General features: G+C 42.1%; 1 protein-coding gene and 1 long non-coding RNA gene across 8 annotated transcripts; one reads left to right on the plus strand and one right to left on the minus strand.

Moving 5' to 3' along the window:
* Positions 1-23,159: 23,159 nt before the first annotated feature.
* ATG4C (autophagy related 4C, cysteine peptidase) lies at positions 23,160-49,706 on the minus strand. 7 transcript variants are annotated; one of them, XM_014939445.1, is made up of 12 exons: positions 47,854-48,009; positions 47,408-47,491; positions 45,360-45,490; positions 44,014-44,097; positions 43,200-43,433; positions 40,305-40,635; positions 38,362-38,432; positions 36,836-36,972; positions 33,337-33,415; positions 32,589-32,665; positions 27,994-28,113; positions 23,160-24,432 (listed from the first exon to the last, which is right to left on the minus strand). In XM_014939445.1, exons 3-12 carry the CDS (start codon positions 45,433-45,435, stop codon positions 24,262-24,264), a joined length of 1,380 nt encoding a protein of 459 aa, XP_014794931.1. In that variant the 5' UTR covers positions 45,436-45,490; positions 47,408-47,491; positions 47,854-48,009; the 3' UTR covers positions 23,160-24,261. The 7 variants fall into 7 exon arrangements, with proteins under 7 accessions (XP_014794931.1, XP_014794928.1, XP_014794929.1 ...); XM_014939442.1 differs by having other exon boundaries at positions 47,408-47,495; XM_014939443.1 differs by having other exon boundaries at positions 47,392-47,495.
* A 1,041-nt stretch (positions 49,707-50,747) lies between these two features.
* Positions 50,748-54,409, plus strand: LOC106886461. The gene is made up of 3 exons (XR_001411659.1): positions 50,748-50,905; positions 52,539-52,665; positions 54,200-54,409. It is a non-coding gene; the product is annotated as an uncharacterized LOC106886461 (long non-coding RNA).
* The last annotated feature ends 6,617 nt before the right edge of the window (positions 54,410-61,026 follow it).

Below are 61,026 nucleotides of genomic sequence, written 5' to 3' on the forward strand. Positions count from 1 at the left end.
TATAGGACTGCCCTCTGAAGTTTACATTTTACACATGAGGTCTAGGATGAATGATACTGTTCTCATGACATTTAAAAAAATCAAAATCAGTGAACTATCTGCTCTGAGTGTATAAGAAAGATACAGAGGCTAAGACATTACTCTACATCGTTTTAAAGCGAAACAGAAAAGTGTCAGTCCTAGTACTCCAGAGCCAAAAATAAAAATAAGCAGAAATAAAGGCAGAGCTGATCAGTCTCCATTGCCCACCTAAAATTAGTGAAATGCAAACAATAAATTAGATGCAGGGTTTAAAGGAAACTGTATTTTCAAAATTCTATTCAGTGCCAAAACCTGAGGGTTATTAGTAAGAAAACAAGCAAGATAATAAATTATTTCAGCTTAATGTAAAACCGCACTGTTAGCGTGTTGGATAAGCAAATGAAACCCCTTCATGGGCCTATTTCTTTTTGTACAAAAATCCATATGATGCACATATTCTTTGTGATCCCTTCAAATTGCAGTGCTGCTCTCTTGACTAGGAAAAAAAAGCAGTAACAAGTCCTACTCCTGATATTCTCTCTCTTTTTTTTTTTTTGAACACCTAAATGTTTTAGCAAATGTTACAACTGAGTGTTCTGGGACCAAAACTGCTGCGCACGGGAAAAAAAAAAAAAAAAGAAAAAAGACCCAGTTGAGTCCGTATTGCTTCCATGTTAATTTGCGTTTATGTGGTTGGTTTACATATTATTAAAGCCACCCATCTGATCTCTAATGGCAGCCCTGCTGACACCATCTGACCCAGTTTGACAATCTGGATAGAAATTGTAGGGCTGGCTGTTCAATGTCTGTGACTTTAACAGCATTGCTTTGGGCCTGGAATCAATTCTCTCTGTTTACAGACCATTTCACAGCCCTTTACCTGCAACATCACTTGTGTCAGTCCCATAAATACTTTGGTGTATATAATGCTTGAATTAGCATAATGGTTTAGGCACAGAGCTTTAAGCACAAAGAAGGACATGTCAACATGTTCTCTTCACTTAAGCAATTAAGAGCCATTATGCTGCTTCAGTGGAAATATCATCAAGGTTAAAGACAATCCCAAACACCCCTCTAACCTTTTTATTCTAAGTCTAATAAATGAGGCATAGAAATTGAAATGTTAGTAAACAGTGCTACTTGCAAGCTTTTTTTGTATCATGTTTAATCAGACCTCTCATTCACCACTTGTGAAGTGCAAGGAAACGGGGGCACTAACCATGGTCACAAGTAAAAAGGATTATTTGTCTTTTTTGGAAAAGCTCACCTCCCTGCAAAGGCTGGTTTTGTTCTAATGTCAAGTTCTAGGTGCTCTGACGTGGTGGTGTAAAAAAATAAATATATGCATAGGTAACACACAGACTGGGTCACACAGACTGATTCTTGCCAAAATCTTTGTGTGTGCTGGGGAGTATTGTCTGATTTTTTTTGGTATTTACTTCAGGCTTTGTCTTTTCCTCTCCATGTTACTTTGGAAAATGACCCAGTGGAAATGTCTTATTATAATAGCTTTATTTTTATTTTAAGCTGGCAAGATTCAGCCAAGCCTACAACTGAGCTACAGTTGCTTGTGTGTAATTCTGGTGAGATGCAGCACGAAGGAACCTGAATTTTCATGGCTTGCTTTTGGTGTTTGTGGTGGTTTGTTTGGGAGAAGGGGGATTAATTCATTGATAATACTCAGTCCCTTGATTCTGAAGGCTTTGAAAAGGAAAAAAGTGGAAGAGAAAGTGAGCAGCTGTAGGAGAAAGAGAGAGAAACCTCTGGTAGGGAAAGGCTGGAGCAGTGCAGCAACACTCCTAGAGCCAACCCAGCAGCTTGTTGCCTGCAGACAACACAAGCATGGCAGAGCAATCCTTCCACTCTGGTACTTCCATCATGCCAGAAGACAACAGAGTAACCACTTCAAAGCCTGGTGGAAGCAAGGTGACCTCTAAGATCATGATTAAAGGGAAAGAATTGCTCCCCTTGGGAAGGTTGACTGGCACCACAAACCCCAAAGTCCTTATCCCCCCCACCTGCAGCAGCACCTGCAGCCCACAGCGTGTCATCAAGTTGGCCAGGCAGCCCTGCACCACCTTTTGCACCTCACAAGCCTCATCTTTAACCCAAATGGACTACTTTGGTGGTCAAAAGAGCCACTCAGTCTCCTAACTCAGTACTCTTGAGCTGGTAACACCCGGGATGGAGTTACCTTAGTGCTTTCGTAGACTGTGTCTGTCCACCAAGCGCCCTCCTAAGCTAAACCCTTATTTTCTTACTGCAGTATTTGAAGTATTTCATGTTTGGGAGATAGTTGAGCTCTGTTGTAGGTTAACATAAATGTTGGAGATGAAACAACTTTCCTTTATTAATGCTTTGATTAATTTTTAATTTTTTTATTAATGCTTCTATTAAATTTTAACTAATGTTTTGAGTCACTTCCCCAAATCTTTAGGAAAAAGCGAGAGTGGGCAGTGCAGGCAACCTCAGTTGTCTTAAAGGCTGCAACGATTATATGGCAAGTACACGCAGTGGCTAAAAGCCAGGCTTCTTGGGCATTGTTGCTCTCTAATAATGACATTTTTCTATTTGCACCTCTGTGAGCTGTCTGTCTTTTAGCTTTCCTATCAGGAATCTCGCTGGGCATCTTGGCTACTAGAAGCAATGCTGCTGGATGCCTGAAGGACTAGTAGTCAGTGGCCATTCTCTTCCTGTTACCCTCAGGAAAGGGGCAATGGTCCTGAACCCTCTTCCTGGGGCTGTGCTTAGCAATCTCAGTGGCTTTGTGGGCACAACAGGGTTTGTGGAGTCTCACCTCAACTCTTAGAGCATTTTTTTTTCTTTTTTTTTAAAGCACGTGATCTTTACATGCTCCGAAGAGGACAGTTTGAATCACTCTCATTTCAGTTTTTGAGAACCTCACCGTTCTCTAGGAGAACGTGCTGAATTTTTGTATGGATCATCTCATCCTGCCTACACCTAAACTCCATCCCCCCTCCTTCCTGCCACTCCACGCTGAGATATGGCAGCGGCTGGAAATGGCTGTTTTACTCCAGAAGAGGTTTAAACAAATCTCACCTTCATTTCAATACCATCAGCTTAAGCTGCAAACCCAGAAGCCTGATGGAAGCGAATTACCTTCTTATTTTATGCTACCCCCTCAGGACCAGCCTGAGAAGATTGCCAAATTACAGCAGAGATTTCCTCAGAACGAGGCAGAGCTGAAATTAAGTTAGGCGCACTTGGAAAGAGATCCAGCTATGGTAACTTTATAATTGAGCCATTTTCTTCTGCTCTCAATCAGCTTCAAATCGAAGGACAAATTGCTCGGAGATAGCATAGGTTGCAGTTTGAAAACTGACAATAATAAGCAAACATTGCAGTCTGATTTGATCTGCTCTCACTCTGGTGTAATAACTTTCTTTGAAGGTTGGTTTGAGATACATGGTAATGCCTGGAGGCCAAGAACTTGATTTCGTTCTTCTTGCAAGTTCTGTGCACTGCAATCTCTCTACTATATATCAGAGGACGCTTGGCAGCTTCTCTTGACTAACCATGAGTGTCATCCACATTCTTCAGGTGAGAGAACCATAGAGCGTAGCCGAGCCGCTCTGAGGCATCAGCGTGTAGCCATCCATATTTCATAAATCATACAGTTTGATAAGAAGCTGCAAATTGCACATTCAGGGTGGTGTAGGAGCATCGGGGAAGCTCCTACAGCAGGATTTCTCTTTGGATTTCTGTTCGGATCTCACGAAGCAAGTTGTATTCCTTCCTGTAAAGAGATGTTCGTCTTCCATTGCAAGTCTGCTCCTACATTTCCTGAAGAAAATAAACTGGAGGAGAGGCATTTGGTAGTGTTTGGAGCTCAGATGGGAAAACTGTTTTACAGAGAGGAGAGATGTACAGAAGGGTCGTTGCAGAAGGGTCTCTGCTCTCAGGAATCGAGGCAGTGAGATACACTCACCCCATCCGCTTCACACAGCGCCTTCCAGACTGACAGCTAGTTAATAGTCCCTTTTCTCTTCTATGTTTAGAGCTACAAAGATTGTTTTTAGTATACAGTAACACTTTAGCACCTTTTGAGGATCTCAAAGCAGGTATTAATTAAGCTTCCTAGGACCTGTGGGAAGGGAGTAAATAGCCCAATTGCCGCTTTATCGAAAGGAAATGACTAGCCAAGGTCATCCACTGAGGCAGAGCCAGGAACAGCATGGAGGCCATAAAACAAGAATTACACAGCTGCCTTCTCTCCAAAGAAAGATGGCCCAAAATAAGAGCTCACCTGAACTTTTACTCAAATCTGGGGGAAAAAATGTGCAAAACAGTTCATAAGAATTTCCCATCTACGCTATGAAATCTCTGTTACATTTTCCAGCCCTAAATCTGAACACTCTCACTCACTCTGAGACAGGATCTGTGCTTGAGGAATGAAGACAGCAGAGATAGTGCTCCTGGTAGGAGTCTTGGATAAGTAATTTTGTTTTTCCCTTTTAGTTTGATTTCCTAAGCAAATGGATGCATGAAGATAATGTTAATTCTGGTTTTTGTAGCTAAGTATTAGTTTCGTTTACCTATTAAAACAGCCTGCAATAGACCCAAAATTATGAATCCACAATATTCCCAGGAATTTCCTAGTTAAAGGAAAAGAAGTCAATAGCAAAGGATTATGAACAACAACTTAAATGAAAAGAAGGACTTTCGAAATGTGTTACGTTGCAAGTCCTTTTGGGACCCAAACAATGTTGACCCATCACAGGAGACAGTGGGAACCATTTCTTCTGTTGTCTTGGGCTGGAAGTAGGTACTTTTCAGGCTTGTTCTCAGCAATGGAAATTGAGAACTAGAAACAAAATCCAGAAAACATTTTGAGCAACACAGCAGATCTTTGGCCCTTTGAAACTTACTGGTTAGAGCTCCAAAAGAGCAGTTGTGACTGAGATCACATCTTCACCTCCTGAAGCCTAAATACTTGCTGTTTGCATTCTGGTAGATCTGTTGACAGCGTGGGACCTACCACAAGAAGCTATTCCACCCAGAAAGAAAGGGTAGGCATAGCCACTAATGTTCTCATTATTTTATATCTCTCCTTTATCATTGAAACATCCCTGTTCACTCTCACCCTACAAAAGAAATCGTAATTGAAAGTATGTTCATGTGTTTTGAGGCTGGAGCGACCCTGTGATCATTTAGTTTCATCCAGGCTTTAACAAATGCCACCACAGATGCTTAGTGCACTTTTTTCTGCATGAAGAAATAAAGAGCTCTTGTATAAATGACATGTATGTCAATCTTTAGGTCACAATACTTCCTGCAGTTGTATCCCCAGTAGGAGATTGCAAGCTAAAGGCATTTAAGAATTAACAGTCTGTACCCAAGACAGGAAATGGAGTTTATAAAACAGGTGGATGAAGACCAGTATTCACTTGCATCACATTAAAGCGAATCCATTTATATTTTATTTCATAGATTCTGACTTGAATGTGCATTTTTACAATAATCAGATGCCACAGTTTCTGTAGGATATGCAATATTTGCAGGTGGGTTGCTATGGTAGACCTTCCGTGTAAGAAATGGTCCATCAGAGAAGAAAAGGAGGACACTGTCCAGACAATTCTGTAGCAATCCACCAAGTGCACTAACCAAGGGTTTGGCTTTCCAACCCTGAATCCGTACATAGATTGCAGGATTCTTCTGTAACGCCATAAGTTGTACTTAAATACAGGGAAAAGTTAGCACCCGGTGCTCCAGGCAGCGACAGTTCTCTAGATTTTTGTACAACTGCTCACTTATATTGGTATTGCTATCCTGGGTGCATATTAACCATGATTGAAACAACGCCCATTGGAAGTCTTAAAACCTTAACCACCAGTTTTACTTCTAAAATAAAGTAAACTGCCAAAAGTTCTGATAAAAGTGACAATTTATATTTTTAAGTAGTACGTCCGGAATTTTCCTATAGCTGTAGACAAAGGAATTCTTACCCAGATAAGTATAAGAGCACCAATAAATTTAAGGTAGCTTATGCAAGTTAGGCACTAATGAATGTCATCTTCTGTTTTGTCATGAAAAAAGATCTTTCTGCTGCTAAAGGAGACTGATTTAGATTATGAATAGCTGTAGTGATTTGCAAAAATGGCTCCAGAGAGATAGACTGAGATTCCATATACTCATGGCACTTGAGGTTTCTGCCCTTTTTGTTGAAAATTAATTTGTCCTGTGGGTTATTGGATTCTAGCTCAGCCAATGTATATTGCTCAGTCATCACAAATTTACTTAAAATTTAGTGTAGCTGAAGTTCATTCAACAAGACAAAAGTCTACAGTTGAAAGCTTCTAAAAATCTTTTTAAAAAACTGGCTAACGGTGTAATTGAAAGTGCTGGAATCAAAGTAGATTTACAAAATGTTTTGCAGGCATCACCGTATGGTTTATGATATTAAAGGGACTCTTCAGTTTCCTCTTTTGACGGTGAAAACAAATGGGTGGTTTACTGTCCCCTCGGTGCAAGGGGCTTCCAGTGTTTGGCCCCGTGCCTCGAACCCAAAACTTAAATTCCTAAAATGAGAAAAGGCGCCTTGTAACATATTCTACAGCCTCCTACACTACTTCTGTAATTTGACACATATTCTTTTTTATGGGATAGGGAGAGAAACTCCAGTTATAAAATGTCAAATGCCTCCCCTTACATGCTATCTCTCTTCTTTTTTTTTTTCCTTTCCTTTTTATTTTTTTTCCCCCTTCTATTCTTTGTTTACCTTTGATGCACGAGTAGAAATTTTGTTTGTATTCTTGGAATCCCTGTCTAGTTAGTGCATTTACTTCTTACTGATGCTTGTAAATTTGATGTCCCGGAGACAAATAGCTTAAGGTTACCAAAAAAAAAATTCGTCTAGTTAGTGCATTTACTTCTTAGGATTAAACATTGCTGATGCCTGTAAATTTGATGTCCCGGAGACAAATAGGTTAAGGTTACCAAAAAAAAAAATATCTAATTCTGTTCAAATCGGCAAGCTTCTTGTTTAAATTAAAAGGCTGTAACTAATTTGATTGATGGATCCAAGTCATCTGTTAGCCTCTGTGGTGGGGACCCTGACTCCTGAACCCCCACCAACAGGGATCTGGAGGTAAAGGTTATCTGAAACACAACCAGAAAAGGTGGCCGGGCTGCAAAAACTAACACGGGCAATGACGTAAGGAGGGGTGATTAAAGAATAAGCAGATCTTAAACGTTCACAGGAGAGTGGTTTTTCATTAACTATAAAGGATAAAAATCTTCTTGAGGAGAAATAATTCTCCTTATTTTAAGCTTTATCAGAAACAGTTTCATGTCTCATTTAAATGATGGGGATTTTTAAAAAGAAAAATATAAAGGCAAATAGAACTGATGGTATACGGGAAAAGCTCATTTTGTGCACAACTAGTGTGGATGGTTCCCAGGTAGTCAGTCTATAAGCAGTTTGTTTGTGTTCTTTCTACCAGGAATTATGCTTTAAAAAGACAAACAAGAATTTAAAATTCAGTTTAAAATTAATAATAAAATCACTTCATACACATCTCAGTAAAATAAGAGGAAACATCCTGAATAAAAATTCGTGCACAGTCCAAATGGCTGCTCAGCTGGCTATTTTTTATGTTTCAATTTTTTTTTATTTTTTTTTTTTTATTCCTAGCTCTATTCATATATCTGAATACAACTGATCAGGTTTAAGCTATGAGGCTCTCATCTCTTTGCTTGATACACAAGGCTTAGACAATTGCAAGAAATGAGATACAGCGCGATAACCAAATCATGACACAATGGACTGGAAATTTTAGATTAATAAACCTCTTTCGGAAGAGAACTAAATAACTTTTACAGTTTTATCTATGGCTATTTGTTTCTTTGAAGATTTATGGTCCTTGCAACAGATATGCATCTTATCTTTCAGTCTTCAGATTAAAGGAAGATGATTTTAAACAGGCTTCTGACTGGCATAATCTGGAATTGCAGATGATCTTCCTTTAAAAAAAAATGCTAAAAGTGAACTTGCAAGTCAAATGAGAATATCATTACATATGTCAGGGGGTCTGAGGAAAAAAGCCCTGCATACAGCTAAACAAAATCTGATCTTTATTATCGCGACCCGGTATCCTCAGGCAGCGCTTTATCAGCCAGGTGCGATCCGTAACGCTTAACAAGGAATTAAAACTTTTCATGCTGCTGCTGCTTTAATTGATTGATGCTAAAAGTTTAGACTAAACTCAGATCTAACCAGCTATTACAAAGCTCCTTTAACCAAGCCTTCTCCTTTGAAAGCGGGATCCTCAATTGAAACTGGCAGCCCACATTTTTAGGTTTCAAGCAGCTCTGTCATTCTAGGAGGAATGTGTCTGCCACTTCACACGATAGCCTGAGCTGAAAGACATGTACTTTGAATCAGAGAATCAATAGAACACTTAATGGACAATTAGGAGAACAGCTGTAGGACTGTCAAAGGCCCATCTGTACACGGCTCAAACAGCCTCCGCTTGGACAGGGCACGGAAAACACAGCTTTCTGCCCCGGGGCACCCGCTCCCATCACCAAATCCCCCTTTCATTTCACATTTAATGTTAATATAGTATTCTTTTTTTCATTACAAATTTTAACACGTGTAGAAAATTATGGAAATTGCTCGGGCCATTTGTCAACTTATATCATGTGAATTGATCAATAAATTTCACCACTTTGTTGTTAATGTAGATAAATTTTGGCATTTAATTAAGCTACAGCGAAAATGTGGCCACTTTTAATTTCAGCAGATGCTACCTTTTCATCTGTAATACAAGAATACATTGGCAAATACAATCCAGCCGCTAAATATTTATAGACAACATGACAATTCCTAAAAGAGTTATCATCAATGATTTTGGTTCTGAAACAATTAACATTGTTTAAAAGAGCTCATGTGGAAAGCTGAAATAAATTCCGAGCAGCAGATTAAGTTATGGCTACGCAGATACATTGCAGATATATATATATAAAGCACATAAATCTATACGTTACAAACACATCTGCCCACAGTGATTATTATAGGGATATTGTCTACAGCATATATGTGCACAAACATATGTAAATTCTGATAAACCAAGGAACAAATTCCCACATGCGTACATGACACATACGTCTTTACAGATTTCTCTATGAATTAGACCTATATAGTGGTATTTATCATTAACAGAGCTGCTGCACTAAAACGTAATGAGAGAGATAGATCTCAGGAAGTAACATCACAGAAGGAAACGTTTCATATATAAACAGTTTGTGTAGAATAACTAAGAGTTGACAAAGGCATTGCTGCTTATAATAATAAATGTATTTAACTTTTAAAAACACCGAGTAAATTTCTAAACCGCAATAATCAGGGATTAGCCTTTAAACTTGGGGATATTTTTTAAGCACACACAGATTTGGCCAGACAATAAGAAACACAAATGAACATTTTAGGCTTTCTATATGGCCTTAGGGACCCTGAGATGAAATCCTGCCTCTGACAGCCAGAGGCCCCAGACGCAGCACTCGGCAGCAAGGCTTGACATGATAAACTGCCGTATCTCATTTGAGCGGGTAGGGGGAGGTGGGGATATTGCCGGTGCCTCTGGGGTAGGAAAAGCCTCAAAATCCCATTGCTGGGTTTGCTATAATCCCCCCCGACCAAGCAGCCTCCCACCCTGACCTGTAATTTTTGCTGAAGAACTTGTTTATCATTTAGAGGACAACCACGGTGGCAGCGTGAACTTGTGTACGGGGAGAAACCACGGAAGAGGGATGTCGGTGGTGGCCACACAGACCCCATCCTTATGAAGGACTCCCAGTAACTTGAGCAGACAGGTTCAGTGTCTTCCCACACTCGGGCAACAAAACAGTCCTGTGTTCAAGCACCAGGCAGATGGGCAGACATCCAGCATCCCATCGGTAACATTCCCTTTGTTTGACTCCGTTGTGAATTTCTCAGTTTTCACTGCTGGGGAAAAATCACCTAACTTGAGAGAGGGGAAAAAAAAAGGAAGAAAAAAAAAAAAAAAGAGAGAGAAAAAGAGACCCACTCAGACACACCAATCATTTTTAAAGTGGAGTTTCTGGTTGTGTGGATTTGTCACCGCTGCAGCGTGTTTTATTTTCAGGTTTTCAGAGAAACTGGTCAGCAGATTTCTTGAAGTTGTTGGGGAGTGCAGGGACGAGGGCTGGAATGCTGGGCACACTGACACCCACTGGCTCTCAGCCGAGGATTTGCAATTCACACAGAGAGAATGGGGAATCCAAATGCAGTAACTGTGGTTTATGTATGGTATTTGAACCATGGGGAAATATCTGGACAGTACAGAACATACTCAACAAATATAGAACATTTTAACCAAATCTTGAGTCATTGAGATTATCTCATTGGCCTTTCCTCTTAAACAGAAAGCTTTGTCTCAGCTGACCAAGGCTTGTTTTGCATTTCACAGCAAAGGCATTTGCTTCTCCTGGACTGGATCAGCACATGAGTTCATCACTCCACGCCCGCGATTCCTGTTCCTGCTGGCAGGATTCTGATGATGCAGGATCTCCTCCTGCCGAGAAGGAGCCCTACTACAGAGGAGGTCTCACAGCCAGGCTCTCACCACGGCTTCTGCAACGTGCCACTCAGCCCTCCTGCGCGCAGACAAGCTCTCCTGATGTGGCTGCACCCCCGACACCCTCCAAAGAGCCTCTGTGTGTGTGTATGTACAAACACTGTACACAGCCACACGTGTAAGAGGGAAAGCAGTTCCTGGGGAGGATGAGCCAAAGAGAGATGGTGATGGGTCTCTCCAGCTTCAGCCCAGAAATTGTAACTTCTGCATGAAATGACACTCTGGTGTCATGGAGTGGAGAGAGGCCTGTCGAGATGGTATGTGTGAGTTACTTTTTTACCTTTATTGCGGCCTGGCACAATGGGCCATGCATTTCATGACAATTGTTTTTCTGGTGAAATTAGAAGAACTTTGAAAAAAAAGCAGCTAGCTTAAAGGTCTAAAAAAAATCTCAGTGCCATAGAATCATAGAGTGGTTTGTGTTAGAAGGGACCTTTAAGATCATCTAGTTCCGCCCCTCCCTGCCCCGGGCAGGGACACCTCCCACCACACCAGGTTGCTCCAAGCCCCCTCCAACCTGCCCTTGAACCCCTCCAGGGATGGGGCAGCCACAGCTTCTCTGGCCAACCTGGGCCAGGCTCTCACCACCCTCCCACCAAACAAGTTCTTCCCCACAGCTCAGCTCCATCTCCCCTCTGTCAGTGTCCAACCCTTCCCCCTCCTCCTAGGGCTCCCCTCCCTCATCCAGAGTCCCTCCCCAGCTTTCCTGGAGCCCCTTGAGGGACTGGAAGGTCTCCCTGGAGCCTTCTCTTCTCCAGGCTGAACCCCCCCAACTCTCTCAGCCTGTCCTCCCAGCAGAGGGGCTCCAGCCCTCCCAGCATCTCCGTGGTCTCCTCTGGCACTGCTCCAACAGGTTTTAGCACTCAGCCTTTCTCCCCGTTTCTGCAGCAGGAGCAGGGGCAGGGAGCAGGGTGTGACAGGACCCACTCTGGCCATTGGCACAGCACCAAACCCTGAACCCCAACCCAGCAGCTACAGCTCCTACATCGTGCCAGTTGGCCACACCATAGAGTCTTCTTCTGTGAAGTTAGAAATGCTTGAGAGTTTGAGTCACCAGCGTTTGTTTCTCAGCCTGATGGCACTCTAAGGAGTATTTACTAAGTTTTTAATGGCGAAGACCTAAACTCTAGGTAGGAGAGGATTACGCAAGAATGAGCAACAAAACATCTACTAAACAACTGCTCCAACAGGTTTTAGCACTCAGCCTTTCTCCCCGTTTCTGCAGCAGGAGCAGGGGCAGGGAGCAGGGTGTGACAGGACCCACTCTGGCCATTGGCACAGCACCAAACCCTGAACCCCAACCCAGCAGCTACAGCTCCTACATCGTGCCAGTTGGCCACACCATAGAGTCTTCTTCTGTGAAGTTAGAAATGCTTGAGAGTTTGAGTCACCAGCGTTTGTTTCTCAGCTTGATGGCACTCTAAGGAGTATTTACTAAGTTTTTAATGGTGAAGACCTAAACTCTACGTAGGACAGGATTACTCAAGAATGAGCAACAAAACATCTACTAAACAATCTTTGTTTTTAAAAGATCTCAATAACAACAAATCCACTTGGCTGTTTCACCAGTAGAGCATTTTTGTGGGAGATCCCTATTTATCTGATTTATTAGAAATGCTCCATTGAGACACAGAGCATTTTTCTAATAAACCTAGAGGTTAGCACTATTGTTTTCAGTACAGCTGACCCTTGGATTTGCTGTAAAACCAGAATCATTAGAAATGCTCCATTGGTTATATTGGAGCATTTCTAATGAATCAGAGGGTCAGCTCTATTGAAATAATGTAAAATATCTAGATTCATGAGGAAAAACTCCATTGAAATGCATGGAGCGTTTCTAATAAATCCAGATTTTAGTGGAGCTCAACCCTGAATCCATTAAAACGTTATGAAAAAATAGTTACTGAGCATGCACCTTAAGTACTTTTTTCTGTGTTAATCTCTCATTTATTTTAAAATGCGTTGTAAAAATAGCAAAAGGCATCGGCAAAAATTTGTTATTTAAAGTCTGCCATTTCCTCTACTTACTTATGAGCAGAGAGCCACTGTTGCCACCAGAAAGACAGCCCCTGGTACCTCCTAAGATGTGCTTGGCTCAGGCAGCTTCCAGGAAGGGGGATGTTCAGGGCTGAGAACACATCCCACCTCAGCAGGAACCAAGCTTTCAGATATCTCAGTCTTTTCTCACTGTGGGACTTCACCGCAGGAAGGATCGTGGTTTTCTCCACAGCCACAAACCAAAGACTGGAGCAATGCTGGTGTCAATCCCCAGGAGAAGGCTCCCTAGGGCTGGTCTCAGCAGGATCCCCTGGTTGAGGTCCAGTTCTTTAGCTGGATATTTAAATGCCAATGGTCTATGGCAGCTGAAGGCAGTCTGATCATAAGCAGCAGGTTCATGGGCATTCTCCTCCCAGAAATCCATGGTTCCTGACTCCATAAAGGCCAGCTCACTAAGGATAAGAGAAGTGCACCTATGATGGAGGGCAGGTGAGAAGTGTTTGGCTTGTGTATCCCATGAAAGAAGCTGTCTCAAGTGTCTTATCCTTTACTGAATAATAGCTGGGTTTGGCTTGTGTATCCCTTGAAAGAAGCTGTGTCAGAAGTGTCTTATCCTTTACTGAATAATAGCTGTAGAAGAGGATCTCTCCAGGGCTTCAGGAAGGGCCATCTTAAGTAAAAGCCTTGGTACCAGATACAGGTGTGATGCATCTGGGGCACATGTCCCAGGGATGAGTTCCCAGGTACTCTGAGGCTTCCACAGTTTGTCCATGTAATTACTGATGGTGAGATTCTGTTGTCTGTAGTTAAGAAAAATCACAGCCTGCTCTCCCCTGCAAGTTACATGTTTATTCTTAATTTACAATCACAAGGCCAGCAACAGAATTAGATTTTTTTTTCTTACTGCCAAGCTAAATTGGCCTGTTCTACCATTTTTACCGTACGCTATTCAAAGCCTGGCGGATTTTCAAGTTTACTTTAAGGCTGATTCAACAGCTGTAAACTTCTAAAAGTGTGTGTCCTAAAGATGAGATGGCTTCGGCTTAATGCAATTTCAGACTTTGTTCTTGCCAAACAGCTAAATTACATATCCACGGCAGGTGACATCTTTAACCTCATCGTCTATTCAACATTGTCAGCTGGATCATTCCGTGAAACCTGAGGCCTGTGGTAATAAAAATTAGTTATTAATAGTAGCATGTTATGGGCCAGAACATGAAAAAACAAACAAGATGTCTTTCTAATTTATTGTTTCACAACATAACAGGAAGAAGTAAACATTGGCAAATTTATTTTGAGGGCACGCAGGAGTCAGTCCCTCAGCGCCTCTCTTGACGGTCAAACCCCTCCTCAGAGCAGAGTTGAAGCTAAGTTTGTCAATTTTGCAGATGAACTTCATGTGAAAGTTGCTGTGACAAGTTTTCATGATGATGATGATGATAATGCCCACTTTTTTCTTTTTTACCTCTTATTTTCCAGAACACCACGGCTGAAATGCACCTGCTGTAGACATGGTGCTGCAGGTATCAGCCAGGTACAGCAAGGGGGAAGAGTTTTGAGAAGGTTTTGGATGAGCGACCCTTTGGCAACCCCCTGCTCTCAGGTAACACACCTCAAAAGCTCTGAAAACACAGGCCAAAGGGATGCTGGTATTTATGGGCTCAGCTGATAACTCCTCAGTGAGAAGGCAGGGTAAGAAACCACCTGGAGGTTTGGACATGGCTGCTGGGTGATCCATGAAGCTCTCTAACCCAGCTCTCAGTTTCAAAGCAACTGGAAGACATTGTCAAAAGCTGCTTTTCATTTCAAGGGCAAAATCTCTGAAAACCAGCAAACCAGTTTTGGACAAAGGAGAACCTCCAGTACTGGATATTTGTTGTTGAGGGGTCACAGTGGTAGCCACACCATGACAGAAGCCACACCATGACAGTAGCCATACCACAGCGGTGAGCAGCAGGGCCGTCAAGTCCTCCAGCAGCTTCTCCCTTCTGCAGCTTTACAGCCTACCTTAAATATATTTCAGAATAGTTTGCTTAGAATTAAGCCCAGAAAGACAATGCATTCATCACATCCCCTTTCCAAGGCTGTTCAAGGAACTAGGCTTGTGTGTGTCGTAGCGTTTTATAACAACAGCCTTTCTGGAGGTCCCTGTGCTTTCAGCAAAGACCAGAGAAGCTGGCTCTTCTCTGCTGCAGACGAGGTTCTGTTTATTTTATGAATGCATCCAGTCAGTGCATCTGCAGTTTGTCAGCTTATGGTGCTCCTCGTTTGGCTGCTTTGTACCTATACACACAGACATATATATAAAATGTATATGAGAAGTATATTAATATAATTCTACCTCAACAGATTTAATTCTTAAATGCTACATATACTTGTTTAATCTCTCATTTTAGAAGTAGGAAAGGTTAGATTATAACATCAGGTTAGCTCTCTTTGAAGCAGGTAATAATTAAGTTGATTCACTGTTGCAATTACTGTCAAATCCCCCTTAATTACCACGGATTTTATAGCAGCTTCATTATACGTCTGCTGTAATGCATTGTGGCCCAAAGGAGAAGTGTTGCAGGAAATTCTGCATAGCATGTATAATTCTAACCTGCAGTTAAAGCTTCCAGTGAAAGCCTCTGCACTAAATTTGTCTTTTTTTGACATTTTTCCCCCTATTATTTAAAGCAGTTGAACTGGAGTAACACCACTAAAATATACACCTGACTTCATAAGTGAAAATTGATCTCTTCGCAGGTATTAGGAATAAAAATGGAGAAATTATAGAATTAGCAGTGAATTATTCTTGGGAAACCGCTCAGCAAAAACGAAGAACACTTCTGGCCTGGCATCATGGTGGGGAGGAAAGTTCTGCCCCGTCCTGCAGAGCCCTGAACAACCTTTCTTCACTTGAGCAGCTTTTAAGGTGGTAAGAATCTGATCAGTCTGATACACATTGATATTGTCATCCATTGTTCATTTTACATTTTATAAACTGGATTCTACAACCACAAGGCACATGCACACCCAATAGCTTTGACGGTTTTTATTTCACCTGCATATTGAATATGTTGTTATAATATATTATCAAAATATTTGCTGAAAATAGCAATTTGGACAATAGTAACACCTACTTTATTATCAATCATGCAAGGATTTTTAAAGGATCTCTTCTTTAGAACTGACCTTCCAACTAACTTTTGTAACAACACAGCCTCATGGAACTGCTGTTTTATGGCTCATGTGTCACTGCTTGTTTCCATTGGAAAAATCTTTACAAATCAGGGTCTGTAAATTGAGCCTGCAACAGTTCAAAACAGATAACTGAATAATGTGTCCCATGGATTCTCTTGTAACGAAGGAATTTACTCCACAGAATATATTAGATGCAGAAAGGGCTTCAGTGTCAGTGACACTATTGGCAGCTGTGTTAACAGTTAAGGAGCTGGCTTTGTACAGCAGTACAGTTATTAAATTTCTCCAGAGACCATGACTCATTAATCAAATATTCATACATCTCTGTAAATACACGCTGAACAGAGAATACCCTCAGAGCTGAGCATCCCAGCACAAGTGCTCTTTCATGTAACACTGACAAAATCCTGAGAACATGCGGTCATGTTTTGCATTTCTAATGCTGTATGTACTCTTTAGTACCCCGATTCCTAAAAACAGAACACAAATGATCTTACTGATCGCAAGTGTTACACAGTCACAATTAAAATTGCTTCACTATTGCTTCATACCATCTTTTTAAAAGTGAAGACAGTGAATCAATTCTTCTGTTCTTTGTTTACCATCAGACAAGTAACTTTTTCCCATACGGATGGAGAAACCCAAGGCCATGCTCCTATTAATACAAGAATTTGTATTAGCATGAAAACAACAAACCACTGGTTGAACGGCGAAGGCCAAAGAACTTCATATATTTGCAAAGACATGAGCTTGTTGTATTTAATAAGTACTGGATTTTGTGTTTCCGAGCTGCCATAGAACGGCACATCTTCTTACCTGCTCCAGGGCAGGCACAGACACGTCTGGACCGATGTGTTGACCTTGGTCAGGTTGAGATGGTGGTTCAGAGCTGAAGCATCTCTCTGTGATCAGCTGAAGCTCTTCTCTATAAGTCTTTGGAAAAAATTATCAGTTTTCTGTTGGAACTCCCCATCCTAACGCATTCATATCTAGGACTTTGGTTTTGACTGGTGCAAGTTCTGATTTACACTTCTGATTCATGGTCTCTGTGGGTTGCCTTTATATAGTGGGATTTATAAATGGGGATTATCATATTGATGAATGTAGATTTTTAAAATTCTCTCCTATTGTGCTCTGCAGAACCCAAGGGAACAAGGGAATGGAAAGGAACGACCTGAGTCTTCAAGTACAACCCCCTGAAAATGTGGCCAACACAAAATCCCAAATGACCTTGATAAGAGAGGGGGGATTTACAGACAAATCCTGGAAAGAGGTGAGTCTCAGATTATATTTCTTTATAGTTTTTAGAGGCTGGGATATAGAATTCACCCCTGGAGCCAGTCCCTAACAGCAGGTTTTGAAGGGAAATTTGTAAACTTGCATAACATCCTTAAATTCTGTAAGTAACTTGCAAATGGCCCAGTTTAAGGATTGAACTCTGATGAGAAAATGCTTCCTTTTCTAGTTCCCTTTCTAATAAATATAGATATTCTACCTTAAGAACCTCCACAGTTCCTACCACAGCAATTTCAGTGCATTTTAATTTTCTTTAACAAGGCTTGACATTTACATTTTGAAAAGAAAATCCTCTCCTGTATTTAATTAGGGCACTGATTGAGACAGGATGGCAATAACCTCCTGCACTTCTTCAGTGTAAGACAAACCCCACCCCACCTCACTCCACGAGTCGGCACGTGCCAATAAAGCAGTTGTGGGAATCATCTGCTGAAAACAGTCGTGGGTACCATGTGGAAAACAGCACGAGGCTGCCATTACAATTCCTCTTTCCTCTTATCCTGATCCTGGGCATCCTATGGGTGATCCTACTACCTTACCTACTGCCCCAACAAGCTGCTGGATGTGGATAAATACCTGAAACATTGACTTTAATAACGTTCCCTCGGGGCACAGGGATTCACTGGCGGGATCAGAGTGTAGGAGAGGAGGAGGTGGAAAATAACAATAACGTGTGAATGCTGAGGGGAGAGCACACAAAGCCTTGGTTTTAACACATGCCTAAACACCCACCAGAGCTAGGCGAAAACAGCAAACATTTATTTGCGCATCTTCTTGCATAAATAAAACCCTGCTGATTTGCTTTGATGGCATTTACGACCGCATTTATTCATAAACATTAGAGTGAGCAAGTTTTTATTTGCAGGAGCGTTCATAGAAAACAAAAGCGTCGTGAATTCTGGTGTGAATAAATACCAGAGAGCTCTCACACGAGAAGGGCTTCTGCAGTCATTAACTAAAGCTCTTTTTACTATTCACACCGTGGATTCAAACAATTACAGCTGCCCGTGAACTGCTTACAAACAGGGAAGGGAACTGTTTATAAAGCTCAGTTCATCCAATTAGGCAACAGAAACCATCTCATGAAGGCATCCAGTCATGGGGTCAAACGATGATTACTCGGGGCTCAATCCTGACTCCCTCCAACGCCACTTTACATCTTTTTGTCAATGCAAATAGTTGACCATCATTTTAAGACCCCTTGACATGATGTTGGTGTGGCCTAACCAAGATGGTGGGAGGCTGTAACACCTTTGGGCTGCCAGAAAGTGGCTACGGGCTACCAGAGGCTCCAGCTGCAGGGATTGCACATGGTATGTGGTGGTAAGGAACCATTCTGCCCTCTTGGAGGCTCCTGGAAGCACAAGAAGAGCTGGTTCCCCAGCCTCCCCGAAAAGCCATATCACCTTGGATGAAACAGAACGCAGGGCGGGCTGGATTTCAAATATGCTGTTTGTATTCATTTGTGGCATTATTGACCTTTCATAACTCACCCATGGTTGCTTTTCATTCCATCATTCCCGTTAAGAGGTTGTCAATAACTCTGGAAATAAATCAGGTCTCCAGAGTGAGTCCGTTTTCTTCCTGTAATTAATGGCAAAAGGGAGATCCCTTCCCTGTCTCCCCAAACACTCTGGTGTGTCCTTCTGGCTGCATTGGGCATAACCAAACTGCTCACCTGCTTCTTGTTACCAACGCTTCTGGTTTGGAGGGGTAAGCTAAAGAAAAAAAAAACAAAAGATAAGACTTTCCTTACAGTAAAAAATGTGTAAGCCAAGGGCAAGGGCAAAGCCCAAGATTGGGTCTTGTGGTGGCTTCTCTGGCACAGCTGGGCGGTGGCAGACTCTGCCCATGGCCACTGCACAGCTCTGGAGAGGGACAGACTCCTTCTGTCACGTCCACGCTCCCCGTTTTCCAACTGCATTTTCATGCTGATTGCAGATAAATAAATGATCCTGGTGTTTAAGTGCCAGTTAATGTACGTAGAGCAAGCACTTGTTCACTGTTACTGCTTTAACGAAGGGCATGTCACCACACTAAATGTCAGTCAGGTGTATTTACCACAGCGTTTTCAAAGTGCAAGGTCATGTCAACTCCTCTGGGAGCCAGTGAACTCTCCACCAACACATCCAGATCTGACAGCCTTGCCTTGTGCAGGACCCAGAGAGGAGGGGTTTGTTCAGAACCTGAAGCCAGCGTTGGCTTTGAAAATCAGGTGAGGGGATGTGTGGGGTCACCTCAACACCAGTTGCCACCACACCTTTATGTAGTTCTCCGTTACCTACTCATGTTCTTGTCGTTTAGGGCCGTCTTGTTAATACTGTGGGGAAAAACACTGCCAAGGAGCGTGTTTGGGGGAGTCCCATGTAGCTGTTCTTGCAGGAGTGGAGCTGCTTGAAGACCTTCAGGAACAAATCAGGTTGGTGTCAGTTTTACAGCTCTGCTGAAGTACGGGGAACTGGCAAGAGAGAATACAAGTCTTTAAAAGAAAGGGGTCACAAAGAAGCAGTTCTGCTGGGTAGCCAGAGAGGGGCATTAATTTAGTAATGGTCTTGAGCATCTTTCCATTTCTAGGCCTTCTGGAAGTTGGTCTACAATTCTCCAGGTTCTGTTTCTCTCTGAGGTCAGTTGTCTCTACCAACATTAGTAAATAACACCCTCTCCTAAACGGCTGCTTTAGAAATTTCCATTTCATGAGTCATTATGGGGCAAAACCAGCCTCATCCTTCCTGAGAGTCTCTGCTGGCTTGTTCCCTGTGGAGTAAAACCAGCACTGGGCTTCTCCACCAGTCTCCAGCCCAGTCTAAGACTTCGGGTTGGAAAGTTGTCAGAAATCAGGTTGTGAGCTTGGCTTGAGGTGACAATGGGCAAGGGATGTGGTGGCTGGTGGGTTTCCCCATGGAAGAGCTGCACAGCCAGGTCACACAAAGTCTTCTACCTTATACCATGCGGGATCCCCAAGATCCCAGTCCCAGTTACAGCACTGCTTGGGGAGGGACCAACACCTCCACCATTGGTTCTGGGTGCAATGGGGTTTTGGGCACTGGTCAGGTAAAAGCAAGATGACCCTGAGGTCTCAACTGAGGGCAGATTTAGATGAGGCCTCAGGAAGAACTTCTTTGCTGTGAGGGTGGTGAGAGCCTGGCCCAGGTTGGCCAGAGAAGCTGTGGCTGCCCCATCCCTGGAGGGGTTCAAGGCCAGGTTGGAGAGGGCTTGGAGCAACCTGGTCTGGTGGGAGGTGTCCCTGCCCAGGGCAGGGGAGTGAAAATAAATGATCTTTAAGGTCCCTTCTAATATGACCCATTCTATGATTCCATGATCAGTTTGACAAATGAGGTCCATGTCTTTGCTAGAGGGGGAAGGCAGAGTCCCAGCCAGTCATTTAGAGTCCAGAGGTTGCATCAAGTTAATAATAGGTATTATAGACACACAAAGAAATATTCCTTCTGAGGAAAAATGGAAATGGCAGAAGATTAAAAGGGAAAAGGTTATTAGGCGATTAAAATCTCCCACTTTGAGAAGGACTATGATTTGCCACCTTCTGAGGTCCGTGCAGTCTGGTTCCATCAGGCCAGGAACTGACCAGGCAGTGATTTGTGAAAGTCCTTTAAGAAATGGGCCACTGCTGGGTGTGTGAATAACTAATGCTCATTTGGTTTGTGTTTGAAGGCAGCAGCGGCAACAGTGATGACACAAATTAATTGCACACTTTTCAGGAGATAATGCAGACGAGGTAAAGAGAATTACTATGCGATTAACATGGTTTCCAATTAAAGTCCCCTGTAGTTACCGAAAAGCATTCATTTCTGGTAACCTGGTAATTTAACTTGTGTCACCACTGTACACCATGCACCAGGGCAAGATATGGGCTTCTCTGTGCTTAAACCTTGGGCAAAAAAGCATGAAAAACAATTATTTTAAAATAGCCATTAGTTTTTAACAACTCTTTGTAGCAGCCTTCAAATCAAACACCACTTTGGAAGACAGAAGGCTTTGCTAACAGGGTCCAGGACCAGCCCCAGGTGCTGTTGTGGCACTGAAGTCTTTCTTGCTCTTAGTCACAAAGGGGAAAAAAAATCCACTATTCAAATAAACTCAGCAAAGGTGTTCCAGCCCTTACATTCCTTTATCAAAAAGTTGCAAAAAGAGCGAGACAAATGAAACTGTTTCACCTTTCTGGGGAAGCTTGCTGTTGGGATGGCAGAGTTACATTTTTCTTTTAACAGGTATATACTATAGCGCTTACATTTCTGTTGACCCTTTCTATTATGAGAATATCAAACCAAAGGTCTTCTGAATAGCAAAGATACGGCTGGCTTAGATGGGTACGTGCACATGGGGTTTTCTGAGGAGCTTCAGCCAGTGGAGTTGGGGAAGATTCATCATCTCAGATAAGGCTCAGTGTCCCCACAGCTGGACAGGGCTGTGCTGCAGCTGGACGGAGCGGCCTGTGATGGACCTGATGTTTCCAGAACATCCATGTTTTCCCTGTCTGTTCTGATCCGTTAAGTGCCCGTGGGGAGCGGTATGGGAAGAGTCGCTTCTCTGCCATCTTCCCCATTGCCAGGCTTCTCCCCAGTAACATTATGGAGGCTGAAGTCTGCCACGGGGTAGGATGGATGGGCTGGATGGGGGTGTGAGCAACCTAGTCTGGTGGGAGGTGTCCCTGCCCATGGCAGGGGCGTTGGAACTCGATGATCTTTAAGGTCCCTTCCAACCCAAACCATCCTATGATTCTATGATTCTAAGTCTTTTAAGGAGATGTCTTTGTCTATATGACTTGAGCCATAAGATGTCTCTTCTCCCATTCCCTCCAACTCCTCTCCCCCTTCCCAGCACACAGACTGCAGCCCTCCCCTCCCTCCCCACTCAGCTGTAGAGGAACAAACCCAAACAGCTTAGATCCATCTTAGATCCATCCCCGCAGCCTCCTGATTCTTTTAAGGAGATGTCTTTGTCTATATGACTTGAGCCATAAGATGTCTCTTCTCCCATTCCCTCCAACTTCTCTCCCCCTTCCCAGCACACAGACTGCAGCCCTCCCCTCCCTCCCCACTCAGCTGTAGAGGAACAAACCCAAACAGCTTAGATCCATCTTAGATCCATCCCCGCAGCCTCCTGATCATTTTCCCTCTTCTTCTCTGCACTTTAATTAGTTGATGCCTTTCTCCTGGAAAGGTAAGCACAAAGGAGAGCATCGGTGAAACCAGATTATGCCAATTACATCCCCCTGCTCTGTGACAGCAGCTTTTAACGATGCACCACAGGATTCCAGTATTTTTTTTAAAATGTGAAAGCAAAGTACAACTTTGTGTCTAATTTCCTGCCCACTGTCACCCACAGGAATCGCTCAACCGTTTGCCATTATCTTTTGCTAAAGCTACATTTAACTTGTGCTTCACTAAACAGGAATCTTCTCTTTTCCAGCTCTCACTGACATTCACAATTCTCCTCATTTTGACATCTAAATTCCATAAATACGTTGTTTACTCCCTCTTCTGGGCTATTAATGAAAAATATTAAGGAAGATCAAGCCAAAACATCCTCACATACAGGCGGCATCTAAAAGTACTATTATGCCAATTATTAGTAGGATTCAACAGCGCAGAGGTTACTAATTTAGACAAATGATGTGTGGGTTTGGTTTTTTTTCCCCCTGAAAACAAGTGAACACAATCTCGTTTGGGCTTTTTGGAATATTAACTCAATTAACGCGCCCAAACACGCACTCCAGCCCTGACACACACACGTACTTGATCTGGTTCTGCCTGAAATCTATCTATTCGTCACTTCTTTCTCATGAAAGGGGGAGAAAAAAGGTGCTTTAAGGAATACACGTGATGCTTATTATTTGAATCAGCAACATTTGTGCCTTCTGTGCCTGAACGGCCCTGAGAATAGGTTAACATTTGGTTTACAACACAACAATAAAATTTGCCTTTATTGCAAATAAACAGAGTATTCACACCTTGCAGTATTGTTTTAGATGCAGGATTATATTCACTCGCAGAGAATCTAACATTAATATAAAAGGCACATGCATTTCATGTTTTCACACCTTTTTTATTTTCCAAGCAGTGTTAATACGTATTTTAAATATCGCATTTACTTGGTTAAAACATGAAACTATTTTATGTACATTTGTTTGCAATCTGAGAACACACACCATCAAGTAATCATTTGTACAGCAATAATGTGTATCAAAGAAAAATAATTAAAATAAAATAAAATAATATAATCACAGCCCAGAATTTTTACCATCCGCTCCCCCGTTTGCTTGGATTGAAAAGCTGCAGTAAGAGGAGAAGCCTCACCATTAGAGTAGTTGAAACAGGAAACAAACACTGCTCTCTTCTAATAATTGTCTTTAGCTGCTTTGATTGGTTGCAGTTAATATTAATAGTATAACCTTTAAAAATTGTGGGGAAAGGTAATACTTTATCTTCCCTCCTCATATTAAGGCTGCAAAGCAAGCTTAATGAGAGACCATTATAAAATCATACTGCTAAATAGTATCTTAACTCACAATTCAGCCTATATAATTATATCAGTTTTGCAACTGGCAATTACCACCGATGGATCAAACGGCCCTTCCTCGCCCCGTGCTGCTCAGGAGGTGTCATGGCCACAGCCTTCACCACTGGTTGGGCATGGACAGAGGTGAGTCCCACCAGTCCCACGGGGACACACACCTCACATTTTGCTTACAAACAGGAAGAACGTGGTCTCAAAACCTATGGATACACACCCAGGACATAACCCCCACACACATCTGGCAGCCTCTGCTCAGGATTTGTCCTGGACTGACACATGGGGGTGACAAACTCAGCTCTGGGGACCGGCCAAGCTTTTTTAGGAGGGCAAGAGCAGGATGTAGGCACATTCCAGCGTACCTGGCTCTGCACAACGCCTGCTGGCTTCACCAGCACCACAAACTCACCCAGCAAATGACAATAATTAGTACATACATTTACAAACAACATTTTAAAGACTATTAACATATAAAACATTATCATCTTTATGAAAATAGACCAATTTCAGCACAAGCTTGCCTACTGGGGGAGGAGGATAACATACATTTTTTTGTTTTTTGAAAGGCAAGTGTTCTCCTGGACAGCTGCCAATAATCGCGTGTCAAACGTCCTTAAAGCAAGACAAACTCCTCTGTACTTATTCTTTTTAATCTTTTCTTTTCATCCTCAGAAAAAAGGTTGTTTTCTTCATGGAGCGGACTGGAAGCAAAGTCATAGTCTCTGGAATGACCCTTCACAAAAGTAAACAAGGGATATTTCTCCTTAGACGAAGATTTCAGCATCTACAATGGAAAACACACACCAGAGAAGATGTTAATTGGAAATGAAGAGATACAGTGAGTAGGGATATTTGTCTGATGATGACTGCAAAGTAAAAAATGCATTCTTTATTTTTATTATCATATTCAAACAAAAGCATTGCACAATCTAAACAAACATTTACTTCCATTTCTTCTTCAGGTCTCTGCTAATTCCCTGCCTAACCCCACATCCTGTCCCACACTGCTCACCTCCACCTGCTGCTCCTCCCAGCGCAGCTGGAAGAAGATGAAAATCCCCCAAACTCTACAAACTCATTAATGCCGTAAGGTTCTCCTCAAGCTCAGGTATGAATTCTGTGGCGACTAAGCATCTCAGAAATTTTTATTGTAGAATCAGCATCTACAATAATCAATGGTTTTGTTAAAAGTTTAAACACATACCCCTATGTAAATAAGCCAATGGAGAGCACGTGGGTGGAACCAGATTGATGACAGGGACAGGCTGTGGGAACTGGGCTGCCAAAAATCTACATTTATAAATAAGAAAATCGAGCATGTATAAAGTGGGTGGTGGGGAATGATAAACACTGAAAGAGATCAGAGAACCAGATTGATGACAGGGACGGGCTGTGGGAACTGGGCTGCCAAAAATCCACATTTATAAATAAGAAATTCGAGCCTGTATAAAGCGGGTGGTGGGGAATGATAAATACTGAAAGAGATCAGCAATACAGAAAGCCTTACAGGCTGTTTTGGATATTTAATTGTTCACTGATTTTTATGGTTTTTTAATTTATTTTTTTTTCAGATTTCTTACCTGCTTTGAAAAAATCAGTGGGGTGATGCAGTGACACGCACAACTGTGTCAGTTTAGAGGTAGGCACTGTGCAGAACTAAAAATCACTAAATGTAATTTCATGAGAACAATTAATCTAAAACAGTAAAAAACCTAAATAATCTTTAAACAATAAGGAAAAAAAAAGTCAGGGGGGTGTTCAAAAAAAGGGAAATCACAGTAATATCCTTGATTTTTACTGTGCTCTGAAATTTTCCACTTTAGTCTATTTTACTTGCACTTGGCTATTGTACTGTGAAACCTGGGTAAAAAGCACGGAGCTGGAGGAGAGCCACACACAGTAATAAGCAAAGGCAAAAGAAGAGGAAGAAATGAGCATTAGAAGGAAACAAAGTTTGTAGGACGTACAAATGCTTTGTTTCTGGATGATGGGACACAAACCCTTTCACCTCTTGGGGCTGAATCCAGGCTGGCTTATTATCAAGCTACATCTCACTCAGGGATCACAGAGCATTTGAAACTCTAAAGAACTTGCAGGCCCTTTGGATACCACCGTGAGGACTTCTACAGAGAAGTTTATTGATAAACATCAGTATTTTCTAGAATTTCAGTATTAGCCTCAGACTGCTGCTGCTGCCACCACAACAATTAATTCTTTGTGCTGAATCTCATTCCAAGTTCAACACTCAGTGAGTCCTGTTCTTCACAGAACTTCTCATTTCTGCCAAGAACCTGGGCTACAAACAGGTGAATGCAGTTATAGCCCGAATGGATTATTTATTTGCTGTCATGGGTCTCGATAGGGAAACAATTCACTGCATTAGCAGAAAGACAAGCCTGGTACCAGTTAAATAACAAGGTAAAGCAGCAGCAGAGCGGCCAAGAAAAGGCAGAGCCACCCCAGGTGCTGAGCAAGGCCAGGGCTTCTCCCTGACTCCTCAATCTGCCACGTGGTGGTGAGAAGCCAGAGAGAAGCTGCTGTTCCTGCTTGGAATTGGCGCTGGAAGAGCGAGACACAAGTAAGACTGCAGCCAGTTGGTAAGTCCATCCTTCCCAAGTCTGGATGTGTTTCCAGGTCTCCTTAATCTATCAGCTATTCCAGATATTATTAAACTACTTAACAATAGCTGCCTAACGAGCAAGTGCAGAAACAAAAGGTGAACTGAATGTGATTGGGATGGAGTTTCACCAGTCGCTCCATTTGGACCCAAGATTTCCATGCCCTAATTTCTCTCTCAGTCAATATATGGCTCACAAGGTTTATCCTCACGTAATAAAAGCTCAATCTTTTCTCCCACCTCTTATTGCCCACACAAACAGGTAGAACCTGAATTTTTAAGTCAAGCCTACGTGGGGTACACTGGGAGTTATGCTGCGTTTGTAGCTCATCATCGTACTCAAATTGTGAACAAAGGGGAAAATAAGGGAAGAGCAGGAAAAAAACAAAGGATATGAAGGAAGGATTAAGAGAGCATGGAATGTTTCTCACACTGTACTTGTAGCCAAACTTTCCTCTGCTTTCAAACTGACTGTGCCTGAAATATATTTATATAAAATAATGTCATTAATATTGAAGAATTTCTATCTAAAATACCAGGATAATAGCTCGAAGACTTAAATCAGCCATGAGTCTTTTTACAACATTATGTTCAGAAAAAGAAATGTACTTAATCCTAAACTTGTAAGAAAAGAAGGAAAAAAGAGGAAGAGAACTTCCAGTGCAACTGATGTTGTAATTAGATTTGTTTTTTACCATGTTCCTACATTCTTCCTTCTACATGATAGAAGAGGAAAACATGGAAGAATAGAAACTTCACTATTTAAACTTCCCATATATTCATTGCTTAGGAAATTCTACTTCTTTAAATCTGTTTTCTACCTCTCTGTGTAAAAATCAAAGAAACAACTTCAGCATCCATCAATATCTCCTAAAGACTACATACAGTAGTAAGTTTAAAATTAATTTTTTGCCATGATACTAATACCATTTCACAGGCCATTCCAAATTCTGTGCAAACATTAATTCTTTGTGCTGTTGTGGTAACTACTGTGGTTACACTATTAATAATGTGAGCATCTTCTGCTGCCGCTGCATCCTTTCGTAGCCTGGATTTTTACATCAGAAACCAGTTATTTGCTACCACAGCTAAGACAATACATCAGTGAAGCTGTACTTCATACACTCACCTGCTGTAATAAGCAAGGAAAAAAAATGTCAGTTACATGTGGACCTAAATGAACCTATACCAGTGTTTTTCAGGTGGAAAGAGGTGGTCAAACAGATTTGCTCCCTAGACTTCAAAACATTGTCCCCGAATCATAACCACGCAGCTTTACACTTAAATGCCACCAGGAAGAGCACTGTTGCTAACAAGAAATAATACATTATTTTGGCTTGATCAAATACTTCCATTCAAAGCCTCCCTCCTGAGGCCCTGCCTGCCTTTCCAGTGTCCCCCCCCGCCAGCCCCGGGCAGGGGACAGTCCCCGCCGCGCCAGCGCTGCCTGCAGAAATATTCCCATTTCACGAGTGCCACCTCGTGGGCCCGTCTGTGCCAGCTCGGCCGCCGCCTGCCTGCCTTCTCCCCAGCTTCTACCTAGAGGTAAAATCGGATTAAATGAAAAAAACCATCTCGATTTCTCACGATTATAAAAGCAGCAATAAATCTCAAGAAGAGAACGATGTCTATTTAGAAGAGCGAAGCCCATTCTCTCCCCGTATCCACCCACAGTCCCCACACACGCCGTTCTGGCTGAGGAATCCATCTGGGGACTTGGACACCCACCTTTGTGATTTCTTCCGAAGCCTTCTCAAAGTCCTGCACAGTTCGACAATAAAATCCTATCGTGCAGCTCGGATCCATTTTTTTGAATGACATCTTTTTGGGAGAAGGACAGTGGAATGACTGCAAGTTTCAAGATTAAAAAACATGAGATACACACAGTTAAGGTTGAGAATGGCACAGACCAGTGCATTTACTGGTTTTCCCACCAACAGCTTTAACATACAATCCATGTAGCACTTGAATTAAAACCCAGCACACACTTCTGAAGTTATTTCTTCCAACCCCCCCCGCAAATCTTCAAGTAATTCCACTCTTGCCCCCGTGTATAAAACCTGCTGTTCAGGCTGTATTTACCAAACTTGCACACAACACCCTGCTAGTGTGAGATCTGTCAGAGCTCTGCCGCTCCCAGCAGTACTTTATGAATATTCCCAAGGCAGAGGAGGTGAATGCTCTCCTGCAAATTGAATTTGTAACAGCTTTTGCACTATCTCACAATTACTGCTTTACTACCACCGCCCATTGCCCCTTTCCCTCCCCCAGCCTCTATAAAAGACACATAATGGAATAAACCAACCTCATGCATTTGCCTTTAGTAAATGAAATGGGTTAAAAAACCCACAAAAGCAAAACCGTAGTGCAATAATCCACAAGTAGGAAAAATCCAAACAAAATGCCCTGGCTTTATAAATGTTTTTTTTCCTAACGTGAAATCTCTTTTCCTGACAGATGATGCTCTGGCAGCGCTGTGCGCTGACGCTATCAGCAGCCACGCTCTAAGGAAAAACAAACAACTACAAAAACCCCTTCCCCACACTCCTCATTCAGTCCATAGGAGAAAATGTAAGAATATGCCACCTCCCCTGACTATGTGTTTATTTATTACAGGAATTGTAGTTTTGGTGAAGCTTGTTGCCTAATAACTGAAATTATTTTGTCACCACTGACTGTCTCTCGAAGGAATCCTCTTTATTCTGCCTCTAACACACAGAACTACCCCGTCATCCTCCTCCTGTTAAATCACCACAGCCCTGCTACAGCTCTCAGGAAGGGATGCCACCCCGGTGCGGCTGTACCGCTGCACCGCAGACACCGCTGCGCTGCGAGGCACATTGTGCTTTTCACAAACTTCCCCCGGTGATCACAATCCCCCAGTGAATATTCTGCAGCATTTCCATTCCTGTTGAGGTCTGAGCTGTGCAGGGCTCACGGCGCTGGTGAGCAAGGGGCCAGGACAGGCACCAACACCAGGACGAAGCAACGCAGCAGATTTTGTACCACCACCACTGTGTTTCCTCTGCGCAGGAGAACTCGCAACTGCTACAATCTAATTTAACTACAGCAGCCCCCGACAGCTAACATCAAGCAGTCTCTATACTAGAAACCCCTTTTATCTTTTTTTTTTTCATCTTTTTTTTTTTTTCCAGTCAGAAGTCAGAAGACGACAGCGCTCGTTACCTGATCAGAGAGGACCTGTCACTCTAATAGCTTTACATATTGAAGTGTATCCTTCTTTACTTCTGATTACAAACCTAAGAGAAGTGTTTCTATTAAAGCTCTGCTAAAAAATATAAGCAAAAGGTGAAAAGTTGTATTTCTACATGACTGATTTTAGTCCCTGTTTTTCCTCCTAATTCTGTTCACATTTTATATGCAGAAATTGTATTTTGACTATTCATTCCTGAGTCATTAAATACCTAAATGGCACCCTGCCTTCGGCACCGCGTTTCAGCCACGCCGCTGGAACAGGGCTGTGCTGTGCTGGGCAGGGAGAAGTCTTAATGCTGCACAAATCACTGCACAGCAAAGAGAAGTGGGGAGGCATTTTTTTTCCCCACTCCTCCAAACAAATGGATTCTGGAAGCCAATACAGAGTGGATTGATTTCCAACTTATTCTGGACAATTTGTCAATTTTGAAAATACTCCCTACAGATAAATCTAACAAGCAACTATCCACACTAAGAAAGCAATTTCTGTTTACTTTTGACATTTCTGGACAAAGATATAATACTATTAAATGCACTAAGCATTAAATTGCAATATATTTTCCGTCTGCAGAAAAGCATTAGGATGCGATCAAGCCAAGCTGGCAGCTTGCGTACCTTCAAAATACATTTTAAAACCTTATTATTATTTGGAAATTCATATTAAAGCCAGCCTGCAGCACAATCTGGAGGATCAGTCATGGCAACAGAAACCAAAAAGATGTGTATTTTTTTGTAGCTTGGCCACTGAGCTACAGAGTGACCTTAAGGAAGTCACTTCAGCTTTGCTTCTTTGTGCTCTTCCGCTCTTTTGTCCGGCTTACCCAATTAAACTGTAACATCTTCAGAGGAGGCACCGTGTTTTACTACAGTTATTAGCATAAAGGGGCAAGGATCGTGGTTATAATCTCTGGCTGCTGCCACAAGACAAATAGGTAGAGCTGGGACTCACCAACTCTTCTTCCAAATATCCCAACAGGGCCAATCTAAAGGCATCTCTAAAAATAATGAAAGTTTCCATCTAGGATAATTTTTGATACATTTTGCTGCTATGCCTTTTTTTTTTTTTTTATTCAGAAGCCTCTAATTTTCTAGAGAATCTTATTCTTCTATATTATGTCATGCTAATTAAAGCACCTTGTTAGGCATAAATACTGAAAAATGTCACGCTTACTTTAAATTGGCCCTAGAATTTAACATTAGCACTGTATAAGCCCTTTGAGATATGTGTGTGTGTATATATATGCACTTTTACTAAATACTATTTGATGGTATTTTGATTAAGGTATTGTGATCAACTTCAATATATGGGAATGGATCTTTCTTTTCATGGTTTACTCCACTGTTCTTTGTTTAACAGAAGTCATGAAGATACATAACTTCATTCGTGATCAACTTCAACGTATGGGAATGGATCTTTCTTTTCATGGTTCACTCCACTGCTCTTAGTTTAAGTTAATTCGTGGCTGCTTTACAGAACAGAAGTCATGAAGATACATAACTTCATTACACACCATTTGACTTACATTTTAAGTGTAAACAGCCAATTTAAGATGAGCTTCTCAATACGTTTTGTGAGTTGCGTATGACTCATTTCCACTGTTCACAGGACTTTACTGCAGAACTTTTAAGAATTCTACGTTAAGTAACTAGTATTTCAGGGGTGGTGGAGATAAATACATATTCTTCTTCCTTATTTAAATGCAGTATGTATTTTCTGAAGCTGCGTCTCCATGTCTAGAAGTACTTAACTTCACAGAACTCAGTGGCATGAGTTCTAATAACCAACTAATAACCACTACTGTTGTAGAGCTCTACTAATAACCAACTGTTTTCTAGAGCAGCTGATGCTCAGCAGCTGATGTTCTCCTAAGCAGAGGATGCACCCACAGAGTTGCTCCGAGGAGGCTGGACCATCGTGGGGAAGCTGGACACAAGATGAAGAAGGAGAGTTTGTACAATGGCACCAAGTACTTCTCCTGTGAGTACTGTGGCAATTCAACACCTAGTTCTGCAACTGATAATGTTTTCCCATGATACTTGTAAATGGAATTCTTTAATAACCCCCTTTAGCTCTATCTATTTTCAAATAGTTCTGCAACTGATTAATGTTTTCCCATGATACTTGTAAATTGAATTCTTAAATAACCCCCTTTAGCTCTATCTATTTTCAATGCAAGTTATTTGGTAAGAGGTTAAAGAAAAGGGAAAACACTACTGTAAACAAAACAAGCGTGATTTTTAAGACCTAGATGTAGCCTGACAAGATGCATTCACTACGTCTAGATGCACCCAGAAAGTTGTGGCCTGGAAAGGGGCTGGGGGAAAGCAAGAACAAATGCAGCACCTACAGTTTCAGACCTCTCAGTTTCTTAGAAACTACTATTCCATAAAAACAGATTGATTGAAAAAAAAAAAACCCACCTCATTAAAAGAAACAGTTCAGAACACTTAAGTAAAATTCATCTAGTCAACCACAAACTTCACTGATTTGCCTCAAAAATTTCCACTAGTATGAAGATTAAAAAAAAAAAAAAGACCTGCAAAGCTGTTAGGAGCAAAAGTTACATTTAAAATGATAATCACATATTCCAGTATAGAAATATTATGAATTCTTGGATAAAGAAGCAGCAGGTAAACCAATAGGATCTCTGGTTCCAACCTGCCAACAGGCTCCTACTATTGAATACAGTAATTCTCTCCATGATGTTGATTGGAACTTGAATTTAAAATAAAAGAAAATAAAAGGGAAATGACCAAAAAGACAAGCTCACTAAGACAAATCCAAATAACTCAGCTTTAAGTTCTCCAAATATTGTCTATTTGCTTTGATGGAAAAGTACTTAAATGAAGTGATGATCTATTTTCGAGGTTTTCTGATCATTAAAAAGAAATAGGCGAAGATTAATGAAGTAAAAATTAAAAGCCCATATTGAGTTTTTAACCTCTGGTCATTTTTGTTGATTATAGGCCTATAAAGAAGGGCAGAACTTTGATAAATAACATGTTAACTGTAAAGCCATAAAGATGCAGCTAGCTAGAACATCTCTAAATAATTAGTGTTTGATTCATATGGGAAGCAAACAGTGCCAGGTCTATATCCATACTACCTCAAGAGGGAAATCCTTTATGCTGACATCTACAAAAGATTGGCAGTAATGAGGATCCATGTAAATCAAACTGTCATCTACAAGGACAAAACAGAAGACAAGTAATTCAAAAAACACCTTATTATTACACTGCTTACAATCCAATTTCTATGCAGAACAGCTAAAAAAAAAAAAAAAAAAGCCAGCAAGTAACTGCTTGCCAGGCTGATATTCATTGACTGAAGCATAGGTTTTTGCAGGACAGATTAACTTTTGCATAATCAAATATGCTTGTATAAGCAGAATTTTTATAAAGTGATGAGACTGTCATTTAATTTTTGGTGATAAAATTACTTTTACAAACACACAATTATATTCCGGAGTTTGCATATGAAAAATGTATCGTGCTGCTTCATCCTGACAGGAAGAATATATTGCTTGTCATTTAAGCATCAACTAACACCACTTAAACTGGTAAAAAGTAAATACGTAAATAAGAACTGCCAGACAGTAACAGCAAACGCTCCTCGAGTTTGGGGAAACAGATAAATTATGCCTTGTTTATGCAACAATGGAAATTAAATGTACATTTTACAGAATCCAATTATTCTATGGGGTAAATGACAAATGACTGGACTTTGGTAGATATGATGAATTAATAAGGTACTCATTTTGCTATTTTAATCATGCTATTTCCCACTGGTTCGATATTAACTTCCTAACTCTTAAAGAAAAATATTGAAGAGACATAACATATTAAAACACTAACCTTGAAATCCAGCAAAGTAATACGACTGCTTGGGTTTGCCACCAATAATACCAACACAATACTCGAGGCTTAAGATTCCCTACAAGCAGAAAATTAAATAATTAGGACAGTGTTAAACGAAGTATTAAACTGAATTAAAATCTTTGCTCTTTTTCTACTGTTTTTAGGCAAATAACTTTGTTTCTTTTTTTATAAAGACTGACTTCATGATTTTCTGGGGCTTGACTCAATTTTTAGAAGCTTAGAACTGCCCAAAGCGAGAACATACCACCAGAGAGAAAAGTCCTCCCTTTTTGTGAGCTTCCCATACACTGAGAGAATTGACAGTATCATTTTTGGGGAGGAGACAAAATGTAATGTCATACAAGTTGAGCGCAGGTTGCTTAGTCAAAAGACAAAGTATAAAAATTTACAGAGTTCATATACATTTACATTCTGTGGCCCTGGGGCTCTCTTCTTTTTGCATTCAAATGTAGAAGTCTGTCTAGAATAGGGACTTTTATGCCATAGGGAGAAACGCCAGTTGAAGCCAGAGTGATTACAAGATACAGCTCTAAAAACAGCAGCCCAAAATACGTGAGGAGACACACACACACACACATTGAAGAGAGTTGGGTTCTGTTACCCCTGTGTCTCTGACAGCACAAACCCAGCAGACTTCTCACCAGATCATAAAGTGTTGGTTTTATGGATATGCATTCTAGTGCTGGGAAGCAGGATTTACCTGAGTTGGGTTCTGTTACCCATGTGTCTGTGACAGCACACAAACCCAGCAGACTTCTCACTAGATCACAAAGTGTTGATTTTATGGATATACATTCTAGTGCTGGGAAGCAGGATTTACCTGTTTACACACAATTTTGCCAAGGTAAGAGCATTGTGGCAGTTTAACAGACCGGGATTCAGAATTGCTCTATCACCCACAAGCTCTGGATGCAGTCACAGACTATGGACACCACAGAAATCACCCTTGATCGTTTCTCTATTGAAAGAAGTACCTAGGGAGGGAATGGAAGAAGGCAGGGAGGACTTTCCTCCCTCCCCCTTCAACATGTATCTGCTTGTCTCACTTTCATGAGGTTCTATTTCTGAGCAGTGCTCATTAGGATTTCTGTGAGCATTCAGTCATGGCTCAACACAGTTCTCCATTAGTTATCCCACCAACTCCAGTGGGAGCTGAATTTTGCCAACATTGAGCACTTTGGAAAGCTGAGCCCAACTGTTCTAATGCAATCGAAGCCCAAGACCATTAAATACTCTGAAAACTGAACAGCCTCTCAATGTCCATAAATCACAGTGCTTTTCTTGCGGCACTGGGCAAGTGTTGGGTCCAAAAACTTGGACGCTGGCCCAAATTGGGACAGCAGTCCAGAAGACTATCAGTTGAGGTAAAGTGAAATCTCCATCAGCTGGCAGTCATCTCTCTATCCTCTCCTCTAAGAGATCAGCCATTAAAAGCAGAACCATTATCATTGTAGAAGTAGGGAGCAATTTCTCTTAACAAAATGATTGATATTTCATGTACTAATCAGACCAAAGCTTCTTGAGATAAAATTTTCCCTGCTTAGACAATGATAAAGTAATGTAACAACAAAAATTGTTGTACTCCTCACCCGAGATGCTAACAAAGGCAAATTCAGTATGGTTTCTACAGGTTAAGAGAAAGGGCTGCTTCACCCGAGATGCTAACAAAGGCAAATGGTTTCTACAGGTTAAGAGAAAGGGCTGCTTGTTTAAAATATGAATGAAAAGGCTTTTTTAGGTAGATCAAAGGCAAAGGCTGAAACAGCAAAGCAGGACACATCCTCTGCCAGTGAAACAGAAAGGGAATAAAGCTACTTAGAGTAATGAATAACTGTTTAATCTATGGGAATTTTCTTGTAAAAGTGAATTATAAAAAATTTATCAATTTTCCTCCATAAATATAAAATCCTTTGTAAAAATTACCTCTTGTACTACATTCTAAAAATCTGCATTTTTAACTTAAATCCAAACCCCGAGAAATTTAAGTCACTTCTTGTGAACAGTCAGGCTAGAGGATTGGAGTGACAAATACATGCAATTGAAAGCCCTCTTATCACAGTCTCCCTTCCCAGGGACTGCAAGAGGCAGCACCAGGCTTGGTAAATGAGCAGCAGAAATCACCCCGTTGTAGGAGGCGAGCTCAGACAACGTGACCGTGCTGCAAAAGCCAGTGCCACGGAAACATATTTTACTCTGGCTAAAGAGTCTTTTTGAGAGCTAAATGGAGAAAGCCTCTGCAGGGTAAAAGCAGCCGGAGATACCTGTCAATAATAAGAGCCAGTATTAAAGAACTGGAGTCACTTTTCTTTCGCTGAGAAAGCCTTATGAAAGTTGCAGAAGCCACTGTTTGTATAAACCCAGGCACTGGGTGCTTTCCTGGACATGGCAGGTTCAAAGGCTTTTTTGCAGTTAATGTTGAATGCAAAGTAAAGTCACCGTAGATCATGTCTGAGACCTACTTAACTGTATGAACTGAACTTTTCCAAAACCAACTGACTGAAAATACAAGGAAAAGAATCAGGAAAGAAAATCAATTTAATAGTTCAGCACTTAAATAAAAGGCTTCATCACTCTGTCTCCCCGTGCCATTAAAAAACAAATGTTTTCCTAAAATTTTACAGTCACCAAAAAAAGCCCCAGAACCCCAGACTCTCAGATTTTGTTCATGCTACATTGTGGTACTTTAAAAATGAAAAACAAGAATGTAAAAACAGATAAACAACAGCATGGAAAATGATAAAGCAGCAGGGCTCAGAGAGCAATCTCTTCCCTAAGAGCCGTAGTATTCTGCTCATGAAGCAGGATTACGGTACGTCTTCAGGTGTCAGCGCTATAAGCAGAACCTCTGCTGAAAAAGGGGACAGCAGAGACTTTCCTCCCCTTGGCTTTCAAGTTTTACTTTTATCCAGTTCATTTACTTGCTACTCCTGCATCACCGTCCTTCAAAACACTCATCCTAATGGCCGGGTAGTGAAAAAACACTTGAAATAGTGACTAAAGATACCAAAAAATTCCAAGCCCTCTCTTAAGGGGACTAAAAAGACAAAAGAAAATGGGAAGAACAGACAAGTAACAAATTTATACCATCTGACATTTAATTAAATAAGAAACTGAATAAGGAATTTGGTATATTTATGTGTTAAAATGGTAACTGATACTTAATATAGCCCAACTCTAATAACATATGTAACTAAATTACCATTTGTAATCTGAGCCACTGCATTAATGTCTTTTCAGCTAGAAGCTACTTTAGGAGCAGGACAGTTATCGCTGCTTTACCAAGGGACATCATGTGCTCTGCAATTACATCTGATCTTGTAATAGGGAAATTTAAAATCTGTAAAGTCAAACTTTACAACCTTCAACTGTAAAACCACCACCACACATTTAATAGGTAGAAGATTACCATCGTGAAGTCGCTTTTCATATCACCTAGTCCTACTATTTAAAAAATGATTGAACTCTCATTCCATACCTTTACAAACTCTAAGTAGTCCATGTTTGTTCTCTCTCCACCGAGTCTCACGGGAACTAATATAATTACAGCTTTTGTGTCTGCTTTTCCAGAATCCATAAAAGAACATTGTCTGTCAATAACATCTGAACTGTAGACTGAAAGGAGACATGCAGAAATGTTCATATTTAAAATACAATGCCTTGCTTTTACAAATACACACCTAAAACACGTCAATAGTTAGTTTGACAAACTAAAACTACAGTCCTTCAAAATATTACTGTCCTCCTGAAATACAACTCTTGAGTGACTGATGAAAATCAGTGTTATGCCTCCTTATTTTCAGCAATATTTTGGAGAATGGTAACGTGCTGTTGCTAAGATACACTGTCAGGAAAATGCAGAAGGGGTAGGTTAGGAGAAAGCCAATAAATATTTATTCACTTGATATAAACTTCTAAAAGGAGTAATTTAAAACTTGAAAGCCTTCAACTACCAAACATCTACATGTTAAAGAAAAAAAAAAAAGACATAATTGATTTTAATAAATTCTCAAAGTTCACTGTCTAAAGTTAGCACAGTCATTGAAAATGAGTGAAAAAACCTCATGTAATATTATTGCTTATTTCCTCCAAACTGAGAGAGACGCAAAAAATCATCACCAGAACAAAGAAGCTAAAAATAAATAGAATTTTAAAAGTTTGATTGATTACCCAGGGCTGTCAGTCTTGTCTGTCCTATCCCAAGATCAGTTATGACCCAACTAAAACTTCTGGCAGCTAAACCCGGCTACTGAAGTCATACCCTGTGCTTCGAGGTGAAAGACTGTAGTCATTAGTGTAAAGTTTCACCACACGTTTTCATTTTCTGCTCCCAAACATCCAGAGCTTTGAGCTCCTCTGCCTGATACCGATTATTTAAGATGCCAGGTTGGAGCAGAGGAAAGGCAACCACTGACTCGGATCCGTTATCCTGCTCACCTCTTTGAACTCCAAGCAAAAATGACTTCTTACTATTCTAAAACACTGATGCAGTGGGGTTTTCCCCCCTCGAGAAAAATGGGTAAAAGAGAATCCAAAAGACAAAGAAAAGGTAACTAACAAATCTACTCGAACTGAAATATTTTTAGCTGTTTGGTTGGTTGTTATTTTGGGGGAGGTGTGTGTTGTATTTTTAATAAGACACAGAAGTTCTTACTAGCTTATTGCTAAAATGACATTGAAGTGAGTACAAAACAGATTAGAAAGTGATTTAAATTCAAAATAAATAGCCACAACAGGCAGACTGTAAGAAAAAGTTATCTTGCTGGCTTTGGAATTCCACTATCTCCCACTATAAGATCCCAAACAAACAACATTGCGATGTCTGATTCTCGAAGAGAACAAACATCTGCATGTATCAACAACCCCTTTGTCTACATAATCTCAATGTTGAGGATCCATTTTTGAGTTTATTTTTTCCTTTAGAGCTCTATTGTTAAGTGCGTACTGAAAGGCAGAAAAAGCATCTAAAATATTTGCAAAAATCTACATAATCAAAACATTTACCTGTACAATCCTGAGCAACATAGACTGTTACTCCTTGTAGCTCAGGGTCTCTGGCTTCTTCAACAGCTTTTCTAAGTACAAACACAAAACTATTTAACTCATTTCTGATTTTAAAGAAATTAACAGTAAAGAAACATATATTATTTGATTTTTAGGAACAGGTTGGTTTTAATTGTTGTTGGGTTTGGCTTTTTATTGTTGGTGCTTTTGTTGTTTTGTTGTTTTTTTAATTTTTTATTCAAGACACCTTCCATTCTTAACAAATACAGATGGCAATATGTTTTTTCCCAAGCAAAGATGACATTGTCTGGCTATTTGTAAGAAACAATAAAAACCACAAAAAAACCCCAACCCAATGAAACACATTAAACTTACAATGAAATTCATATTCATTACCTAATTTCTTTCTGTTTATAACAATTTTCTGTCATGTATATTGGGCTAAATTTGCTGACAAAACTATTATTTTCAATAGATCTCTCTAGCTGACCTCAGTTCCTATAACTAGCCACACGTTAGCACTTCATGTCTGTGGAAATAAAGGCTTGCACATAAAAACCTCTGAGCTTTCACCAAAACTTCCCAAAAGATAATTGCAATACTAGGCTATCCTCAAAAGAGGAAGAGTAATGGACCTAAAAACTAAAAAGAAAATGTATGTCAATAATCTGAAGCACGATCATCAATCAAGGCCAACATATGTAAAGAAATTAAACTGTTCAAAATAGAAGATTAGCCTTTGACTTCGATACATGCTTGCATTAAATGGTCACTATCCCTTTATTTCACAATATATTTTGAGGAATCGTTTAATACAGTCGTTTTCAAGTTATGAGAGAGCTATACGTTGTTAGTGCTGCTGGGAGAGAGCAGAGATCTAGGGAAGGAAACCTTTGCAGTGTTGGGAATCACCGGTGGGTTTGTGTGGAATGGAATTCTGGACCAAATCCCCCCCCTCTGCCATTAGGTAAAGAGGCTGCTGCAATTTAAAGCAAGCAAAAAGAATTCTGACACTATGATCACAAAAAAAAAAAGAAGAAAACACATAAATACTGCTGACCTCTCCCATCACTGTCTGCATTTGCATGTATGCACACATAGACTGATTATTTCAGTACATGTTTACTTAAGATCAATATACTTTTATACTAAGTATCAAATTCTTTTGTTCACATATACATATAGATGAATGTATGAACTTTGGCTTCTGCTGCTTAAATGAATTATCAGTGATTCAGTTTACAGGTAAACTGGAATTCACTAAGAATGGAACCATGTAAGGCTATAAAAAACCCAACCCAAACCAAAAAAAATTGGTAGCATTCAAAGAAACAGCAGGTAAAGGCACAAAGTATGGAGAAATTTGACTTTCGACTTTTTTTTTTAACCACACTGAATGTCACAGACCCTTTACTTTTACTGTGATATAATTATAATATTAATAGTCCCATACATTTACAGTTTCACAAGAATTTGATGTGTGCAAAGAAATGCTGAAAACATCAATTTTAGCTCTGACATTTCATTACACTATCAGTACATTACAGCCCCCAGGTTACAGTATTAAAAAAAAAATCTATAATGTTATGCATGTTCCAAGGTTGAAAGAGTGGTTAGTTTTTAGAACATTTCATTAAATGTAGCTCTACTTAAAACCCCAGGTTTGGGAAAGGTACTTGGGACTCCTGCCCAAGGAACAGGAAAACAGGAATGGTGTTTTTTTCCTGAAATAAGGTGGAGCAAAGGCTCTAAGTTCCATTCCTGCATCTACTGCTGTTTCCCTTCCTGCCTCTGAAAAATCTCTAGAATTGCTACTAATATGGACATTTTACATAATGAACAGTTAGATGCTCAATTAAGCCAAAGTAATCTCAAGACACTTTGAAATGCTTCTCCTGTAACGTGTAAGACACCGTAACAACAAAGAATAAAGGTTTTTTTACCTTAAAATGTGTGCAACAACTGCAGGCCCGTACCAATCTCCAGCCATTTTTCCCGACTTCTTTCCATACTCTATGAGCTGATGTAAGCCAAAAGCTGCCAGCGGAGAGTCGCCAAACCAAGAAATTATTTTTCTATGATAAAATTCATTTCTCTTTTCGTTGTCATCACAGTTTCTCTTTACTGTTCCCCGATGATGATTTGACAGGATCTTGGGTTCTCTTTCTGCTGTGAGCGATGCTTCGAACGATGCCGTCAGCTTTTTCACTGTATGGGCTGTCCACGATTCAGAGTCTGAATTGTCAATGTCCAGTGCATCTGGCCAGACCCAGGCTGCAGCAAGAAATTTTAAGATGCATTTTAGGCATATTATTAATTTTTTGATTAACATTTTACTTAATATTTGGTTATTAGCAAAGTATATCACTTCCTCTCCCTTGTTCCCCAAACCAGTACTATGTACTTTACATACTGAGATGCAAATGTCAGTGTTAAAATGTAAACAAATAATTCAAGTGGAATATTATTTGCTTTTATTTCTGCTGAATGACAGGTGAAACACAGCACTACTGTGTACAGCACAACTGGTAGCAATTCAAGCTATCTGAGATAGTAGGTCAGTCTCCATGATCCCAGTCAGTTAAGATACACAAGATATACAAGGCATAGAAGTATCTTACATATTAAAAATACAAAAATTAGCTATTAAGTACCATGTAAAAAGTTTTATCCAAGTCAAACAAGAAGTTTCAGAAGGTGGTTTTAATTCTTCTGGTTTGTCACATTATTAAAAGAAATAGACAAACCTGAGGAATTAGTCATGTAAAAACAAACAGTTCTTCTGCCAAAATAGCAAAGCAGAACAGCAGAAAAATAGACAAGATTTCTTTATTCACTCGATTTGTGAATTCTTTATCTAGATGACAAGACAAACTTATTTAAACATCACTCAGCACAGTATCTAGTGTCTGTGTTTCCAGCAAAAGGATTCTCTAACGATGCCTCCTACATGCAGGTTCCTCTCACAGCACCCTGGTGGTTCAGCAGATCAAAGTAAAACTTACCAATACCTTAATATTTAAAATAAAACCTCCTTTCCAACATTATTCAGCAATATCTGGAACATTCCACAGAGCAGTGGAAGCATAAGCATTCCAGCTAGTAACTGCAGGCAAGTTTTGCTTTGTAACAGAAACAATCCCATTAAACTATAATGAAAACATCTCTGGGAAAAGAGTAAACAGCGATGAAAAACTTCACGTAAACACTTAAATATGTTTCAAAAGCTACCCAGACCTCATAAAAAGCTTTTCAAAAGATAATTCACCAGCTGTCAGAAGACTAGGCGATGAGAAAAGTACTCCAGAAAGACCATACATACTCCATTTTTCTGCACATTTGGATTGCCACAGAAACACTAGCACTCTGGAATCACCAAATCTCTTTCCAAATTAGGATGCACGGAGGACGGCGCAAGGAATTCTCTGTATCCGTGGATTTTAAAGATAGAAACCTGGGGCTTCTTTGTTTGGGGTTACTTGAGAATGAGCCATTACGCATTCCTACCCACAGGCAGCCTTCTGATCTGATTTTACTTCTTTAAATGTATCTATAACAAAAGATGTATTTAAGGGATTTGTGTTCTCAGCAGAAATATTTTCATACGTTTTGATATTTGGGGAAAGAGATAATGTCCAGTTTAGGACTTAAATATCTACAGCAAAAGGAACACTAAGTTTGATGGTTCAGTCATAACACTGCTAAGAAAGAGGACTTTGTGATGCAGCTGGTTTGGGGCTGCGCTCACAGGGAAAGGGATAATGTCTGGTTTAGGACTTAAATATCTACAGCAAAAGGAACACTAAGTTTGATGGTTCGGTCATGACACTGCCGAGAAAGAGGACTTTGTGATGCAGCTGGTTTGGGGCTGCGCTCACAGCTTACATCATATCTGCACTAATTACAAAGCATCATCAAAACAGGCTTTCAGAACTATCTTCTGCCAAAGTGTTCCTGGGATCCAACAAATGGCTGAGCAAACAATACACTGCATTCTCTCAAGGCCCATGTCTTGATTATTTTGACAACAGGCAGTGGTGACAGGACAGGACCGACTGTTTGAAAGGGGGAAGGTGGTCGATTATGAAAAGGATTGAGGAGAGGATGGAAAGAAAAGGTGGTTCATGAAGAGAACCAAAAATACCCCTACGCAGGACATGGCTCGGTTTGGAAGAACGGGGAGGACCTTCATGTTTCACCTTTGAAAGTGGAAAGTGTTCCAGGTCTCCTAAAGCCACTTCTTTGAACCAGCTGGGACTGAGGGAGTATTTGGAAATAGACAACGACAGGGAAAAAAGGGAAGTTCCTCTATGAGTACCGAGGGGGAAGGGAAGAAATGAAATAGTGCAAATTTCAACACAAAGAATGATGTATTGAAGTTAGATTAGAATCCTTCTATTAACTCAATATATGAATACTAGAAGAATTGAATAATGTACAACTTTAGAACTGATAAAAGAACATCACTTTTGCCATAGCCCGCAGCTACGGGCTGAGGAACTCATTTCCATACATTGAGTTCAAGAAATGAGCAAGATTCAAGAGAACTGAAAATTTGCATGAATAATAACAATACCCCAGTACGGGATCACAAATTTTTGTGGTATTTTACTTCACAGTTAGCTTCTGAGGAGTTTCCAGTATCTTCCCTTGACAGACCTTGGTATTCCCTTTCTCAGAAACGGAAAGTAGGTCGGGTAGATCACCGCTCGGATGCCATGGCACAATTCCAATACTGGAGGAACTCCAGAACCAAAAACAGCACACCCTTTCCATGCTGGCTACACAAAGCCCATCACACTCCATGCAGAATATAGAGATCTTCTCTCATAACTCACCTCTGCCAAGAAAATGAAGCATAAGACCTTGAGCCAGCAGCATTTGACCAGTTCTCAGCGTGCAACCCCAGCCACAGTCGGTGGTTAACGCAGACCCTTTTATCTGAGGAAATTCCTCTCTGTAAGTCAGCCATATTCTAGAAATAAAATCTTTACGGAACTCCTCGACGTTCCCTGAAATCTCCATGTTGATTTTATCAAAATTGGACCCATCTGTAGAGAGTTCACCAGACTCTGTAAAGCAAAGCACAATGGATGGTATAATTCAGTATGTTATTAGAAGGTAAGTAATAAACTACTCTGTTAGGAAAACAAGGCAAATTTGCAGGAAGGCAAACATAACAAATATGCCAGCTGAAAAAGAAAACAAACCCAAACCAGCAATACAGGCAACATCCCTGTGTCAATTGCACGTAAGCAACTGTTTGATTCATGTCAATGTTAATGGTCAAATTGAGAAGGATTCTTAGAAAACTGCATACTGGGAAATGGTAACGAAGGTGCTGGTGTAGTGACTCTTTATACAGGTTTTTAGAAAGAAAATATTAATTTGATACGTAAATGAAGTAAAGTGCAAATTACAGCACTAATATTTACAGAAAGAGCATGACCTTAGTGTAAAATCTGAATAAAGCAGGTTAGGATGGGTGCCATTAGTGGTGGCATTGGACAATTAAATGAGTACTTTCTAAGATATTCATATTTACATTTTGAATTTGGTAGTTGTTAATGACTGTCTTTCTAGAAGATTAAAAATATTTCCCCAGAGCTCCTGCCGAGTAAGACTGGAAGGAGTTAAGTGCTGTGTACATACCATCAGTTTTGAAGTGGTAACATTTTCCCAGCAGAAAAACTGGAGAGTTTCTACTGAAGTAAGTTTTTGTTTTCAACACCCAACCTAAAACAGACACACAAAAAAATACAAATTTGTGACTAGAAGATTCCAGAAAGGAATTTCTAATAGCATCTTGGTTTAGCCAAAAGTAACCCATGAAAGGAGAATATAGAGAAAATGTACTGAAATTGGGTTTTGCTTTCATAAATAACAAAAAAGTTTAATAAAAACACAGATGAGAGTTCTGGTTTAAAAGGAACAATGTTACCCACATATAAATGTTTGAATGTTAATACAATGGTAGGACTGCGCAGAAATGCTAAAGTTGAGCTTCAGTTGCTCTGTCTCTAATTGGGAATTCATTACTCCATAGTTCGATTCTGTGACGTTTCCAACCCCTACAATAACATATAATAAACTTCACATATAGCCAGTGAAAATGCATGAAAAGCATGGCTTCTCCCGGAGGATTAATTAATCATACTTCATCACAAAATTAAATTGCAGATTTCAGACACAGAAAGAGTAGTATAATATGCTGTACAATTTCAAAGGGTCAGAATTCAGTTTTTAGGTTTTGACAGTGCTCCCAGGCAGTAGCTTTTTCACTTAAGTCTAAATCCCATGGTGTTTCATATCCTACGTCCATAAAGTTTCTTGAATTTTTCCTGTCACATATAGGGTGTGATGACTACTGTTCCCCTTCAGCCCTGTGCCAGCCTTAAAGTAGAAGAAAAGTATCTTTTCATCGTGCCAGGCATCTCCAAGGCTCAGTTATGAGAATTAACACAATTTATCAGAAGCCTGGTGGTAAATCTGAGCAACCTCAGTCCTAGAGGTAAAATAGAAAAATCAAGGTTAAGTATAGATTAGTAGAGGAAACACTTGAAAATTTGGTTGCTTATAAACAAATTCAACTTTGGAAAAGTATGTTACTCAAGTGTGTTAAGTAGATTCTTCAGTGGAGTTTGTATTTCACACACCATCTTATTTTTTCCAGAAAAGTACATATAAGAAATATCTTTGCGCAGATGATTCCATATTATCCCTGTTAAAGTCTATGCAAATCTAGTGTCATTTACACAATGTGTTTACTGTTTGCAAAATAAGTAATTTTAAAAAGAAAATATGCAAATTTATTTTAAAAATGTAAAGCTAAACAAGTTTATTTGAGCTGTTTATTCTATCAAAGAAAAAAGGTTTCAAGGGCCATATTGCATTTTTATTAACATTAAATTAAATTTCTGAATTATGATCCCATTCATGCCAAGAAGGAACATTCATTTCAATGGAGACAGGATTTTACCATACCCTGTTTCACTTACTGTATTTCATGTTGTGCCATGCAGACATAAACTTTGATTTTATCTTTTCTACTTCATCTGTCCCCGTGGCCTCCATATTCAAATTCTAGAGGAAAAGCCATCGCTGTCTTGTAAGATGTTCAATTCTGATACTGTAAAAACAAGAGTATAAACACGTCCATGGGCACTGAGAACACAAGGTGTAGTATCACCCCCAGCCCACTTCGGTACTTAAGCCTAACATGACCAGAAACAGTAATAAACTTGCAGAATCCTCCACTTCCAGGGACTGAGAAGCAATCACTTGTTCCATGAATAAGTAATAAAAGCATTTAATTCCAAATACACACCAATAAAATTACTATACAAAGCTAAATAAAATATAATGTTCTCCAACAGCTCTCTATTGCACAACAAACTGATCTAGAGCATATAACCTGTGCTGGCACACCAGAACTCTCATTCTAATTGGCAGGGAAATTAAGAGCTACAATGTATTTCACTACACAGAGTAGATACTCTTCCACTGAGCAGAATATAATAAGCACTTTTTTTACCACATAAGGGTATAATAAACAAATCTTGATTTTTAGGAACATTATTATTTAAGATTTCTAATGAGGAATTTTCTAAGGCAAAAATTTACATGCATTGGAGGAACTGAAAGACAAAATGCAAGATGTTTTGCTGTACGTGTACAAGGCAGAAAGCGTGTAGTAATGAAAATACCTGTAGTAACAGTGACTTAATTTTGTACAGAATTAACTTGCTAGATGGGTAACATCAAAAGAGAGTTGAATATTGTCATAAAATCAGTGTTTACTTTACATCCCTTCCAATTATCATTGTATTTATCTTTCCACTTATTATTCTCCATTGAATTGGGATCAAAAGCAGGACAAAGACTAAACCATGTTATTTTAAGTAAAATCTCACCACTGGTAGTGTAACTTAAGAATCACAGAATGGTTTGGGTTGGAAGGGACCTTAAAGATCATCCAGTGCCACCCCCTGCCCTGGGCAGGGACACCTCCCACCAGATGGTTACAACCCTATTTTGATTACCCTTGTGTGAAGCTGGGTTTTGGTAGGGGAAGGAAGAGGAAAACAATTTAGGGTTGGGTTTCAATTTCTTGCCTTTTCTCCCCCCTCTTTTTTCTTTAGGATAAAAAAGGAAAGACTTTGCATAGAGGTGTATCACTGACTCCAGCTGGCAAAGCCAGTGAGATTAACTTCTTCAGGAGCTGCCTCTGGTCCAGCCCGTCCTCACATGATCCATCAGTGACAGTCATTTATGCAGGGGCCACTCACTGCCTTAAAAGCCAATACCTATAAAAGCTCCCTCTGGCTAAAATTAGGAATGAAACAAACTCCACTGTTCCGAAAGGACCTGAAGGAAAAATTATTGAAATGAGAAAGAAGGTCATTTTCCTTTAAAAGACAATGGTCATCGCAGCACATTTTTCTTCCCTCCCGTTACATTTCTTCCCCAGCATTATGCTAAAGACGTGAAAAGGACTTCTCAGAAGAATGCCAACACAAAACAGGCACATTTATTCCACTGGAAAAACGCAGGCTCTTCCCATCAACGTAGGAAGGCATCAGTAATAGTTCCACCGAAATTAATGGAACAGCATCAGGAGGTCACAGGGAATGCGGATTCAAGCCCAACGGGCACCGTGCAACCCCTGTTATTAAATCTAATGCTAATGGTTTTATACTGAAGTTGTCTCATTTAAGAAGTTGCCTAGAACGTACATTACTAGGATGGTTTAACTTCACAGAGCGGCAGGAGACCCCTCTGAAAAATGGAAGTCTTGTCCTCTCAGAGCCCAGAGTTAAGAGGGGGAAGATCGCAGCGAGCTGGGTGGTTATTAACGGTGAGGGGAAAAAACCTCACTAACAATAGAATTTGTGTATTTTCATTAACAGAAAAAGCAACCTAACCTGCCAATGCAACTGCAGCAAAAGGGACGAATGAAGTCTAAACGTGACTACCTTAATATTAATTAATTTAAGTGTGAAGACAAGACCCCCTTCGCATCCTTCCTACCTGGAAAGACACTGACCTAGCAGCAGCGACAGCGAAATCCACACAGAAGTACCAGGCAGACAATAATGCCGAGAAGTCATTTTTGAGGAGCGAGTCCTTTCTAGCTGCAAACACACATTAAGACAGTTAGAAACAATAATTTACAAAGGGCAGGTGAAGAAAAAGCAGCTTTTTTTTTCCAATCCTGCAGCGAAGACCGACGGTTTTACTCGTTTAAAGCCCAGCCGCAGCTGTTGGCAGAAGAGCCGCCTCTCTCCTCGCCCGTTCCCGCCCCGGATCCCTCACACCGACCCCCGCGGCCTTTTGTCCCCCGCGGCGGCCCCGCTTCTTCCCTCACCCGCCGCGTCGCGGTTACCACAGCCCGGGCCCGGGCCGCCGCCCGCGGGTGCGCCCGGCAGCGGCCGCCTCTTCGCCGCCACCGCTGAGGCGTTTCGTCCCACCGCACCGGCGCCGGCCGCTCACCCCTAGAAGGAGCCGGCGGGCGGTTAACGCTTCCCCGCTCCCGCCATCGTCGCGGCAGCCGTAAAGGGGGCGGAGGAGCCGCTGGCAGCCGTGAGGCGGTGGGACCGCCGCTTACCCGCCCGATGAGCGGCCTCCCGGGGCCGCTGAAGCCGTGAGGGAACGGCTCTCTATTGCACAACAAACTGATCTAGAGCATATAACCTGTGCTGGCACACCAGAACTCTCATTCTAATTGGCAGGGAAATTAAGAGCTACAATGTATTTCACTACACAGAGTAGATACTCTTCCACTGAGCAGAATATAATAAGCACTTTTTTTACCACATAAGGGTATAATAAACAAATCTTGATTTTTAGGAACATTATTATTTAAGATTTCTAATGAGGAATTTTCTAAGGCAAAAATTTACATGCATTGGAGGAACTGAAAGACAAAATGCAAGATGTTTTGCTGTACGTGTACAAGGCAGAAAGCGTGTAGTAATGAAAATACCTGTAGTAACAGTGACTTAATTTTGTACAGAATTAACTTGCTAGATGGGTAACATCAAAAGAGAGTTGAATATTGTCATAAAATCAGTGTTTACTTTACATCCCTTCCAATTATCATTGTATTTATCTTTCCACTTATTATTCTCCATTGAATTGGGATCAAAAGCAGGACAAAGACTAAACCATGTTATTTTAAGTAAAATCTCACCACTGGTAGTGTAACTTAAGAATCACAGAATGGTTTGGGTTGGAAGGGACCTTAAAGATCATCCAGTGCCACCCCCTGCCCTGGGCAGGGACACCTCCCACCAGATGGTTACAACCCTATTTTGATTACCCTTGTGTGAAGCTGGGTTTTGGTAGGGGAAGGAAGAGGAAAACAATTTAGGGTTGGGTTTCAATTTCTTGCCTTTTCTCCCCCCTCTTTTTTCTTTAGGATAAAAAAGGAAAGACTTTGCATAGAGGTGTATCACTGACTCCAGCTGGCAAAGCCAGTGAGATTAACTTCTTCAGGAGCTGCCTCTGGTCCAGCCCGTCCTCACATGATCCATCAGTGACAGTCATTTATGCAGGGGCCACTCACTGCCTTAAAAGCCAATACCTATAAAAGCTCCCTCTGGCTAAAATTAGGAATGAAACAAACTCCACTGTTCCGAAAGGACCTGAAGGAAAAATTATTGAAATGAGAAAGAAGGTCATTTTCCTTTAAAAGACAATGGTCATCGCAGCACATTTTTCTTCCCTCCCGTTACATTTCTTCCCCAGCATTATGCTAAAGACGTGAAAAGGACTTCTCAGAAGAATGCCAACACAAAACAGGCACATTTATTCCACTGGAAAAACGCAGGCTCTTCCCATCAACGTAGGAAGGCATCAGTAATAGTTCCACCGAAATTAATGGAACAGCATCAGGAGGTCACAGGGAATGCGGATTCAAGCCCAACGGGCACCGTGCAACCCCTGTTATTAAATCTAATGCTAATGGTTTTATACTGAAGTTGTCTCATTTAAGAAGTTGCCTAGAACGTACATTACTAGGATGGTTTAACTTCACAGAGCGGCAGGAGACCCCTCTGAAAAATGGAAGTCTTGTCCTCTCAGAGCCCAGAGTTAAGAGGGGGAAGATCGCAGCGAGCTGGGTGGTTATTAACGGTGAGGGGAAAAAACCTCACTAACAATAGAATTTGTGTATTTTCATTAACAGAAAAAGCAACCTAACCTGCCAATGCAACTGCAGCAAAAGGGACGAATGAAGTCTAAACGTGACTACCTTAATATTAATTAATTTAAGTGTGAAGACAAGACCCCCTTCGCATCCTTCCTACCTGGAAAGACACTGACCTAGCAGCAGCGACAGCGAAATCCACACAGAAGTACCAGGCAGACAATAATGCCGAGAAGTCATTTTTGAGGAGCGAGTCCTTTCTAGCTGCAAACACACATTAAGACAGTTAGAAACAATAATTTACAAAGGGCAGGTGAAGAAAAAGCAGCTTTTTTTTTCCAATCCTGCAGCGAAGACCGACGGTTTTACTCGTTTAAAGCCCAGCCGCAGCTGTTGGCAGAAGAGCCGCCTCTCTCCTCGCCCGTTCCCGCCCCGGATCCCTCACACCGACCCCCGCGGCCTTTTGTCCCCCGCGGCGGCCCCGCTTCTTCCCTCACCCGCCGCGTCGCGGTTACCACAGCCCGGGCCCGGGCCGCCGCCCGCGGGTGCGCCCGGCAGCGGCCGCCTCTTCGCCGCCACCGCTGAGGCGTTTCGTCCCACCGCACCGGCGCCGGCCGCTCACCCCTAGAAGGAGCCGGCGGGCGGTTAACGCTTCCCCGCTCCCGCCATCGTCGCGGCAGCCGTAAAGGGGGCGGAGGAGCCGCTGGCAGCCGTGAGGCGGTGGGACCGCCGCTTACCCGCCCGATGAGCGGCCTCCCGGGGCCGCTGAAGCCGTGAGGGAACGGCGCGGGACTACAGCTCCCGGCGGGCGCCGCTGCGGGAGCCGGCCGGACCCCGCGGCGGACCCGCGCGGGGCATGCTGGGAGCTGTAGTCCGCCGGCAGGGCGGGGGTTGCCGGGCCGCCGCCTGTGGCGGAGGGAGGAAGGATCGAGGAGGAGGAGGAGGAGGCCGAGGCGGGCCGGCTCCCCGCGGCGGGACGGGCTGCGGCCGGGGACGAGCCCCCGGGAAGGCGGGCGGAGGGCGGGAAGCCGGAGGTTGTGAGCGGAAGGCCGGCCCCGCCGTCAGGGCCCAGCCCCGCCAACGGCGGCCGCCGCAGCGCTCGGCCCCTCACGGAGCCTCCCGCCGCCCTTTCAAGGTGGTTTTGGGGTTTTTTTATTTGTTTGTTGTGGTTTGGTTTTTTTTTTAATTTTTAAATTTCTGTCTTTTGACTCCAGAAAAATGGTTCCAAAATCTCCAAGTTCTCTGGAGGCTGCTAATGGTGAAATCTGCAGTCTAAACACAGCAGTGTTTGTTCATGCGCCAACAGTGTTTTCCAGTTCAAATTGCTGCTTTTTTTCTTTTCTGAAAATACACCAGAGTAACTGCGTCTGCTCTCCCTCACCTAGGCTAGACAGGGTGAGGATTTGGGGGTTTCTTAGTCTTTTGTAAAGTAGGTTCTTCATTAATCTGTTTGTCTTAAGCTCCTTAAAATTAATCATTGGCTGTATCAGGGGCCAATGGTTTAAAAAAAAAAAAAAAAAGTATAGGATTTGGGAAGGGTGTGATTTGAATTTGTTGAATGTCTGGAACTGGTGTTACTGCCTGACATCCTTCAGAAGGACCATATCCCCACATTCTCCGTGTACTCAGACTCAACAGAACGAGTTTGGGTGGATAAAGTGAGGTGTTTTTTTCCCATTTTGTGATTTTACTGCCTTCTGCTGGTCAAAGATGATCAGACGAGTTTAATTTTTTTATCATCAGCACATGATTATACCACATGATCTTAAATTAAGCTTCAGCACAAACGTCAACAGTAGGTGTTTCATGTGTTTCACGTTGGGTTTTGTTGTGGATGCAATGGGTATATTATATTTCATGTAGAAGGGTCGATCAGTAAAGAGGATGGTAGGTGTGAATGTGCAAAGCAGACGTATTGTTTCAAAGCTCTAACTTGGAGGGGGATGTGGGAGATCACTTTTCTAATCCCTTCCCTGCCTTTCAGCTGACTGTTTGCCCTTGTGAACAGCACTTTGTTTCTGTGTTCCTTGTAGATTAGTGATCACAGTCCTCATCTCTTTTAGCAATCCTTCAAACTCTAGCAGCCAGCGTCTGTGTATAGTGGAGTTACAGCAGTAATGCTACCATGATAAAATCTGAAAAATCCTGAAGACTGGTCATGTGTATTTACTGTTCTCTTTCAAAACTGGAAAGGAGAGGTAATACACAGAAAGTGGCATGCACGCCATATGTGTCTTTATATTCCAAGCAAAGATAAAGATTTAAAAATAAAAAGCATTTGCTCTTTGTACTGAAGTCATGAAAGACTGTGTCCCCACAGTAGTGGGTAATCTGTCAGTGCAGAAGGAAACAGGCCTCCTGCATTCAGAATTTTATGACCTGTTTTAGAAAGAATAGTTCTTTAAAGTTTCATCTTTGCTTTTACTCTCAAAGACAAAGATGAATGTGCTTGTCTGTTTGTGTATGGTCTCGAATATTGAGAGCTGAGTAGCTAACGTGGCTTGGATTTGGCTAAATGTTGAACAAAGAATTATTCAGTTGATCAAATGAAATGACTATTCCCCTGCCTGAAATTAGTTGCCTGCACCTTCCTGCTCTGAAATTTAATAACCATGCCCTGATTTGATAGGCCACACAACATGCCATCTGGATATACATTGTAAATCCCTCAGGCAATCAGGTTATGAGAATGAAGATATTTATTTTCTGTTATTTTGCATCAGTCAGATCATGCGAAACAAAGCTTTGATTGCAAAATAATTACTCAGACAACCATAAATAACTATCTGTAAAGAGAGAGTTTTCTTCACATTCACTAATTCCTATTTCTGTAGGGAAGATTTGCAGAGGGAGTGGGAGACAACATATTGCGTTCAACAAACTTCCAACAAATGTCACAGAGTTTACATTTTCAACATTTTAATGTCACAAAGGCCATGCAAACTGTCTTTGAGCTTGATTTGTGCTAAATTAATACAGTACCAGTAAGGAAATATTTAAAATCTGTTGTTCTTTGCTTTTTTAATAGATAAACCAAGCGGTAACACCAAGCAATGCCAAGAAGACTGAAAATTATAGAAGATGCTCTCTGCTTTATGGATTTTGGAGATACCACCACGGTTACAGAACATTTAGCCACCAAATACTGCACAATGGTAAGATACCACTGAATTGCTGGGCAGTTGGGAGAACAGGGAAACAAGGCTTCTGATCCTGTATTTTCCACTAGCCTACTAGATTGCCTTCAGGAAGTTATCTAAGTATTCATCAATAATCTGCAATATATTTGGAAAACCCCGTTAAACATTTGGCCAACAGTGTGTGCTTTCCAAAACACCCGTTTGTCTGTTGTCTAAACGGAGCAGACCTTGGGTGAAGGAGCTACAGGGAAGGGAATTTTTCCTCATTTATTTTTAGTTGCATTTCCTAGGGAAGTAAGCCATCTGTGATCTGTTTCCCTCTGGAAAGTTTTGAAACCGCTCTGCAATTTAATCAAGGTTGGAGAGCCTCAGAGCTACTAAATACCTAAATATTTTGTGGAAATAGCTGCTCAGGTTAAAAAGAGACCCTGGAATAGAATAAAGGGAGAACACCGGAATCCAGGCTGCATTAATTCTGCTGCTCACAGAACTACTTGGTAAAATAAGTTACAACAAGGTTGCTCCCACCCATTTAAGAACAGAAAACCTCAGATGGGCTCGTGGAAGGGTTGGTTGCACTTAGCAACACTACTGGAAATAGAATGGTTAGATAAATGATAGAGAGCTTTATAAAGATGAGAAGCATTATTGATTAAAAACTAAAAGCTATGACAACTATTTTGTCTCTGAAGCAAACCCATTACTCCAGAATGTCAGGGGCTTCACAAAGAGGTCAGGATCTTCAAGTTTAATAGTCAATGCATGCACACTGTAAAGCAACAAAGCAACAGCTACGCTTGAGGGATCCTTTCAGGAAACAAAGGATGCTCCCAAGTTGCTTCTTGAGATGTTCCCACCATCATGCACACACTCTGAGTCCTCTGTCCACTGAGAGTGGCCCTGAGGTCCTTCTCCCAGTCTGCTCACACGTGCCTGGTGTGTCCATCTGCCCGTGGAAGCCACTGTGGCAGCAATTTGTGCACCATCCTTTCAAGCAGTAGTGCAGGATGAAAGGGACAGTGTGAGCAAACCCCCTTGCTGGATTCCTGATTGCTTTTGAGGTGTTCATGCATCTGCTTCTACCACTCGCTCCATCCAAAACCAGGTGTTCTTACTGTGTCCCAGGATTAGGCTGGGGAAGAGAAGGCTCCACTAGGATACTTGTAAGAATCTGTGCCAAGGCTACCCTTAATTTAAGATCTTAGTTAAAATATCCAGAAGAGAAAATAAAGAGCATATGAGTGGCATTCATGGAGTATTAAACTGGGAGAGATTGAAAGCTGTATTAAGGGTAGAAACATAAACTACCTAAAAATGATAAACATGAGCAGAAATTAATGGAAGCTCAGTTGAGAAGACTGCCAGTCCTTATCTGAGGAGATTTAAGTTCATGAACCCATCTATTAAGATGAAGAAATCTGAAAGTAGTAATGCCAGGAGACAAAGAATAGAGGCAAAAATGAAGCAGAAATCAAACACTGCCATCCAAGGAAGGCTGCAGAAAGGCTAGTGCAGTTGAGGATTCACATTTCCATTTCTCCCTCCAAAGGAACTTTTCCTGCTGTGGAAGTATGATTTGGCCACAATTCCTGCTGCAGTGTCCGTGGGTCTACCCAGCTGCTCCACCTGAAGTAGAGGAGGTAAGTCCAGGAGAAAGGAATGAACCAGACACCACCTGATCTTTAAAGAAATTACGTGCAAAGAGAGGCAGAGATTTGGCCCTTAATGACTTTAATTCGTTTCACTTAGCTGCCAGTAGATGGCTCTCTGAATTTGCAGTCCCTTATTTCCTACATTGTTTATTGAATTGTGTTGGACACATTTCCAGTGGAAAATGTTTTCAGTGTGTTTGCTTTGAGGAAGTTTACGTAAGAAGAACAAGGAAGCAATGGGCTCAGTAAATAGACTGCTCACAAATCAGATACGGGATTGGATCACTTTTTGCAAAAACTTTTCTGGCTACAATCCAAAAGATACTTTTTTTTTTGTGTGTGTGTATGACCTAATCTTATAACTATCAGGCTCAAGGACTTACATGTGTGTTCACAGGATGCATTTACCAAATTTCATTATAAGCAAGTAAAATTCATCCTCGATAAAAAAGCATTTTAGTCATGTATTTTAGAGGATTCATGCGGTTTATGGGCAGGTACCCAAGTGAATAGGTTAAAACGCTTCTTTGTTCTCACCCCTTCAGTGTGAGAGATGTTTCACAGACACCTGTGTGTTAATCCATGTATTATACGATGTAAATATGGATACATGTCCCCTAATTTAAAAGAAAATAGTTCTGTGTCTCAGCCATGAACTGTAGATAGGTGCTTGGCCCAAATACAGCTCGCAGATCTGGACTCATCTGTTCATTCCTCACCTTTTTGTTATATGGTTTATCAGAGAAGACTAAAAGGTGACTTTCCACATGACAGTTTTGATGAATTGCTGGGCTTTTCCCCCAGCCCCCAAGTCAGGAAGTTAAACCAGAAGGGAAATGCAACAGCTGAGGTGGAGACCCATCACCTTTCACAGCATCCCTCAACTCCCAATGCAGTGTGTGCCCAGTCTGTGTCCTGGTGGGGCACTGACGCACCCAGGACGAGTGAGGATCAGCCCCCCCAGCTTCTCAGAGACCACCTACCTGAAGCAGCAGGTGATTCATTAATTTAAATTAAGCTGGGCTGCATGGAGATATTAATTGCAGCGTCCACAGTCAGTCCACTGAAGTTAGTCTTGATTTCTCTCCGCCCTCTTTCTGAGATACCTGTCACCCTTCAGGACAATACATATGCACAAACAACTTTATGAAAAATGAGCAGCCTAAGACTCCAACGATATCAATTGCATACCATTTCACCCTAATTTAAAATAAAACAGTTCCAATTTCTACCACAGGTAAAATTTGCCACACAACAGTTGGGTTTGAATCAGAGGAGGCTGCTCGCTCCCGAAGAGATGCCTGGAGAAATTTTTTTTGCAGACTGAAATTCCAGGGAAGGGGTCTCTGTGTCTAGTTGGTCCCATTCTCCTCTTTGCAAAGCATGAGCTTGTTCCTCCAGACAAAACGTTTCCTCCCATTAATTCTCTCTTAAGAGGAGCAAACAAGAGGCAGAAAGGTTACGTGACTCACGGTGCCCGTCAGTGGCAGCACTCACCTTAGTGCTCCAAATGATACAGCGACGCCACGACATCAATCACACCGACTTGCCGGCGATACCGAGGCAGGATTTATTGATACCACCAATTTTAGTGTTCGGTGTTACTGGATTTAAAGTGGGCAAAGACTGCATTTTTTTCCCTCACGTTTCTTCACTTTTTTCCTTGATTTCTTTTGGTTAATGCTCCCTGCACTGCAAAATTTATTCAATCTGCAGAAGCTCTTGGTTCTCTTGACAAGGTCACATGTACGTTTTTACCACCTTCAGTGATCTCCCATTAGTGCCAAAGTCATTGGCACCAACTTCGTAGACTGTTGCTGGGCTGTTACTACCTGAGAAGTAGTGAGGAATCTTGTTATTTTTCTGAAATTCATTTGTTGATGTGGAATCTTAAATGAGTTGAAGGGTCTCGTTCATATTTAGACCAACTGTATGGAGAAATCCTCTTTATCTGCACAGCAGTACCCTCCCATTGAGAGCACATAATACATACTGTATTTCTTAGATAGCTATTTTATATCCATTTTGTATCTTTCAATTGGAAATACATACCTTTTTTGGCTTTTTTCTTTTTGTACATAGAGATTCTGCATTTGATAGGGTGGAGTTAGGGTTTTTTCCATCTCTGTTGATACTTCTGTACGTTTATGTGCTTCAGTGAGATAACTAACAAATCATTTGTAAAGATGTGGCTTCCTCAATTTTAGCTCCATGGCCTGCTGCAGTGAGGATCTGCAATTGGTACAAAGGTCCTTCTCTGACTACTGTGGTAGTTTAAAGCTTGAATTCTCCAAGTTATTGTCCAGCTCTTCCAGCAAGGTTGTGGCCTTTCTGGCATGGGTGGCAGCGCAGGATGTGTGTCCCCACCTCAACTGGCAGTTCCAAACACTGGTATCCAGGCACAGGCTTTCCTTCCTGGCTGTTCCAGATGTCAGAGCACATCTGTCAGGCACATCTCATCTGACTGCCCTCCCATCACTCACCTCCAGCCCAGAGGTGGGTGAACAGCTGGAATCGGGTCTGCCAGAGCTCATCTGACCACGCTCTAAGCTGCAGAAGAGGTCAGTGAAGACAGATGAGCAAAGGTGACATCAAAACTCGGTGCCTCAAGACCTGCACTGTAGACTCTGGAGATGTAGGAAGCAGCTGACGTACAGCTCGGACTCCTGTGCGGGGTGAGGCAGTGGGTGACTGACTCATCAGAGACCTAAAGTCACACGTTATCATTGTGTTTTGAAGTGTACCCTTGGTCTTTAAACAGCCCACGCTAACAAACCAGGTGTAGAAGGCTTTAAAATAAGCTGTACGTAGCTTTTGGGGATTATACTGAGCTGACTTCATGTGTCCCACGAATTAATCAAGTTTTTCTGTCAGTTACAGTAACTGACAAGAGGGAAAATGAAACCTGGAATGCAAGAGGTATCTCCATCGACCTTGGGTCCTCTGTGCTCTGTGTTTCAGGGCTTGTGGGGCTGGATGACTGATCTTTGCACCTTCTGGCAGCGATAAGAATTTCCCTTTTCAGAAATGCAGGATTCCCAGTTTCAGTATAGAGGAGGTAGTGACGTTTTCCCTTAAGGCAGGACTAAATTGGCCCTCCTATGTTTCAGATTGATGCCATTTCAGAAAGGAAATTCCATTCAGGATGGGGGATGGGAAAGAGGAAACATATCTGGTGGTCTCTCATGCTTAGCTCTGCTCTGGTAACCACACGCACTGGAGAAGAGAATTTATTCAGATCATAGAATCGTAGAATGGTTTGGGTTGGAAGGGACCTTAAAGATCATCCAGTCCTGCTCCCTGCCAGGGGCAGGGACATCTTTCACTAGACCAGGTTGCTCAAAACCAACACCTCCAGGGATGGGACATCCACAGCTCATGAGGATATAAGAAGATAAATAGCTCATTGATGTCTCCTGCTTGCTCTGAGGGACAGACTCACCCCGTGGCAGCTCTAGGTGCAGGCAGCACATTGAGAGCAGAAGTCTTTGCCTTGGCAGGTGTTTGGGGGGTATTTTCTCCCCTCCCCTTGGAGAAGAGCTGCCCTTTCTGGGTGGGACATGACTGGTCTTGGCTGTGCAGGGTCTCCATCTGTGTGCACACGTGTGTTCCTGCATCTGTGGAACACGTGACAGCACGTCTCTGTAGCAGGACACCCTCTCACCCACATGGGATTGGCTTTATTTGGGCACACAGCCTGATTGACTCCCCTGGCATTAATCACATACGTATTTATTTGCAGATTTCGGGGTCTGACATTCCCCCTGTAAACACATACAAACAGAAAAGCAGAATAATCAGAGGCAGCTGGAAATCAGCGGCTTCTGCTGGTGGGAGACTGGGTGTGCTGGGGTTGCAGTCGCACTGTGCTGGAAACACTCGCACCACGCAGGCAGATGGAGTGGGGTCAATTAACACTGGCTGCTTTTGGACACTTCCTGGATTGCTATTAATAGTTCTCTGGTTTAGATTAATGCACAGCATATGGCGGGGGACATGGAATTATTATATGGTTAGAATGTGTCTTAGGCACGGTCTTATTTTGAAGTCCCAAAATAGTTTTGGGTGGGTTTTTTTTTCAACTCCCCAAGCTCTCCCTCTTCTTCCCGTCAGGATGACCACCTCAAATACAATGTGTTCATGGAGGGGCTGGTAGTAACGACCTGTTTGGATGGAAAGGTGGTTGTTGCACTATTCCAGCCATCTTCTAAAGCACCGCTGGGGAGGGTTTCTCTTTGTACAATCCCAGGCACAAATCCAGGCTGGGCAGAGAATGGATGGAGAGCAGCCCTGAGGAGAAGGACTTGGGGATGTTGATGGGTATGAAGCTCTACATGAGTTGACAACATGTGCTGGTAGCCCAGAAACCCCCCCACATCCTGGGCTGCATCCCCAGCAGCGTGGCCAGCAGGGCCAGGGGGGGATTCTGCCCCTCTGCTCCGCTCTGGGGACACCCCCCCAGTGCTGCCTCCAGCTCTGGGGCCACCAACAGCAGAAGGACATGGAGCTGTTGGAGCAGGGCCACAGAGATGCTGGGAGGGCTGGAGCCCCTCTGCTGGGAGGACGGGCTGAGAGAGTTGGGGGGTTCAGCCTGGAGAAGAGAAGGCTCCGGGGAGACCTTCCAGCCCCTTCCAGTCCCTAAAGAAGGGGGGCTCCAGGAAAGCTGGGGAGGGACTCTGGATGAGGGAGGGGAGCCCTAGGAGGAGGGGGAAGGGTTGGACCCTGAAAGAGGGGAGATGGAGCTGAGCTGTGGGGAAGAACTTCTGGGAAAGAGGAAACATATCTGGTGGTCTCTCATGCTTAGCTCTGCTCTGGTAACCACACGCACTGGAGAAGAGAATTTATTCAGATCATAGAATCGTAGAATGGTTTGGGTTGGAAGGGACCTTAAAGATCATCCAGTCCTGCTCCCTGCCAGGGGCAGGGACATCTTTCACTAGACCAGGTTGCTCAAAACCAACACCTCCAGGGATGGGACATCCACAGCTCATGAGGATATAAGAAGATAAATAGCTCATTGATGTCTCCTGCTTGCTCTGAGGGACAGACTCACCCCGTGGCAGCTCTAGGTGCAGGCAGCACATTGAGAGCAGAAGTCTTTGCCTTGGCAGGTGTTTGGGGGGTATTTTCTCCCCTCCCCTTGGAGAAGAGCTGCCCTTTCTGGGTGGGACATGACTGGTCTTGGCTGTGCAGGGTCTCCATCTGTGTGCACACGTGTGTTCCTGCATCTGTGGAACACGTGACAGCACGTCTCTGTAGCAGGACACCCTCTCACCCACATGGGATTGGCTTTATTTGGGCACACAGCCTGATTGACTCCCCTGGCATTAATCACATACGTATTTATTTGCAGATTTCGGGGTCTGACATTCCCCCTGTAAACACATACAAACAGAAAAGCAGAATAATCAGAGGCAGCTGGAAATCAGCGGCTTCTGCTGGTGGGAGACTGGGTGTGCTGGGGTTGCAGTCGCACTGTGCTGGAAACACTCGCACCACGCAGGCAGATGGAGTGGGGTCAATTAACACTGGCTGCTTTTGGACACTTCCTGGATTGCTATTAATAGTTCTCTGGTTTAGATTAATGCACAGCATATGGCGGGGGACATGGAATTATTATATGGTTAGAATGTGTCTTAGGCACGGTCTTATTTTGAAGTCCCAAAATAGTTTTGGGTGGGTTTTTTTTTCAACTCCCCAAGCTCTCCCTCTTCTTCCCGTCAGGATGACCACCTCAAATACAATGTGTTCATGGAGGGGCTGGTAGTAACGACCTGTTTGGATGGAAAGGTGGTTGTTGCACTATTCCAGCCATCTTCTAAAGCACCGCTGGGGAGGGTTTCTCTTTGTACAATCCCAGGCACAAATCCAGGCTGGGCAGAGAATGGATGGAGAGCAGCCCTGAGGAGAAGGACTTGGGGATGTTGATGGGTATGAAGCTCTACATGAGTTGACAACATGTGCTGGTAGCCCAGAAACCCCCCCACATCCTGGGCTGCATCCCCAGCAGCGTGGCCAGCAGGGCCAGGGGGGGATTCTGCCCCTCTGCTCCGCTCTGGGGACACCCCCCCAGTGCTGCCTCCAGCTCTGGGGCCACCAACAGCAGAAGGACATGGAGCTGTTGGAGCAGGGCCACACAAATGCTGGGAGGGCTGGAGCCCCTCTGCTGGGAGGACGGGCTGAGAGAGTTGGGGGGTTCAGCCTGGAGAAGAGAAGGCTCCGGGGAGACCTTCCAGCCCCTTCCAGTCCCTAAAGAAGGGGGGCTCCAGGAAAGCTGGGGAGGGACTCTGGATGAGGGAGGGGAGCCCTAGGAGGAGGGGGAAGGGTTGGACCCTGAAAGAGGGGAGATGGAGCTGAGCTGTGGGGAAGAACTTGTTTGGTGGGAGGGTGGTGAGAGCCTGGCCCAGGTTGCCCAGAGAAGCTGTGGCTGCCCCATCCCTGGAGGGGTTCAAGGGCAGGTTGGAGGGGGCTTGGAGCAACCTGGTGTGGTGGGAGGTGTCCCTGCCCAGGGCAGGGGGTGGCACTGGGGGGGCTTTGAGGTCCCTTCCAACACGAACCATTCTGTGATTTTGACCCTTTCTGACGAGGGGCTGGTCCCAGGCAGGGTGACAGCCCGGCTGTCCCTGGGCACACCCTCCGCCCGGTGCCGCGCTGGGGGCCGAGGGGGCCGGAGGACCCGGGGGCCGGCCCGGCTGCGGGGCCGCTCACCGCGCCCGCCCCGCCG

The sequence above is a fragment of the Calidris pugnax genome, unplaced genomic scaffold, assembly GCF_001431845.1.
Source record: "Calidris pugnax isolate Ruff unplaced genomic scaffold, ASM143184v1 scaffold18, whole genome shotgun sequence".
NCBI classification, from domain to species: domain Eukaryota; kingdom Metazoa; phylum Chordata; class Aves; order Charadriiformes; family Scolopacidae; genus Calidris; species Calidris pugnax.

Excerpts from the sequence above, each read along its gene's own strand:
- ATG4C (XM_014939446.1), bottom strand. The coding sequence starts at position 45,435 with ATGGAGGCCACGGGGACAGATGAAGTAGAAAAGATAAAATCAAAGTTT. Across the intron at positions 36,973-38,361 it reads TGTTGCTCAGGATTGTACAG|TCTACAGTTCAGATGTTATT; the intron begins GTAAATGTTTTG and ends GTCTCCTTTCAG. Across the intron at positions 28,114-32,588 it reads TAAAGGATTTCCCTCTTGAG|TCATTCCACTGTCCTTCTCC; the intron begins GTAGTATGGATA and ends TGAAACTTGCAG.